General features: G+C 40.5%; 6 protein-coding genes and 3 pseudogenes across 6 annotated transcripts in view; 7 read left to right on the top strand and 2 right to left on the bottom strand.

Moving 5' to 3' along the window:
• Positions 1–973: 973 nt before the first annotated feature.
• LOC107152238 (olfactory receptor 1L4-like) lies at positions 974–2,046 on the top strand. Its single transcript, XM_015497759.2, has one exon. It carries the CDS (start codon positions 1,114–1,116, stop codon positions 2,044–2,046), a length of 933 nt encoding a protein of 310 aa, XP_015353245.1. The 5' UTR covers positions 974–1,113.
• A 10,853-nt stretch (positions 2,047–12,899) lies between these two features.
• LOC107152237 (olfactory receptor 1L6-like) lies at positions 12,900–15,577 on the top strand. The gene has a single exon (XM_015497758.2). It carries the CDS (start codon positions 13,326–13,328, stop codon positions 14,256–14,258), a length of 933 nt encoding a protein of 310 aa, XP_015353244.1. The 5' UTR covers positions 12,900–13,325; the 3' UTR covers positions 14,259–15,577.
• Positions 15,578–25,814: 10,237 nt separating this feature from the next.
• LOC107152236 (olfactory receptor 1L4) lies at positions 25,815–27,790 on the top strand. The gene has a single exon (XM_015497757.2). The coding sequence runs from the start codon at positions 26,050–26,052 to the stop codon at positions 26,983–26,985; it is 936 nt and encodes a 311-aa protein (XP_015353243.1). The 5' UTR covers positions 25,815–26,049; the 3' UTR covers positions 26,986–27,790.
• A 3,556-nt stretch (positions 27,791–31,346) lies between these two features.
• On the top strand, positions 31,347–34,894 carry LOC125619657 (annotated as a pseudogene).
• LOC107152195 lies at positions 33,453–34,605 on the bottom strand (annotated as a pseudogene).
• An 11,749-nt stretch (positions 34,895–46,643) lies between the features above and the next one.
• On the top strand, positions 46,644–52,238 carry LOC107152234 (olfactory receptor 1L6-like). Its single transcript, XM_048813128.1, has one exon. It carries the CDS (start codon positions 50,257–50,259, stop codon positions 51,184–51,186), a length of 930 nt encoding a protein of 309 aa, XP_048669085.1. The 5' UTR covers positions 46,644–50,256; the 3' UTR covers positions 51,187–52,238.
• LOC107152194 (olfactory receptor 1G1-like) lies at positions 52,232–56,287 on the top strand. Its single transcript, XM_048813127.1, is given in 2 exon segments — positions 52,232–55,091; positions 55,094–56,287. Coding segments are annotated over 2 exon segments (945 nt in total). The 5' UTR covers positions 52,232–55,021; the 3' UTR covers positions 55,969–56,287.
• A 5,317-nt stretch (positions 56,288–61,604) lies between these two features.
• On the bottom strand, positions 61,605–63,322 carry LOC107152193 (annotated as a pseudogene).
• Positions 63,323–71,178: 7,856 nt separating this feature from the next.
• The window catches only part of LOC125619670 (olfactory receptor 7D4-like), a 1,439-nt gene continuing 528 nt past the window's right edge, over positions 71,179–72,089 (top strand). Inside the window, exon 1 of the mRNA XM_048813226.1 lies at positions 71,179–72,089. This exon is cut by the window's right edge and continues 528 nt beyond it. Within this exon, the coding sequence (XP_048669183.1) occupies positions 71,451–71,921 (471 nt within the window). The 5' untranslated portion in view covers positions 71,179–71,450 and the 3' untranslated portion in view covers positions 71,922–72,089.

Here is a 72,089-nt window from a genome sequence, read left to right as displayed (position 1 = left end):
TCCTTCAGGTTTATTCCCAACATTCTTCGGCCTTTCTTCCCATTTTGAAACATTTCTCCCAGTACCTATTCTCATACAGGAGAATATTAATGTTGTGAGGTTTATCTTATACCTAATCACTTGGATGGAATCTTCATAGGTTTTAAAAGGTTTTCAGGTGATTATCTTGGATTTCCTTAGTACACAATCTTATCACTTAAAAAGAATGGCAATTCCATCCTTTATAAGAGGTCTACCTTCTATTTCTTTCATTTTCTTTTTCACTGTTTATCCACCATTGAAACAATATGGTTAATGCAAGACATGGGGCTGTCCTTGCTATATCTTTTCCATGCTATTGTTGGGAATGGAACTCTAACATTCTAAAGTTCATAATATTTGAATGCTTAGAGTGAGGACATCATATAGTTTGGTCATCAAAAACATATTGTATTTAAGGAACTCGTTAACATAGGCTATTCATAGGAGTGCTCCTATTTTGAAGGCCTCTCTGAATCAAAATTTTATAAAATATCCAGATACTAGTATTCAAACACAGATGTTTACATATATATTAAGTTCTGGTCTGAAGTCAAAGAAATTCTCATCTAAATTCTGCATCAAAGAGCATTAATTAATTCTGCTGTTTATTACTATACTATCCCCAATAGTAGCACCACCTCCAGCCCCATGGAAAGAAGACTCTGAATGAGAGGACCTCATTCCTGGGAACCCCAACTGATACCAGAAAGACTCAGCGTCTCTGTCTCTTAAAAAGGAAGAAGAAGAAGAAGAAGAAGAAGAAGAAGCAGCTATAAAGAATTGGTCAAGAAACAATCTAAAAAGAACTTCTAAAAGTGAAATGACAAGAATTCAGACAAATCAGCCCAAATAGATGTTCCAAAAAACACATGGAAACCATCATTTTCTAAATAGTAAGAATCTCGGAGTATTCGAATTTGATCCCTGATCAATTTTACTTATTTGTCTTGAATTCCATAAAATGAACATGTTTTTAAATGACTAACAAATGCCACTGGGCTGTGTTTATAGGCCTGAGGTCAGGGGAGAAGCAGTCCTGAGAGGTTGCCCTGCACATCTGTCCCACGACTCCTCCAAATCCTGTCCAGAGACATGGAGTTAAAGAACCAGAGCAGCAGCACCTCGGGCTTCATCCTCCTGGGCCTCTCCTCCAACCCGCACCTGCAGAAGCCCCTCTTCGCCATCTTCCTCAGCATGTACCTGGTCACCCTCGTGGGGAACATGCTCATCATCCTGGCCATCCGCTCTGACTCCAGGCTCCACACACCCATGTACTTTTTTCTCAGCAACTTGTCCTTCATGGACATCTGCTTCACAACAGTCATTGTGCCCAAGATGCTGGCGAATTTGCTGTCAGAGACAAAGGGCATCTCCTATGTAGGCTGCCTGGTCCAGATGTATTTCTTCATGGCTTTAGCAAACACTGACAGCTACCTGCTGGCCTCCATGGCCATCGACCGGCTGGTGGCCATCTGCAACCCCTTGCACTATGATGTGGCCATGCGCCCACGCCGCTGCCTCCTCATGCTGCTGGGTTCTTGCACCATCTCCCACCTGCACGCCCTCTTCCGGGTGCTACTCATGTCTCGCCTCTCTTTCTGTGCCTCCCATGTCATTAAGCACTTTTTCTGTGACACCCAGCCTGTGCTAAAACTGTCCTGCTCTGATACATCCTTCAGCCAGATAGTGGTCATGACTGAGACCCTGGCTGTCATTGTGACCCCTTTCTTGTGCATCCTCTTCTCCTACCTGAGAATCATTGTGACTGTGCTCAGAATCCCCTCTGCAGCCGGCAAGTGGAAAGCTTTCTCTACCTGTGGCTCCCACCTCACCGTAGTGGCCCTCTTCTATGGGAGTGTCATCTACGTCTATTTTAGGCCCTTGTCCGTGTACTCAGTAGAGGACCAAGTAGCCACTGTCATGTACACAGTAGTGACTCCTATGCTGAACCCTTTCATCTACAGCCTGAGGAACAGAGATATGAAGAGAGGCTTAAGGAAATTAAGGGGCAGAATTCACTCATAGAAAGAATGAAATGATACAATATCATTATTGGGAGATGATCTAGAAGTTGAACAGGTTATCCTTCCTCCTAACCATTTTCCACAAGGCGCTCAAAGAGGTCATGAGTGGTGGTGATGCTGGCTACCAGTAAGGACACTGGATGGGAACAAAACACTTGGTTTCTGTCCGTGACATTGACCAAAGACACTCAATACCAGCTTAGGTGTTACTGGAAATCTATATGTCAGGAAAACAGTTTTTGCAATCCTCTATAGACTAGTAACTAAACAAAAGAATAATGTATCTCCCAATAACTCTTCTCAAGGAGTTGTAAATCCTGTTTGTTTACAGAAGAAGAAATTACATGGACCTGGTAGGAATTTGAAAAGGCATCTTGGGTGAATGACCTAAGGCCCCTGACTACTGGACTGAACACTGACAGAGAAAGCTTCAAAAGATAAGGAAATGGCCCCGAGCAATGACACACACCTGTAATCCCAGTGGCTCGGGAGGCTGAGGCAGCACGATCATGAATTCAAACAGGCTCAGCAATTTAGTGAGAACTTAAGCAACTCTGCAAGGTCTGGTCTCTAAGTAAAATATTTTAAAAGGGGCTGGGAATGTAGTGCCGTGGTTAAATGCCTCTGGGTTCAACCCCAATACAAAAAAAAAAAAAGGATAAAGAAATGGGCAGAGCATTTCAAATATCGGAAACCAACCTATCTCGCAGAGACAACAAACATAGTATTCTGTTTGAGTGACAGGGAAAAGCCCTGTGAGGTGTGAGACTTCTTTGGTCTAAAGGAAAGAGAAAGACAGAAGAAACTGCAAACATACTTACCCTTCTCAACCACACTGAAGTGTCAGGACAGGTGGATCCTTGGCCATGAGAATCAGTCCTTCTCCCAGCCCCCTTAACTCTTCCTTTGTCCTCACGTCCAGCATCCACTAAGCTGTCCTTCCATGTGCTTTAAAAAGCAATATCTATCAGGCAGCCTCAGCTCAGTTGTGCTATGGAAATAGTAACTTCAAAACCTTAGGAGCACAAAGCCAAAGCTTTACTTCTCATTTACACTAAATGTCACCATAGAATAATGTAAGGGTGCTGTTTATTTTAAACACTCAGGGACACAAGACTACGGGTCAGCCACCATTATAAACATTAGTCTTCCCTTTGTCAGAAGCTGAGAAATGCTGCTGAAGAATTTACATGTCCAGATAAATACTCTATCCCAAGAGTGACCCACACCACTTCTGACTAGAACTCATTGTCCGTAAATAACCTCATGACCCCACCCAAACACTGCGAGCCAGAAGGCATGACCTAACCATGTACCTGCAATATCAAGAGCCAGAGAGTTTGATGAACAGAATTCATGACGGCTACACATCTAGAATAACATTCAAACACCTCAGTGTACTAGTTGCTTCATAAAGTCTTTTGACTATGCTACTGTCAATAACAATAGTAATGCAAAACTGACACTCTCTCTAGGTCCTTCTTCCTCAAACATTTCATCATATTCTCTCTCTCAAAGGGTAAAACACTGATTGCAAACTCATCCTTATCTATGACTTTCTGGAAATCTTCAGTGTTTCCCAAAATGTTCTTGGTGCTTCCCACAATGTCTAACTGAGATTCTAACAGTGCAGAACTCACTGAAGTCATCAATTACCTTGAATATACACAACCCAGGAAGAAGAGTCACTCGACAAATTGGAAACCAGTACACCTGACAGGAATGAATGATCTGAGACCACATTTCATGTGGGAGGTGGGAGCAGAGCATGTGAGGGGACCAGAGAGGTAAAGAGAAGTGGGGAGAAATGTAGAGACCTGGAGGAGATCATTTCAGCAGAGAGATGAAGAGTCAGCCCTCAAAATCAAAAAGGATCTATCCCAAGCCCTCTTCTAGTTTCAGTGATTCTGCATTCTTCCACAACCCGGAACTGCTAGTCTCTGGTTGCTCTGAGAACGAGTCTTTCCCAAGGTTAATCCGGTCAAGCGTCACATGGGGAGATGCATCCTGGATGAAAGAGAGATGCTGAGGTTTGAGGAAGCTGGATGGTACACTATCTTGGTTCCAGTGAAAATTGAGTCCTTTCATGAATGATACAGTTTGCACTTTGGGCCCCTTTGAGGGGTCTTAATTCAATTTACCATACAGGAATAGCATAAATGACTGTTACCCAAATGTCCATAGAAGATTTTTAGCTTTAATAGTAAGAAACAAACAACCGAATTGAAAAACTGGCAAAAGCTGAAACACATACCTCACCAAAGAAAACACAATGACGGAGAGTAAGCATTTAAAAAATGCTCCATGTCATTTGTCATTAGGTAAATGCAACTTAAGACAACATTGAGATACCACTACACAGCTATTAGAATGGCCAAAATCCAGAACATTAATAATAATAACAAATGCTGGAGAGAACTCAAAACAGGAATTCTCTTTGTTGGTTGGAATGCAGCCCAGCACAATCGTTTTGAAAGAGAATTTGACAATGTCTTCCAAACCTTAACATACTCTTACCAGACAATCTAGCAGTTGTACCCCTTGCTATTTATTCAAGTGTGTTAAAAATTTATGTCCACACAAAAACCCACACATAGACATTTGTAGCAGCTTTATTCATAATTGACAAAACATAAAATAGAAGTAATCAATATCCCCCTTTATAAATAAACTTTGAACATGCAGACAATGAAGTCGTGTTTAGTGCTATAAAGAAGAATATTAAGCCATAAAAACATATGGGAACAGCTTAAATGTGTATTACTAGGCAAAAGAAGCCAATCTAAAAACCACTTGTGTGAGTCTAACTATACTACACTTTGGAAAAGGCAAAACTATGCAGACAGAAGCTAGGGGCAGGCAGGGGTGAACAGATGAAGCACATAGAAATTTTAGAAAAATAAAACAATTCTTTGTGGTAGTGTGGTAGCAGATACAGGTCCTTATATTTGTCCAAACCTATAGAATGTACAATACCAAGAGTGAATCCTAATGCAACTATGGACTTAAGTGATAATGTCTAAGTAAACGTTCATCAGTGGGAACAAATGTACCAGCTGTGGTGGGGATGTTGGTAGTGGTGATCTAGGAGCAGGGAGCAGATGGGAACTCTGTATTTTGTAATAAATTTTTTTGTGCATGTAAAACTTCTCTAAAAAATAGAGTCTTCTTAAAAGGAAAAATAATTTTTAAATCTATTTAAAACTTGTGATTATGGTGCCATTTACAGATGAGGACACTATACATAAGTAAGGCTAAATAACTTGCCAAAATCCACCCATTCAAAATTGGGGGAACTGGGATTCCAATATAAGCCCTGAGAAACTGAGGTAATAAAATGTTTTGGAAAGGCAGATGGAAAACAAAAGAAATATTGAGGTTAAATATTTGTCAAAGCTACACAGCTTGTAAGACTCAGGAATCTCCTCAATCTGACTCCCAGGCCTACACTTTCAAACCTTTTCCCAAAACACTATACAGGATGCAGAACACAACCCTCGGGGATATCAGGGGCCATTGCCTGTCCTTCCAGGTAGGTACACCTAAGCCTAAACACAGGTATGCACAAACAGAAACACACATGTACATAGAGAACACATGTGTCTAACACACCTCCACCCCTGCTGCTCCATGGTTCCAATTCCCTTCCCAGGTGTAAGAGGCTCACCTCTGGAGCCAGCTTCCCCATGGTGATGTTCTCCCCTCCTGGGAAGACCACAGCCCAATCCCCCCAGGGGCTATGCCATGCAGACAGGACAGGCCCCTGGGTCTCCCTTCCTATCACCAATTCCCACTGTTGGTAGGAAAAAATCAACACACTTCTGAGGCTAGAATAGCACCTCAAAAGATCTCCTTCTTCAGAGATTTGGAGTCTGATCTTACACACCTTGCAAACCACAGCCTACTCAGGACCCTGAATCTCCCCTTCTCGCCCAGGTAGGTAACAAGCTAAGGGTCTTTTGTAACTTGGACTGGGGGACCAACATCTTCATATGATCCTCCCACCCCTTTCTGATCCTATCTTCTTCTCTCCTCCATCTCAAAACCCAGGAAACACCATCTCTCCCTCTATTTTGTCCTCTTTCTCCTTTGATCAAATAGCAGGACACAGTCATGAGCACTGGCCCCTGTCTTGAAAGGCACAGCCCACATCCTGCAGCCCAAAACCCACAGACTGGTCTCCTCCAGGGAACTGGCTGAGCAGAGGACCAAGGGAACAGGACAGTGAGAAAGGTACAGGGGTCAAGAGCACATGCACCCCATCTGAACCCCATCAGCCTCTGGCTATGCCCTTGGTCCAGTCACTCAGTTCTCTGTCCCTCAACTGTGTTACTGTACATTAGGGTGTTGTTTAGATGAAATCGATTACTGTATGCAAAACCCTTAGAACAGTGCCTGACATCCTGTCATATGTGAGCGCTGTTTAATTAGTAGCTCTTATATCACCATAGTTGAAAATATCCATGGGAAGGGGCTGCAAGTGGGCATTTCCATACAAAAGGCATCTGGGTGAGGCACTGCCAGCTCAGCAGAGCAAGACAGAAGATCAGCTACAGAAAATCCCTTGTTAGCACCTTGAGTTGATCAGACACATACCAAAGGTAAGTTAAGGCAGAAGGAAGACAGGTATTCACAAAAGGAGTCTCAGGAGCATATGTTCAATGTCCATTTGCCCCTGAGTGTAGGTTTTCACAGCTAGGAAAGGCCAGGGAGCTCATCTTAATCTTCCTGGCATGGCTACTAGGGAGGAGGCAAATTGCTCATGGCAGAGCTGGAACCAGGAACATGCTCCTGACTTTGGGCCCTATCCTCAACACAAACAACACAGGGAAGCCCATTATGAAGTGTTCCATTAATTACTAGGATCAGAGATGGTCATGATATGACATGGAAGATGATTTCAGATTAGTAGAACCACAGGCATGGAGACCATTCAGGTAAAGAACAATTATATGAGGAGACAGAAAAGATTTGCAAGCTATTGGACAATTGTTCAGATATCTGAAGAAAAAGAAGACCTAAAAGCTAACAGGTGGATGAGATGACCTAGAGACTCACGCTCACATTTGTGTAGCACAATTAATTTAGAAAGTGTCTCATTTCTAACTTTCAATTAAATGAGATCAACTGGCCAGATGTTATAACCTTCTTAAAATGAATAAAATCAAGGCTCACACAGGCCAAATAATTATTGTAAGGCTTCTCAACAGCAAAATCAAAACCTGAACCTAGTTCTTCTGGCTCCAAGTCCAGGGATCTCTTCACAACTGTCGGACCTTTAAAATTGGAATTAGAGAGGGAAGAAAAATTTTAGGACAGTCTAAGTCTACTGTATTCTAAGACTTCAGGAAAGGAGGACACCGTGGTAGCAGTACTTGTCACATTGGTTAGCCCATTTCTGAAATCCATTGCTGGAGGTTGATTCTCTGCATCCCAGCTATCTTGTGTTCCATGACAAATACGATGGGTTCCCCAAGGCTGGTAGGCTCCTCAAAGATTTGTTGAATCTCTGAGGTGTTGTTTCCCTTCTTCCCTTATTTTGGAGTGAAAAGTGAGAACAATAATAAAGAGGGCGACCAGAAAGTCTACCTCTACCATTTGGAGAAACTCACATGAAGTAGTGTCCATAAAAACAGCAGGTTAGACTGTCTGGACTATGTTTTGAGAGATGGAATTGGGCAACAAACCAGAGCTATAGAATGGCAAAAATAGAAAAACAAACTTCTCGTGAATTTTCTGAGTCATTCCAAAGTAATTAGACCACCCTCCAGATATTGGAAGCTCCCTCTCAGGAATTGTGGAAATTGGACAACCACTTTTCTGAGGTGCTAAAAAGACGAGGTGAAAAGCACAGGGATCTAGAGACCTATGACTCCAAGTTAAGCCAATCTGTGTCTTCAGAACCCTTCCTATGGCTCAGGGGGACACAGTCTGTACTCCCTCTTTTAAGAGTTGCACTTATCAGTGCTGGCTGGACACAGCTAAGCGAGGTAGCAGGAGGTGCCGCAACTCAAAAAATTAAATTCTTGAATTATTGAGAAAGGCAGAGCCAGGTGTCCTGGAAACTACTTATTTCCAGTAGAAGAAATGTAGTTAAAAAAAAGAGGGTCAGAAACTAGCTGAGAACAGCCTAGAGCTGGGTTTGATGAGAATCTGCCAAGAAAAACGTTGAACCTAAATAAAAATGAAATAAAAATTAGAGTCAAGAAACATAGAATGGAAAGCTGTAATCTGGCATAGGAGTAGAAACTAGACAGAGGGATTTCAGAGCTAAAAAGAGGACTCAGCCTATAAAGGACCCTGCAGAATCCCTAAGCAGAATGTGTCCCTTCCGGGGGACCGTGCACCCTACACTGCTGATTTGGATAGGATAGACAGGGGGAGTGGGGTTGCTAAAATCTACAGCCCAGAAGGGACCCAAGGTCAGGTACCACTGCTGAAAAATAAGAGTTCAGCTCAAGATCCCAAAGAGCCAAAGTCACAAAGACCTGCAGTCTTTCCTCTCTGAAAGCAGGAAAAGAAGAAAACAAATGGCTTTGTGGGACAAGAAGGAAGAAAAGTGAAAGGACCACAATGTGTGAGGCAAAGGCTGGAGTAGGAGGAATGGGTCAGCAAGGAGGAGCGAGGCCCCTGTCAGTCACAGGACATTTGCTTACAGGGGACACCAGCTTAGTTCTCTACCCATTGTATGCCTTTAGGAAGTGTAGGGGGGAGCAGTTTAAAACACAGACTTTGAGGTCCAGATTGGCTGGGTTTGAGTTAGTCAGATGCACCCCTCACCAGTTCTGGGACTTTCTGAACTTCAATCTCCCTATTTGTAAAAGGGGGGTCAAGAGTGCTACTTCCATAACGGTGCTACTAAAGAATAAATGAAGCTGGTGCTAAGCCACAGAGCCTGCCCAAAAAGAAAAATGTAAGCTGATGTTTCTTTTCCAATTGAGTCACTTTCCAAGTGTCCTTGCTCATTCAGGGGATCACTGCATGGATGACTGGGAACTCCCTCAGGTATTACTCACCCAGCATTGTTACCCCATTTGGGGAAGGAATTCTGTGTTTCTACTGTGTACCCTCTGGTTTCATGTGGGTCATTGGCTAGGAAGATGGCACATAAGTGATGGGTAAGCAAGGAAAGGGAAACCAACCTGAGAGGACAAATGTCCACTATGTGAAAATCCCAATGGAGAAAGTTCAAAAGGATAGAAATAGTGTATATTTCCCATACATCCAGGAAGGGAATAAATACTTCCTAAGATGGCGTGGTGTAACTCAAAAGGCTTAGAAAGACTCCCAGTCTCACCCAGTCTTTCCCAATCAAACCCCATAACTAAAATGTCATTTATTCAGTTTATGGGTGACAAGACTAACCACCACCTTGTGAATTTCCAAGTGACACAGGTAAGTGGGATAGAAAGTGTGTATACACACACACACACACACACACCCCTTGTTACTGACAGATATACAAAAGTGAAATGACTTCCCCAAGGCATAAGGAAATATACAGTGCTGTCAGGTCCCACTAACTGGGAAGAGGCTAAGCTAGTGCCACTGAGAAACATCACACAGGTCCACGGATTCCAGATTTAAGCACAAAGGTAATCAAATACCCTATTGGCACCAGGGCAAACTGTCCCAGGAGAGAGGTAGAAAGACACAGTGAAAGAAAAGGGAAAGATTCCAGAGTCACATGAATACCTTTACCAGGAGGAGTATAAAGGGAAGTGTCTCAGGTTGGAGGTATCAGCAAGGATTTTCAAGGTCATAAACTCCAACTTAGCACTCCTAATCTATATTAATATAATATATTATACTTAATATATTTTATTTAATATATTTAATATATTTATACATACATGAATATCTATAAGATACTTTTCAATTTTATTTATTTATTTTTAAAATTTTTTGTGTATATTAACATACTACATACACACACACACACACACACACACACACCCCTTATAATAGCCAGTTGTGGAAGAAAAGTATATAGACGGCATAATTCCATTCCTGTTTATAGTGTGCATATAACTTTATGCAGACAAAAACACACAACCCTCATTCTCTGGGAAATGCAATTATGAGAAACTTTTGAATTATAAAATTCATAGAAAGACTCATTAGTTTTTAAACGCAGACGCAAAATCAGACCACAAAAATAAGTATGTAAGATGGTACATAGTAATTAACTCTATTTTAGCCATTCCATAATTATATATATTTCTAAAAATTAAGTTGTACATCATAAATATACAAAATTAATTGAGAAATATGTATACTATACAAAATATTTAAAATAAAATATATAAATATAAATACACATAGTATATAAAATATATAAAATTATATACATATAATACATAAAATTATATTAGAAGAGAGGGAGAGGAAGAAAACATATATAATATAAAGATTAATATGGAAGTTACTCCTCATTCCAACCCTCCAACATCACTTTAAAAGGCAATAACATTCACATAAATAAAACCATAGCAAACATAACATATAAAAAAAGAGCCAGATGCAGTAGCACACACCTGTAATCCCAGTAGCTCAGGAGGCTGAAGCAGGAGGATCATGAGTTCAAAGCCAGCCTCAGCAAAAGCAAAACACTAAGCAACTCAGTAAGACCGGTGTCTAAGTAAAATACAAAACAGAGCTGGGGATGTGGCTTAGTGATTGAGTGCCCCTGAGTTCAATCTCCAGTATCAAACAAACAAAAAAACAAAAAAGATCTTCATTACAAAAATGGATTTATGGTATATACATTATTTCACACTTGTTTTGATCACTGAACAAAACATAACAGGTGGTACAGTAACAGTGGTAACACAGCTTAGCAATGAAAAGCTCCAGCTCTGTCACCCACAGCCTGAACTCAAATCCCAGCTCTGACACTAACTGCCAGAATAGGTAAGTCACTTAAGTGCACTAAACCCTGATTTTTTTTATCTATAAAATAAGAAAAATAATAGTAACCTATTCTTAGGATCTGGAGGGGAAATATGGTAAAAGACGTGCAAATGCCTACTTTAATGTATGGCATATTCGGTGCTAACAAATGTTGGCTGACATTAGCCATCTTATTCCTTTAGACACAGGTGAGATTTGGTAAAACAATACACTAAAAGTTGTTGATAAGTTCAACTGTATGTGCATATGTAGGTTATTTGTGGATTATTATTAGCTGTTGGTTTGATATTATAAGCAACACATAATAAAGATCGGAACGTCCCTGTCTTTGTGACACACATTAATGACTATTTCTAAAGGACAGATTTCTTTAAGCAGAATTATTGGATAAAGATGTGTAGATTTTCAGTCCTGACAGAGATTACCAAAGGTCCATGCCAATTTGCCCTCTCATTCACAGCATGTGAAGATCTGTTTACTTTTGGGTATTAGAAAAGGAAATTATTGCCAATCTGATAAGTGAAAATTGTGTTTCAGTCTGATCTGTGTTTTCTGATTACCAAGTATGAACATCTTGCCATGCATCTTCGTAATAACTGTGTTGCAGATATTTTCGGTGAGTCAAGAGCTTATATTCTAGCTGCTGTTTTCTCCTTGCTGATCATCTCTTGGTGTTTCTTTCACAGTTTTCGAGTCATTCTTCCTTCTGCATTTCACTTCTTGCTTGGAATGCTCTTCCCATCCTGACACCACAGAAATACACCCCTTTAATTTTAGCTATTTATTTCAAAGTGCATATTTTTTCACTTCTAGATTTTTCCCTCATCTGAGTTTGAATTGGATAAAAATTTAGGTTTATTTTCTTGAAATGTTCCAATTGTTATAAATATCAACCAACAGACAAGACTGTCTCCAGTGTAATTTAATGAGCTTTATTATTTATTTAGTTCAACATAGATTATGATCAAAATACATGTATAAAACATAAAAATACATGTATAAATCATCTAAAAAGAAAGTTACTTATTTTTGTCCATTTTAGATTAAAATAATGGAATTATTTTATTGTTTGGAATTATTCTGTGCTTTGACTTAAGGTTAGGAAACTTCCCATCATTATTATAATACTTTATAATTACCTTCTTTGTCCCTAATCTTTACTCTTAATGAATTTTAGGTCTTACTTCCTTTTTTATTTTCCTTTTCTTGCTTTTTAAAATTTGTTTGGAGGGTTTTTGTTTGTTATGTTTTTTTATTTTGTTTTGTTTTGTTTCATCCCTCTGGTTTATTCTCGACAATTTTTAGACTTCCTTGCCATTTCAACTGAAATCTTATCTCATTACATTTCCTAATACAGGATGAGTATCAATATTTTGAGATTTATCTTATATGCCTAACCACTTTGATGAAATCTTGATAAGTTTTAGAAGGCTTTCAGGTGATTATCTTGAATTTCCTTCGTACAAAATCATGTCATTTAAAAGATTAACAAGTTCATCCTTTCTAGTATGTATACTCTATTTTTTTCACCATTGAGCAATACAAGTTAAAACAGGAAATGGGGCTATCCTTGCGGTATCTTTTCCGTGATATTGTTGGGAATGGAACTCTAACATTCTAAAGTTCAGTATCCTGTACTACTTGAACATTTAGAGTGAGGATATCATAGTGTTTGATAATCAGAAACAATAACATATTTAAGGATCTCATTTAGTAACATGAGCTGTTCCTGGTAGTGTTCCTATTTTGAACACATCTCTGAACCAAAATTTTCAATTAGATTATTCACATACTATTATTCAAACACAAATATTTAAACAAACATTAAGAAAGTTATGCTCTGAAGACAAAGGAAATACATGAATTCTATGGCTATCAAGAAGCATTAATTAATTCTGCTGTTCATTTCTATATTATCTTCACTAACAGCACTACCTCCAGCACTATGGAAAGAAGACTCTGAACGAGAGGACCTCATTCCTGGGAACCTCAACTGATACTAGAGAGACTCAGCATCTCTGTCTCTAAAATAAATGGAAAAAAAGTTAAATATCAGTCAAGAAACAATCTAAAAAGAATTTTATGAAAGTGAAATGACAACAATTCAGACAAATCAGGCCACATAGGAGTTCCTAAAAACACATGGAAAACCACCTTTTTCTAACTTGGTAAGAATCTTGGAGTGTTCTGATTTGATCCCTGATTAATTTTACTTACCTGTCTTGAATTCCATAAAATGAACATATTTTTAAATGCCTAACAAATGCCACTGGGCTGTGTTTATAGGCCTGAGGTCAGGGGAGAAGCAGTCCTGAGAGGTTGCCCTGCACATCTGTCCCACGACTCCTCCAAATCCTGTCCAGAGACATGGAGTTAAAGAACCAGAGCAGCAGCACCTCGGGCTTCATCCTCCTGGGCCTCTCCTCCAACCCGCACCTGCAGAAGCCCCTCTTCGCCATCTTCCTCAGCATGTACCTGGTCACCCTCGTGGGGAACATGCTCATCATCCTGGCCATCCGCTCTGACTCCAGGCTCCACACACCCATGTACTTTTTTCTCAGCAACTTGTCCTTCATGGACATCTGCTTCACAACAGTCATTGTGCCCAAGATGCTGGCGAATTTGCTGTCAGAGACAAAGGGCATCTCCTATGTAGGCTGCCTGGTCCAGATGTATTTCTTCATGGCTTTAGCAAACACTGACAGCTACCTGCTGGCCTCCATGGCCATCGACCGGCTGGTGGCCATCTGCAACCCCTTGCACTATGATGTGGCCATGCGCCCACGCCGCTGCCTCCTCATGCTGCTGGGTTCTTGCACCATCTCCCACCTGCACGCCCTCTTCCGGGTGCTACTCATGTCTCGCCTCTCTTTCTGTGCCTCCCATGTCATTAAGCACTTTTTCTGTGACACCCAGCCTGTGCTAAAACTGTCCTGCTCTGATACATCCTTCAGCCAGATAGTGGTCATGACTGAGACCCTGGCTGTCATTGTGACCCCTTTCTTGTGCATCCTCTTCTCCTACCTGAGAATCATTGTGACTGTGCTCAGAATCCCCTCTGCAGCCGGCAAGTGGAAAGCTTTCTCTACCTGTGGCTCCCACCTCACCGTAGTGGCCCTCTTCTATGGGAGTGTCATCTACGTCTATTTTAGGCCCTTGTCCGTGTACTCAGTAGAGGACCAAGTAGCCACTGTCATGTACACAGTAGTGACTCCTATGCTGAACCCTTTCATCTACAGCCTGAGGAACAAAGATATGAAGAGAGGCTTAAGGAAATTAAGGGACAGAATTCACTCATAGAAAGAATGAAATGATACAATGTCATTATTGGGAGATGACCTAAAAGTTGACCAGGTTATCCTTCCTCCTAACCATTTTCTACAAGGTGCTCAAAGAGGTCATGAGTGGTGGAGATGCTGGATACCAGTGAGGACACTGGATGGGAACAAAACCCTTGGTTTCTCTCCATGACATTGACCAAAGACATATTCAATACCCAACTAGGTGTCACTAGTAATCCAGGTGTCATGAAAATAGTTTTGAAATCCTCCAAACATGGACTTAATGTATCTCCAAATAACTCTTTCAAGGAGTTGTGAATCTTGTTGGCTTCTAGAAATTAAATGGGTCTGATAGGGAACTGGAAAAGATATCTTGGATGAATCAGCCATTCTGAAGACTGGACTGAACACTGACAGAGGAAGCTTCAAAAGATGAGGAAATGGGCAGAATAACTCAAATACTGGAAATAAACCTAATATGCAGCGATAATAAACATAGCAATGTTTGAGTGACAGAGAAAAGCCCTGTGAGGCTTCTCCAATTTGAGAATAAAGTGAACTGGGTGCCATGGTGCATGGCTACATTCCCAACAGCTCCGAGACTGAGGCAGGAGGATCAAGAGTTCAAAGCTATCCTTAGCAAAAGTGAGTCTCTAAATAAAATGCAAAATCGGGCTGGGGATGTGGATCAGTGGATGAGTGTCCCTGAGTTTAATCCCTAGCACCCCAAAAAAATTATAGAGTAAGATGAATAAAGCTGGAAAGACAGAAAAAACTGCAAACATGCTTACTCTTCTCATCCACATTTGAGTGTCACGACAGGTGGATCCTCAGTACCCAACTCCTCCCACCCCCCAACATTTCTTCCTTTTTCCACCCATCCAGCATCCTCACTCAGCTGCCCTTCCATAGCACAGCTAGGTCATGCTGTGCAAAGAGCAACTTCCAAACCTTAGGACCAAAAAGCCAAAGCTTTACTTCTCATTTATATGAAATGTCCACCATAGAAAAGTGTAAGGGTGCTGCTCATTTTAAGCACTCACGGACCCAAGGTTATGGGGCAGCCACCATTATAAACATTAGCCATCCCTTTGTTAGAAGCTGTTGAGGATTTTGCATTTTGCATTTCCATTTAAATACTCTGTCCCAGGAGTGACCCACACCACTTTTGACTAGAACTCTGTCGCAGCGAATCTCATGACCACAAACCCTGGGATCCAGGAGGCATGGCCCAACCATGTGCCCAAAAGAAAAGGGGCTAAGCAGGCTGGGGTTGTGGCTCAGTGGTAGAGTGCTTGCCTAGCATGCGTGAGGCACCTGTTTCGATTCTCAGTACCACATAAAATTAAAATAAAGGTATTGTGTCCACCTACAACTAAAACAAATTTTTTAAAAAATCTGTTTAAAAAGGGGGGGGCTGAGATTGTGGCTCAGCGATAGGGCGCTCGCCTAGCATGTGCGAGGCCCTGGGTTCGATCCTCAGCACCACTTAAAAATAAAGATATTGTGTCCAATTACATCTAAAAAAAATTTAAAAAAGAAAAAGAAAAGGAGCTAAGCACGTTTGGTGAACAGCATTAATGGCGACTGCACATCTAAAATAACATGCAAACACCTCAGTATGGTAGCTGCTTCATAAAGCCTCCCCAACTATTAATTCACATATTTGCAGCCAACTTATTTTTGACAAAGACATCAATAACATACATTGGAGAAAGGGCTGTCTCTTCCATAAATGGTGAGAAACTATACACACACACACACACACACACACACACACATGCACACACTCAAAAGAATGAAGCTAGACTCTCCATCTCTCACTATATACAAAAATCAACTCAAATGGATAAAGGACCTCAGAGTAAGACCCCCAAATGTAAAACTATAAGGGAAAACACTTTAAGACATTGATATAGGCAAAAATTGAGGGTAAAATTACCAAAAAAATTTAACAATAGAAAAATGGGATTATATCATATTATAAAGCTTCTTCAGGGAGTGGGATTTAGCTCAGTGGGAGAGTACTTGCCTAGTACACGCAAGGCCCTGAGTTTGATCCTCAGCCCTAAGGGGAGAAAAAAGAAGTTTCTTCACAACAAAGGAAACAATCAGTATAGTGAAGAGAGAACCATCAGAATGCCATATATGGTGACCCATGCCTGTAGTCCCAGTCACTCCAGTGGCTGAGGTAGAAGAATATCAAGTCTGAGGACTGTGTGGACAAGTTAGCAAGGCCATGTCTTAGAACTAAAAAATTTTCTAAAAAAGAGCTGGGAATATAGTTCAGTTGAAGAGCACCCCTGAGTTCAATCCCAGTACAATATATATTTTTTTTCAACTATTCACTGGACAAGGGATTAATATCCAGAATATATAAGGAACTCAGAAAGCTCAACAACAACAAAATCAGATTTAAAAATGAGAAAGTGATTTTGAACACATGCATATTTCTCAAGAGAAGATCTATAAATGGCCAACAGGTGTTTGGAAAAAAATGTTCAGCACTAACCACCAGAGAAATGCAAATCAAAACCACAATGAAATATTATCTCACCTCACCTCAGTCAGAAAACAAATAATATACAGAAAGCAAAACATGACAAGTGCTGGTGAGAATGCAGAAATGGACTCTCAAACACCTTGTGGGACTGTAAATGAGTATAACCATTGTGGAACACAGAATGGTGCCTCCTCAAAATATACTAACCATAGAAATACTGGATGAGCCAGCTAACCCACTTCTGGTTCTGGGTCCAAAAGAAATGAAATAATGATATCAAAATGATACCTGCATACTCATGTTTATTGTAGTAATATTCATAATAGTCAAAATATGGAATCAACCAACATGTCCATGTACAGGTGAATGGAAAAGGAAATATAGCAATGGACTATTATCCAGCCATAAAAAGAATGAAATCCTATCATTTGCAGCAATGTAGATATGTGGCACTAAAGGACTATTATGTTGAGTGAAGTAAGCCAGGCTAACACCACATGTTCTCACTCACATGGAAGCTAAAGAGTTATCTCACAGAAGAGAGCAGAGGGGAGAAATAGAAAAATACCAAAATGCACTTAGACAAGAGGAATAAGTTCTAATGTTCTGCAGCACAGTAGAGTGGTTACAGTTGATGACAACTTGTTATACATTTTATAATAAACTACAAGAGAGGACTTGACTCCAAACACAAAGAAATGATAAATGTGTAAGGAAATGTTACTCACCCTGATGGGATAACCACACATTGTGTATGTATGTATGTGTATGTATATATATATATAGATAGATAGATAGATAGATAGATATAGATAGGTTGGTCATACTATACCCCTTAAAATGTACAATTATTATGTGTCAATTAAAAATAAATTTTAAACAGAAAAGGAAAGGAGCAAGTTGGAAAATATACTCCATTTAGAATGTGTCAATTGGAGGTGACCATGGGAATTTTGTGAAGTGTTGGTGGATCACTCCTGTGGAGCACAGGAACGAGCCCTTACTCTGGAACCCTACAGTCCTGTCTCCATAGGAACACACACAGTCCTCAAGAAACATCAGAACCCAGTCAACTAACTCCATAGAGCTCAATAGGGCAAAGTAGGGAATGAAAATGGCAGGAATATGGATATCAAATGGCATAGAAACATTCAGACCATCATCATCAGTATCATGAGTATCTCTTGATTGATAACTACATGCAAGTAGTTATCAAGATAACTACATGCAAGAGACACAAAACTTTCAGGATTCAATGTACAACAAAAATGTGACATCCCTTATTCAAAAAGTAAATGAAGTTTAACACAGTGACAGTAGGGTACCAAGTTCTTCTGAGCACTGGGAGCACACCTATGAATTTGACCCTGGAGCCCGGCAATCTATTTAGAAAACAAAATTGTTTAATAAGATAATGAGGTAAGAATGGGTATTATCTCTGTTTCATAAACTGAAGCATGCAACTATCTAGCAATTTGGCTATTATACCACTAGTGATCATCTAGACACAGACCTTCCACACTTCATAAAAATTAACTCAATGAATCACAGACCTAAATTAAAAATGAAAAACTACGGAAGTCCTAGAAAACAATAGAGAAGAAAACCTAGATGGGCTTGGAAATGGCATTAACTCCTTAGATAAAACACCAAAGACAAGATCAATGAAAAAATAATTCATGAGCTGAAATTCATTAAAAATAAAAGCTTCTGTTCTGAAAAGAGAATTGTCAAGAGAATGAGAAGACAGGCCATAAGCTGGGTGAAAATATCTACAAAAGGTATATCTGATAAATGACTGTTACCCAGAATATCCATAGAGAATTTTTAGCTTAACAATAAAGCCATTATACTGAAAAATTGACAAAAGACTGAAAGACACACCTCACCAAAGAAAACACACTGATGGAGAATAAGCATATGAAAAGACACTTCATGTCATATGTCATGATAGGAAAATGCAACATAAAACAATACAGCTATTAGAATGGCCAAAATCCAGAACATCAACAATAACAAATGCTGAAGAGAACTTAGAACAGGAATTCTCCCTGATAGTTGGCTGGAATGCAACCCAGCACAATCTTTTTGGAAGAGAATTTGACAATGTGTTACAAACCTTAATGTTCTTTTACCAAACAATCTAGCAATTGTACCCTTTGGTATTTACTCAAGAGCATTAAAACTTATGTCCACATAAAAACCTGCACATAGACATTTGTAGCAGCTTTATTCATAATTTACAAAACATAGTATAATCAAGATGTCTTTCAGTACATGAATTCATAAATAAACTTTGAACATCCAGACAATGGAATCATGTTGAGTGCTATAAAGAAAAGAATATCAAGCCATAAAAATATACAGAAACAGCTGAAATGTGTATTTAAACACCAAGAGTGAATCCTAATGCAACTATGGACTTAGGTGATAATGATGTCAAGTGAAACCACAGGCACCTCCGATAGAGAATTAATCTCCAGGATAAAGATCTCAAAAAACTTAACACCAAAAAATCAAATAATCCAATCAAAAATGGGTAAAGTGTATTTCTTCACTTTACAGAAGAAATACAATTGATGAACAAAATGTCCAACATCTTTAGCAATTAGAGAGATGCAAATTCAAAACTACTCTAAGATTTCATCTCACCCCAGTCAGTATGGCAATTATTAAGAATACAAGCAACAATAAGTGTTGGCGATGATGTGGGGGAAAAGACACACTCATCCCTTGCTGGTAGGACTGCAAATTGGTGCAGCCAATATGGAAAGCAGTATGGAGAGTCCTTGGAAAACTGGGAATGGAACCACCATTTGACCCAGCTATCCCACTCCTCAGTCTACCCAAAGGATTTAAAAAACAACATACTACAGGGACACAGCCACATCAATGTTTATAGCAGCACAATTCACAATAGCTAAACTGTGGAACCAAGCTAGGTGTCCTTCAGTAGATGAATGGATAAAGAAAATGTTTTATACACACACACACACACACACACACACACACACAGGAATATTTTTCAGCAATAAAAGAGAATAAAATCATGGCATTTGCAGGTAAATGGATGGAGTTAGAGAAGATAATGCTTAAAAAAAAAGAATACAAGCAACAATAAGTGTTGGTGAGGATGTGGGGGAAAAGGTACACTCATACATTGCTTGTGGGAATGCAAATTGGTGCGACCATTATGGAAAGCAGTATGGGGAGTCCTCAGGAAACTTGGAATGAAACCATCCTTTGACCCAGCTACCCCACTCTTCCATTTATAAGCAAAGGACTTAAAATCAGCATATTCCAATGATGCAGACACATCAATGTTTACAGCATCTCAACTCACAATAGCTAAACTGTGGAACCAACCTAGCTGCCCTTCAACAGACAAATGGATAAAGAAAGTGTGGTATATGTGTATACAATAGAATGTTACTCAACCTTAAAGAAGAATGAAATTATGGCATTTGTAGATAAATGGATGGAGCTGAAAAATATCATGCAAAGCAAAATAATCCAATCCCAAAAAACCAAAAGCTGAATATTTTCTCTGATGTGTGGATGCTAATTCACAATAAGGGAGTGGGGAGTACTAGAGAAGAAAAGAGTTACTTTAGATTAGGTAGAAGAATAAATCAGACATTATTACCCTATGTACATATATAACTACATGACCGATAGGATTCTACATCATGTACAAACAGAAGAATGAGAAATTACACTCCATCTATGTATGATGTATCAAAGTACATTCTACTATCATGTATAACTAATTAGAACAAATAAAGTTAAAAAAAAATCATCACTGCCAGCTCTGGTGAGGCTGTTGCTAGAGGGGATCTAAGAACAAGGAACTAAGGGGAACTCTGTGTTTTGTAATAAATTTTGCTGTGAATCTAAAACTTCTCTAAAAAATGGTCTCCTTGAAAGGAAAAATAATTTTTAAATCTATTTTAAAATTAGTGCCATTTAAAGGTGAGGACAATAAATAACTTGCCCAAATCCATTCATAATTGGGGGAACTAGGATTCAAATATAAGCCATTGGCCTTAAGAAATTGAGGTAATAAAATGTTTTGGAAATGCACATGGAAAACAAAAGAAATATTGAGGCTCAAAAAGGTAAAATATTTGTAAGACACAGGAATCTCCTCAGTCTGACTCCTAGGCCTTCAAACCTTTTCCCAAAACACTATACCAGATGCTGATACCAAACCTTGGGAATGTCAGGGGCCATCACCTCTCCTTCCAGGTAGGCACACCTAAGCCTAAACATAGGCTTAAACACACAAGAAACAAACTGAAACGCACATGTCCGTAGAGAACACACGTGTCTAACACGCCTCCACCCCTGCTGCTCCATGGTTCCAACTCCCTTTCATGGTATAAGAGGTTACACCTCTGATCCAGCTTCCCCAAAGAGCACAGTGAGGGCATCAGTAATGTTCTCCCCTCCTGGGAAGACCACAGGCCAATTCCCCCCGGGCTCTGACATGCAGACAGGACAGGCCCCTGGGTCTCTCTTCCTATCACCAATTCCCACTGTTGGTAGGAAAATGTCAACACACTTCTAAGGCTAGATCAGCACCTCAAGAAGCCTCCTTCTTCAGAGATTCAGAGTCTGATCTTACACACCTGGCAAACCGCAGCCTCCCCAGGACCCTGATCTCCCGTTCATGCCCAGGTAGGCAGCAGGCTGAGGGGTCTTTGGTAACGGGGACCAAGGGACCAAGCTTTTCATATGATCCTCTTCCCTCTTCCTGATCCTATCTTCTTCTCTCCTCCATCTCAAAACCCAGGAAACACTCTCTCTCTCTATTTTGTCCTCTTTCTCCTTTGATCAAACAGCAGGACTGTGAAGCACCTGCTCTGTGCAGGACACAGTCATGGGCACTGGCCCCGGCCTTGAAGGGCACAGCCCACATCCTGCAGCCCAAGACCCACAGAACGGTCTCCTCCAGGGAACTGTCTGAGCAGAGGACCAAGGGAACAGGACAGTGAGGACGGTGCAGGGGTCAAGAGCACACGCTCCCCAGCTGGACTCCACCAGCCTCTGGCTGTGCCCTTGGTCCAGTCACTTTAGTTCTCTGTACCTCAGTCTTGTTACCTATAAAATGGGGTGTTGTAAAGACTAATGACTGACTATATTGAAGCTCTTAGAGCAGAGCCTGGCAAGAGTAGAGCAGCCAAATTTGGCTGATGGTGAAAAATTTTTCTAAGTCAGAGACTTTCCACATGTGCTGGGCAGCCTCCAATTAGTCTAAGCTCCCTATCTCTAGAATTGTGGGAATTAGACCATCATCTTCCTGAGATGTTAAAATGATGGAAGTGAATAGCACAGGGACCTAAAAACCTACAACTCCAAGTCAGGTGAAGCTCTCTGAGAATCCATAGCCTCCTTTCTAAGATCCAGGAGCCCAGTCTGTATGCTCTGTGTTTAACAATGACCCTCAGGAATGCTGGCTGGTCACAGCTAAGCAAGGCACCAGGAGTAACCCACAACTTGAAAGCTTAGCTCCTTAAATTATTGAGAGAGGCAGAGTCAGGCATACTGAAAACTAGTGATTCTCAAAGAAGAAAGGCTGAAAGAAAACCAGAAGCAGGAGCTGAGAACAGCCTAGAGAGATCGATGGAATAAAATAGTAGAAAATTAAAATTAGAGTAAGATATCACCTTCTCTGGAGCCAAGATACATGAATAAAAGGCCTAATCTGACACAGGAATAAAACTAGAAAGACTTCAGCCTATAAAGGACCCTGAAGAATCCCTAAGCAGAATGTCTCCCTTCCAGGGGACCTTGCACCCTACATGGTGATCTGTTTCTCTTGTAGTTGGCAGTGAGATAGGTAGACAGGGGAGCTGGATTGCTAAATCCCAGGACCCAGGAGAGATCCTGAGGTCATGTATTGCTGCTGCAAAACAAGAGAGCTATTGTCTGCTCAGATAGAGGTGAGGTCAAAGTCGCCTCCAGTCTTTCCTCTCTGAAAGCAATGAAGAGAGGACAGCAGATGGCTTTGTGGGATGGGAGGCATACTAGGGATCAGGAAGAAAGGAAAGCAAAAGGACTGCATGGGTGGGGCAAAGGATGGAGTTGGAGGAGTGGGTCAGCAAGGACTCTTAAGACACCTGGCAGCCAGAGGACATCTGCTTACAGGGGGACACCAGCTTAGTTCTCTACACATGTGGGTGGTTTGGGAAAGAGTAGGATAGGGTAGATTAAAACAGAGTTTGAAGTCATGATGGACTGTATTTAAATCAGTTAGATACACTCCTCACTAGCTCTGTGACTTTCTGAACTTTACATTATGATGGGATGGTGTTTCCATCATTATGTCATCGTGAGGCTTAAATAACACAAGTGCCAAACACAGAACCTGATGATCTCTTTCAGTATAATTTTCAAAGTTGTAGGTTACCATTTTTTCATTTTTACTCTACACTTCATTTCTGACTTGGATTGTTAACTGAATGTTTTTGCCAATACGTGCTCCCTGGTTTCATATGGGCCAGTGACTAGGAAAAGGACCATGGATTAGTGAAGGGTAAGTAAGGAAAGGAAAACCAACCTGAGATTACAATGACTACAAACTGAAGTTTGTATTTTTGTATTTTACAGTTTGTATTTTTTCCTTTAGTTTATTACAAACTGGAAAATTCCACTGAACAAAGTTAAGACAAATAAAAAATAGTCTGTATATTTCCAGTCTTTAAAAAGAGAGGATAAATATATCCTAAGATATGATGATAGATTTAAAAGACTTGGAAATGTACTCAGTCATTCTCAGTCTTTCCCAATCACTAACTGATACCAACACCCATCAATAAAATGTCATTGCTCTTGTTTGTTGTGTGAGTAATCATACTAACCACTTTTAGAGGGTTTGGATAAAGACTCACTGAACTGTCTTTTGAGTCTCCAAATGACAGAGATATGAGAGGCAGAAAGGAGCATAGGCACACACACACACACACACACACACACACACGCATACAAGTACCTACACACCCATACACACCATCACCTGTATGGAAGTGAAGGGACTTCCCCAGTGCACGAGGAAATCTACAATGGCACCAGATCCAGCTAAACAGGAAGGAGTCCAAGCCACTGGCCCTGAAAATTAACACACCAGTCTGGGGAATTCTGGTTCATGCCCAAAGGTGATCAGATTGTCTCTTAACACCAGGGCAAACCGTGTCTCAGGAGTGAGGCTGAAAGACACGTGAAAGAGAAAGGGGGAGTCCGAGGATGAATGAGAGTTGTCTCACATGGAGAATATCAAATTTCCAATGCTCCTGGTATTTTCTGGTTACCAATAAGGTTGAACACCTTGTCATCAGCTTTCATGGGCAACTGGGCTACAGGTACTTTCTATGAATTAGTAATTCATATTTTAGCTTTGCTGATGATCTCTTTCAGTATAATTTTCAAAGTTGTAGGTTTACCATTTTTTCATTTTTACTCTACATTTCATTTCTGACTTGGATTGATATTCCCACCCTAAAGCCCTAAAAAATATGCTGCATTATTTGGGGCTAGAATTTATTTTACAGTTTGTATTTTTTCCTTTAGTTTATTCATCTGGGTTTATTTATATGAATGGGAGAGATAGAAATCTAGCCTTATGTTTTCCAAATACTCGACCACTATTAATTTAATACTCCATCCTTTCTCAATTGCTACGAAATAAATCATTATTATACATTTAATTTCATCCAGATCACAATCTCCTTCATGCATAAATACAGATTACAGAATTCTTTTTCTGTATGCATACATTATCTTATTGTTTTTATTTGTTATGTGCTTTGACTTGGGGTAGGAAAGTTTTCTAACATCTTAATTTTTTCAAAATCATCTTGTCTGTCCTTAGCTATTTACCCCTCTAAATAAATTTTAGAATAATATTCTCAAATTCCACCAAAAATTCTCTTGGGATCTTCTTAGAGATGCACTGAATTTTGTTCATTTGAGGAGAACATATATTCATAAATATCAAGTCTTCCTTATTAGCAATAGAGTATCTCCATTTATTCAGAACATCATTTTGTGTTGTTATACTTTCTTCAGATAAGTCTTACTCATTTCTTTTTATCCCCCCCCCCCAAAAAAAAATTATTTCTAAATATTTTTAAACTTTCTTGCCATGGTCAAATGAAATATTTTTCAAATCACATTTTTGTAAAGCATGCAGAGTATTAAAGTTTTTAAATATATCCTGTATCTGGCCTTTTGGATGAATTCCTAAGTTTTAAAAGATTCAGATGGCTATCTTGGATTTTCTAGGTAGACAATCATGTCACCTGAAAAAAGAGAAAATTTCCTCTTTTCTAATATTCATGCCTCCCATTTCTTTGGTTTTCCTTTTTCCCTGCCTTGGTCTTTCATCTGAGTAAGGTAGCTCAGTATGAATAACAGGAGCCAGCACTGCCTTGTTTCCAAGGTGAAAGGGGGAATTGGACTCTTGAGCACTAAAGTTTCACATCACTGTAATATTTGAATGTGTTAAGACTTCAAAGTAGTTCTATAGTTGGGGAAAACAATATATTTAAAGAACTAATCTCAGCAGCATAAGCTCTTCCTTGTGGTACTCTTTTTTGATGGCATTGTGGACCAAAGGCTTACAATTAAAAGTGTCCAAATTACATTATCCAAATAAAAATATTTAAATGAACACTAAGCAGGTTTTATTCTGAAGATATAAGGAAGTCTCATCTGCATTCTGTGGACAGCAAAAAGCACTGAATAATTCTGACATTCATTTTTTCTGCTGTCCCCACTATAACCACCACCTCCAGATCTATGGGGAGAAGAGGACCTTTATGAGAGGACTCATTCAAGAGCACCCCCGGTATGAGAGCATCCTAATCCCAGATGAGACCCAGCAACTTCTTCCTCTGAGACAAAACAGAGAAAAAACACACTAAAGAGTAAATCAAGAAAAAAAACTAAGAAGAATACTTAGAAAGGAAAAGAATTCAGATAAATTAGGTGACAAGAAGTTGCTAAACATACATGAAAAACTGTGGCTTTTCATTTAGGAGGTGATGTGGAATTCTTTCAAAGTTCCCTTGTAGAATATTACCTCTTGTTGCTCTATAATTTTGTAAATATCCTAAGAAATAGCAGTGGAGATATATAGATTATATTATAAGCATATAATATAGAATTATATATTCCAGCAAGTGTGTACGTAGATAGGTAAATAGATAGAAAGACAGATAGGTACATTTGAGGTCAGGGGAGAAGCAGTCCTGAGAGGTTGCCCTGCACATCTGTCCCACGACTCCTCCAAATCCTGTCCAGAGACATGGAGTTAAAGAACCAGAGCAGCAGCACCTCGGGCTTCATCCTCCTGGGCCTCTCCTCCAACCCGCACCTGCAGAAGCCCCTCTTCGCCATCTTCCTCAGCATGTACCTGGTCACCCTCGTGGGGAACATGCTCATCATCCTGGCCATCCGCTCTGACTCCAGGCTCCACACACCCATGTACTTTTTTCTCAGCAACTTGTCCTTCATGGACATCTGCTTCACAACAGTCGTTGTGCCCAAGATGCTGGCGAATTTGCTGTCAGAGACAAAGGGCATCTCCTATGTAGGCTGCCTGGTCCAGATGTATTTCTTCATGGCCTTTGGGAACACTGATAGTTACCTGCTGGCCTCCATGGCCATCGACCGGCTGGTGGCCATCTGCAACCCCTTGCACTATGATGTGGCCATGCGCCCATGTCACTGCCTCCTCATGCTGCTGGGTTCTTGCACCATCTCCCACCTGCACGCCCTCTTCTGGGTGCTACTCATGTCTCGCCTCTCTTTCTGTGCCTCCCATGTCATTAAGCACTTTTTCTGTGACACCCAGCCTGTGCTAAAGCTGTCCTGCTCTGATACAACCTCCAGCCAGATAGTGGTCATGACTGAGACCCTGGCTGTCATTGTGACCCCTTTCTTGTGCATCCTCTTCTCCTACCTGAGAATCATTGGGACTGTGCTCAGAATCCCCTCTGCAGCTGGAAAGTGGAAAGCTTTCTCTACCTGTGGCTCCCACCTTACCATAGTGGCCCTATTCTATGGGAGTGTCATCTATGTCTATTTTAGGCCCCTGTCCATGTACTCAGTGGTGAAGGACCGGGTAGCCACTGTCATGTACACAGTAGTGACTCCTATGCTGAACCCTTTCATCTACAGCCTGAGGAACAAAGATATGAAGAGAGGCTTAAGGAAATTAAGGGACAGAATTCACTCATAGAAAGAATGAAATGATACAATATCATTATTGGGAGATGACCTAAAAGTTGACCAGGTTATCCTTCCTCCTAACCATTTTCCACAAGGTGCTCAAAAAGATCATGAGTGGTGGAGATGCTGGCTACCAGTGAGGACACTGGATGGGAACAAAACACTTGGTTTCTCTCCATGACATTGACCAAAGACATATTCAATACCCAACTAGGTGTCACTAGTAATCCAGGTGTCATGAAAATAGTTTTTACCATCCTCATGGACTGCCACCTATATGGTGGAATAAATATTTTTGTACAAATAACTTCTTTAAGCCTGGAAATGGACAGCAGTCAAAGAGGTAAAAAAATTTCCCATTTATTTTCAGAAGATGAATCTATATGAATTTAATCAGGAATTTGTAAAAACTTTCATGTATTTGTGTGTGCATGTGTATGTGTGTGTGCATGTGTGTGTGTGTGTGTGAGTGAGAGAGAGAGAGAGAGAGAGAGAGAGAGAGAGACTGAGAATGCAAGAGAGACATGTTGGGGACTGAACCTAGGGCTTTGCTTATAATAGGCAAGTACTCTGCCACTGAGCTACATCCCCAGCCACAAAAAGTTCTTAAAGGAATGACCTGAGGTCATCCCCAAAAAATGGACTGAACAATTGACAGAGGAATCTTTAAGAAATGAGGAAATGGGCAGAGTACTTGAGTAGTGAAAAACACTCAAAGTAAGTCATTAAACACTGGAATATATTTGAGAGACAGAAAGAAGCACTGGGAAGCTTTGTTCAATTTAAGAGTAATGAGAATAAGCCTAGGAAGATAGGGAAACTACAAATATATATATATATATATATATATATATTTCATCATTAACACCCAAGGGCCAGAACTTGAACTCTCAGCACCAAATTCATTTTCCTTTACTTCTTAATTCTTTCTTTCTCCACATGTCCAGTACTTCAGTAAGCTGCCCATTATGTGCTAGAGAAAGCAATGTATCCGGCTGGATAAGCAAGGCTATGCTGTAGAAATAAACAATCTCAAAATCTTAGGACGTTAAAACTTCATTTCTCATTTATACAAAATGTCCACTATAGAGAAGTTTAAGGGTGTTTCTCATTTTGAATACTCAGGGACCCAAGATTTTGGAGCAGCCATCATTGTAAATACTAATCAGCATTCTGTCAGAAGCTGAGAATTACTCTCGAAGATTTTACACTGCCAATTAAATACTGTGGTCCAAAAATGACCCACGCCAATTCTGACTAGAATTCATTGTCCACAGCTAATCTTGACCTCACAGAAATACGGGAGCCAGAAGGCATCATCCAACCATGTACCTGCAAGACCAAGAGCCAGAAGTGTTTTGTGAACAGCATTAATGCCTGGTACACATCTAGAATGACACACAAACACATCAGTGTGGCAATTGTTTCATAAAGTAGGTAACTACTCTCAACAAAGTAGCAATGTAAAACCAACACTCTCTCTCTCTCTCTCCCTTCCTCCCTCTCCCTCTCCCTCCCTCCCTCCGCCCACTTTCCTCCTCAATTCTTTTACCTCAAACATTTCATCAAATTCTCATAACTACCAACTTTTTTGGAACACAGGTTGTTAGTGGCACACCCAAAGTTGCATAGAAGACTTAAAGACACCAAAAGAGGTATCTGGTATCCACAGAAACACACAGGTCCAACATCAAGGTTCCTGTCCTTGTCTTCACTTGTCTTCCTCCACTATCAGGAGCAACCAGCAAGCCAGGAAATAAACCCATTTTTCAGTAGTTCTCATTTTTTTACAATTACACCTAGTGTTTATCACTATTACCCACCTATCATTTGGTTTAGGAGATGATGACTTAGAAGATAGGTACCCTTTCCAGTTACTCTATATGTGCCATGGCTTTCTCATGCTCAATTCAGTACAATAAATCACTTAAGAATGTGAGTTAATCCTGGCATATATTAAATTAATCATAGCTTCTATTAACTTAAATTAAGTCCTTTGGTCCTGAGAACAGTGATTTTTTTTTTTAATTCTGATCTCAATCTTCCTTTAGCCCCAGATCTGTTTACCCAAACAAATGTGTAACAATTTCAAAAAGTATTTTTTATGAACGGCCTTAGAGATATTCCCAAAAGTTCAAACTAAAGGAATATTCTAGATAACAAGTAACCACAAGAGCACATTTGGGGAATGAAAGGGTTCCCAGTCTGGCCCTCAAATGAAGAGTCAAACTAGGAACTCTTCTGAGATCTCGAGTGTTGTCTCTGACAAACATGAGGCCAGCCCTGCTAAGATATCTTGTTAGCCTTCAGGAGGAGTAGGCTGCAGTGAATAAATAGTATCTGAAGGGTTTTCGAACATATTTGCTACTCCAACAAGAGAGACCAGAAGTTAATCTTGAAAGTTGTAATGAGCATCAGGAAGAGGAAAGAAATGTCTTATGCAGGTAGATATCATCAGAGAAAAGGTCAAAGCCAGTTGCTAAATATCTTACCACACTGAGTGGAATGCTGCTACTTAGAACTTGAGAATAGACCAGGAATTTCCTTATGTGTTAGTCAACCTTTAATATCTGTGACCAAAATACCTGACAACAACTTAGAGGAGTAAAAGTTTATTTTAGGTTCATGGTTCAAGAGCTAAGTCCATAGTCAGCTAGATCCATTGCTCTGGACCCAATGGCAGAAGGGCCTGTGGAGGAACACTGCTCAGCTCATGGAAATCAGAAAGCTGAGAAACAGAGAGGGGAGGGTGGGGAAGAGAGTGAGAAGCCAGGGGAACAAGATAAAATCCCCAAAGACACTTATACCCTACCTGCCTACAGTTACCACTCAGTATTACATCAAAACCATAAATCCAACAAATAGATTAATCCACTGATTAGTTTACAGCTGTCATAATCTAACCATTTTACCTCTGAACATTCTTGCACTATTACATGAGCTTTATAGGAGATACCTCAAATACAGACCATAATGACTCGTAGAAGAGTGGTTGAAAGGGGAATGATACCATAGATCTGCCATTTGATAAAGAAAAAAGCAAAGGAAAACATATTGGGCTCTTCTACTGAAAGCTTATTACATATATGTAAATATTGGAGATCGGTTTAATATTGAAATAAAGAAAATTTAGTTCATTTAACATATTTTTGCCTGTTGTCATGGTAAGTAACATCAGCTAGGAAGTGTGTATAGTGTGGCAACTTAGGAGAACTAGAGTGCAGAAAATTTCTGGCACTGAAGAGTTTGAGAAAGAATTAGCAAAGGAGACTTAAAATGAGTATTAAAGAATCCAAGAAAATAGGAAGTTGTAAGAGACAAAGCATCAAAATATGAGAGTTCAACAAAACAAACCTGGAATATTACCCATTGGATTTGGTGAAAAGGTGGCTGTTGATGACCTTGATGGATTTGTAAAGGAGGAAGGAGAGGGATCCAGACTGAAGCAGGGTAAGGAATGACTGAAGTGAGAATACGGAGATAATGATTATGATTTGTGTCAATCTTGTTCTATTTTCTTAATCTTGCCTTGTCTCTTAAGATAAATTGCCTACAATTCTTATCTCTGTTTCTCCTCTAGGTAAATAATCATTTTGCTCTAGCTGATTTTATTTTTGTAATTTAAAAATTTGACTCTAGTTTGACTCTGTAGAGATATATTCGTATTTATTCTGCTTGGAGCTCCTTGAGCCTTATGGATAGATATTTTTCTTCACCTTTGGAAATTTTAGTCCAGCATTTCTTCAAATATACTTTTTTTCCACAATCTCTCTTTCTTCTTTTTCTGAGGCTCTAATTGCATGGTTGTTGGTCATTAGGTGGAAGTTTAGATTTTGACTCCTCAAAATAGCTTCATGAAAATAGAAAAAAAAAAAGAATGATAAAACAAAAATGATTCAAAGATATAAACCATCCCCATACAACCAAAATAAGAAAGTCCCAACAGCTTTATGGCCCATGTGAGTCAGCAAAAAAGCAGAGACAACCAACAGTCTTTACCCAAGTTATAACAGCAGGGTAACTTATAACTTAGGTAAAGATCTATTGGCAGATCTATTAATCTGCAATCTGTAATTGAAATTTGTGGTGGGCCATTCTGAGAAAAAAAGCAAAGACTGAAAGGGTTTTGTCCATTCAACTGTCAATGCAGCGTCCATTCAACTGTCAATGCAACGGGGTCCTTAGTACAACCTGAGTAAGTTAGAGCAGTCCAGGTCTCATCCCCATTCTCAAAGCTAATCAAAGACTGGCACAGCAAGGAAGCCGGGGCCATTGCATCCACATGCTGGGCCATGCTGCAGAGCTGGGAGCTCTGGTGCTGTGTAGCGCAGGGCTTGGGGGCACTAGGAGCCCTACCTCAAGCCACTGGCCATGGGGTGGGGGCGCAGCAATGCATCTGGCTTCCAGATAGAGAAAACCAAAAAAAAAAAAATCAGTGATCTGTGTGGACAGCAAAATTGCAAGTGGGAAGATAACATGGCTGGAGTTCTTCTCCATACGACAGACATCGAGGTATTAATGGAGCCTGTACCCAAATGGAGAAATGCCATGGCCACAATCCCCTGGGTCTGATGTCCCATAGGCCCATCAATAGGGTCTCCCACTGCAGACATATGTGCAGCTCACCATGTTGGACCGGCACACTCATCCTCAGATGTCCTGTATGACTGATGGAGAGCTCATTTCACAGCACAAGACACATTTTTTGTGGAAAACCTGTACAGAAGAGGGAAGGTACCTGAAGTGGACAATGTGATTCTCTCTGAATGGTTTGACTGGATCCTGAGGAACACTGATGTGTCCATTGACCTGATAATGTATCTCTGGACCACTCCTGAGACCTGTTAGGAGAGATGAAAGACTGAGGTGCAGGCCAGAGGAGGAGGTCATTCCACTGCAGTACCTGGGTGCTCTTCACCAGCTCTGTGAGGAGTGGCTCGTCACAGGAAGCCTTTTCCCTGTGGCAGCCCCTGTTGTGGAGATTGAGGCTGACTACAACATGGAGGAAAATGCTAGAACTCTTTGAGTAAAACTGGCCCAGATATTAACTCCAGAGAATTGGAAGCATGGCCCACAGGTGGAGACATCTGTAGACCATGTCAGGAAAAACTCTTATAGTGGCCAAGTTAGCTGTTAGCAACAATTTGGAAAAATCCGCTCTCCAGATGGTCTTTTATCTGGCCAGATTTATTTTCCTAGTGGTCTTTTCTCCTAGTGTCTTCATCATGGGTAAATGATAAGTGGGACCAATGGTTTGTTTTTTGTAGCCTCACATCCTCCCTGAAGCCCTCAGGACAGCATTTGCTGTGTGCTGGGTGTCATGCTGGGCTCTGTACACACAGACCACCAGGAGTAAAATAGCAGTCTTATATCCCAGCCCAGGAATTTGAAGCGGAGAGGTTAAGGGGCTCCCCAGGATCAAGCAGCCAATGTGCAGTAGAGCTGGCACCATTCAGACTATTAGCCCAGCCTGCCTTGTCCTAAGCCCTGTCCTTTCCTTGCCACAGACCTTTGCATCTTTATGAGGAGAGCTGGTAGTGAGTACAGCTGACCTCATCTTGTTACTGAAAGTTCTCAAGGACAATCAGCAGTTCTAGACTTTACATAGAATTGCACTTTTTTGGCTTGGTCCCAATGTTTGGAACACAGGTTTCCCAGCATGAGGCTGTGGTCCCTCAATCCCCTTGTCATCTGGACTTCCATGACCACAGAGGAATCATGTGTCATCTCCTGATCGGTGTCCAGTCTCCTCTCTGAACTGCTGCCAGTTCCACTTAGGGAAATAGCATTTGGGGCCTGGCCACTTTGCCCTGTTCTAAGGTGCGGCCGGGGACAGCCATCCCTGGCTTCAAGGCTCAGCCTCTCCCTCTTGTCCTTGTTGCCCTGGGAATTACTGAGCCTTTGTGGCCCAGGGAGAGAGACACAAGTGGCCTTGAGTCTTTTTTAAATGTTTTTCCACCCAAGGGGGCACTTTGGGCCATAGAGCATGAAAACACCTTCACTGATTCAGAAAATAACTTGGTCCAGCCATGATGATGCACAGAAGGCACACCTGCCCCAAACCAAGTGGGAAGCAAAAGAAAGGACGAACATTCCCTTTGGGGCCAATCTGGACAGGAAAGTCAGGTTGGTGAACAAAGGCTCTTGAAACATTGCTGCTCCTGACTTTTGGGAGGTGGGTGGAGAGTGTCAGGAAACTGTATGAAGCATGTGTAAGGATTGTTGGAAACTCCAGAGAAATGCAGCAGCTGTTGGCCTCTGCCCCGCCCCCCAGGATGAACACCTGTGCATGCGCACTCAGCCTCTCAACAGGTACCAGGTGATCTTCAATCAGTGCATCTCCCTCTGCTCAGTCATGTACTCCATAAATTTTAGCCCATTCACCACAAATGCCTTTGATTCCTCCTTTTCCCACATTTCAATCTGTATCTTCAACTCCTCTTCCTGCTTAGGGAGTGTTATCTGGAGCTTGACTCATTACTTTTCTTCTTTTAGATTTCCTTCCCGCTTTGTAAATTGACTTGTATCTAAGCTTTCTCTCAAACTCTAGGAGAAGCCACCAGCTCTCTTCCCACCCCTGGACACCTTCAAACAGTTCTTTATGAACTTCACAGTAGTTTCTTAACTGCACAATCTCAGCATCATGCAGCTGAAGCAGGGTTTCTGTGTAGTCCTCAGCATAGTAAGGGGCAAAAGCTCATCTCTGCTCCTGGGTATAAAAACAAGTCCCTGCAATGAGCAGCTTCACTCAAATTGCCTCAATCATTTTCTTCATGTTTTGCATTTTCAGTCCTTCCAATGGATCCACTTTTTTTTTAAAGTCCAATCCACTTCCAATTGCAGTGCCTTCCTGACCTTGGTCTTAAACCCAGCCATAATTGTGGCCACAGCTTCTCTCTCTTCTTCAGGAAAAGGGCTAGCCCAGAACTCTCGAATTTGAGCATGTAGACCCTCACATGCTACTTCGTTTGATGATCTTCACATTTCTGGATGCTGCAGCAATTTTTATAGTGTTGCAGTATTCTCCAAAGACAAAAGGTGTCTTCATCTTCACACACCACATCTTTTTCCAAGTTTGTGTCTCGTGTGTGATCTAATTCTTCCATCTACAGTACGATCTGTCTCTTTATGTTGCCAAACTCCTCACATCTCGATGCCTTTGCTTCCCTCAATGTTGCCACATGTTGTCTGAACTGGTTCAGCTCTTCTAAGCGGGGAGCGGAGGTGCTGTCCATGTCACAGTGGGACATGCCAAGACATTCACCCAGTTCGTGGTCTTGTTCTTGAAATAGCTTCAGTTCCTGTTTTCTCTCCTTTTTCGGTTTTCACATCAGTTGCATCTGAGTGTGCAGACTTTTTCAAGATAGATGTTTCTCCTTCTTCCTGAAACGGCTGGATATGAAACTGACCTCACAGGGTGTCCGGATATGCTTTTGACAAATCTTTCCTTCAGGTTCTCTTCTTCAGCAATCATCATATCCAAGAGATCTTTGATACGCTTCTTGACAACCTCAGTTCTTCACAACCACTGGTCCTCTGAAATCCCAACCCATTTTCATATTTCCCGAATGTGATGTAGGGCCTTCTGGAGACCCACTGTGGATTCCTCTGCCAGGACCTCACTTCTCATGGCAATGCAGCCCCGGGAATCCAGACCCCCAACTCCTCCACTTGGATCCGAGCTCAACACCAGACAATGCTGTCTGATTTACTGGTACCACTACACCTATGTTATAGATGAGAACCCTAAAATTCAAAGAGGCTACGAGTTCACCCAAAATCACAGCCACTTATTGGCTGACTAGAGCTCAGGAACCTTCACTCCCAGGATCATTTCCATGGCATCACACGTCCTCCCCTACATTCAAGGGACAGGCCCAGGCCCAAGTCTTCTCTACTTATCTACCTTGAACTCTTTCGGAATCACAAGGACAGCAAGTCATTAATTATCTGAGATTTGAAAAAAATTGTGAATAGTGAGATTCCACAGTCCCCACTCTTCTCCCAAGTCTCCCTTCTTAATGAGCTCCCTGGGGTGGTGGATGGAAAGACTGCTTGCCTCTCGGGGTGAGGTTACCTGAAGAGCAATCCCCTCCTTCCAAGTCCCCACGCTTCCTCACCATTTGATGAAACCTGAAGGGGCCACTGATGGTAGCTGGGGAGTGGGGAAAGCTGCATGTTCCTCATGCTTGGGACCTGTTTGCAGGATTCCTACCCTAAAGGAAGAGAGGGAGTGACTGACGTGACAATGGCACACCCGACTCCCAGGGTACAGTGAATCCTGTCACCTCCCACACCAAACCTGGGCCCTTTCCTCCCTTGCCTGCTTTGAGAGATCTGCCCTCCCCCTGCCCCCTCCCCTTCCTTCAGTCAATGATAGTGAGGAGAGGATGCCTGGACCCTCAAACAGCCATTCTGGAGGTCACCAATCCTTTTCTGAGTAAGTACTCTTATCTTTAATCCCATCACTATACCCAAGTCCTCAATCCTAGCATGTTAGAAATCAAGGAATTCTTTTGTATGACATACTCTTTTTGCAAGTATGGATGGAATCTGAGGCTTCTGTGGCTGAGACTATAAACCAGGTCATCTGCCTATGCTTCCTAAGCTTGAGGCACGCTGCCTTAGCTTTTAAAACCAGAGGCTTCACATTCCCTGGTTTCTCCTGCATTTACATAATATTAGCAGGTTAGACCCCAAGAAAAGGGGTTCTGCACTTGGAAGGGATAATTGTAGCTTCTGTTGGTCCAGCCTGGCTCCTGGTTGTCCCCAAAGCCAAGACTGTGAAGGAAATCTTCAGATTCTGTGTTCTCACCTCAACCTCTGAAGATCTTCACAGCAGCAAGGACCGTAAGCTCACGCATGCGAGCCAGTAAGGGAAGAGAAACCTGGTGTGGCCTGGGTGCTCATACCACTCCCATTGACAACTTAGTTTATGGAATTGGGTAAATCACCCCCTCTGTGAGCCTCAGTTTTTCACAGTTAAGTATATTATTCCAATCACATTTTCATGCAACTTCTTATGCAGTTATTCAATATATAAATACCAAAATAGAATTTACCCAATTAGAGATCTAGATCCCCTCTATTACATTACCCTCAGCTTCCCAACCATTTTTTGATGGTGGTAAATCTCCCAAAGAACACAATTTGGAAAGCTATGAAATAGATAAGTTCGTATATGATTACTTCCATCCCAATAACGTAGAATTTCATAAATGACAGTTTGTCCCCCATGACTTCACATTATAAAAGAAATACTTAACCACCACACAGGGAGCTTCACCTGTGCCTGATGGTAGCTAACAAAATACTAAGGTAAGGATTAAAAGCAGCTAGGGAAATTTTACCTAGGAAAGAGGCCTTGGGACAGTCACTGTGTTCAAACATCAGAACAACTGTCATTATATCTGATTTTTCTGTGTCCTTGGTGCTTAGGTTGTCTCCTAGAATTCGGTGAAAATTTATTGAGTGGGGCTGGGGATGTGGCTCAAGCGGTAACATGCTCACCTGGCATGCGCAGGGCGCTGGGTTCAATCCTCAGCACCACATAAAATGAAATAAAGATGTTGTGTCCACTAAAAACTGAAAAGTAAATATTTTAAAAATTCTCTCTCTCTCTTTAAAAAAAAGAAAATTTATTGAGTGAATTAACATGAGAAAGCAAAGTTCACTAACATCATTAGCAGTGACATCAACTGACAGAGGAGGCTGGTACTTCCAGGCTTAGTGGAATCCTTGGCTCATGAATCTCCCCTCAGGATATATAAATTTATCAGTTGTGATTAAAAGGGTTCAAGAGTATGATTTAGGAGATGGACTCTCTTTACTGGCAATATTTCAGCTATATGACCTGGCATCTCTGTTCCTGATGGGCTCATGCTTTGAGGAACAGAATAAAGAAAAAGAAATCCCCTGAGTTCTACTTAAGACTTGATATCCTCTTAGTCACAGACTTCAAATAAAAAGAGCTGAATGAACCACATGGCACATTACCAGCACCTGGCCACTTTAATGTTTGCTTCCTCACTCCCCTGTGACCTTGTATGCTCATTCCCCACTCCCAGGACTTTCCTATTCTCATGTGCTTAAGGTTTCACTCTGTGTATGGATAACACTTGTTAGATTTTTTGCATTTTTATTTTACATAAAGTACATTGTCATAGATTTCCGTATACTCTTTTCACTCAAATTATGTTTTTAAAATCCATTGATGTTGCTTCTAAACAGCCCCTTGGTACACCTCCATCATGTTTACCAGCCATTGATGGGCACCCGAATTCCCTCAGACCTCCCACTGCTGCAAATGACAGTGCAAAAATATCCTCATCCTTGAGCTTTTATATGTCTGCTTGGGAATCACTCAGAAATACACATCTAGGGGCAGGACTGTAGGGTCACAAATGCTGACAAGCGCTTTGTTCTTGAGGGTATCACACCAGTGTACATTCCTGCCTGCAGTGCCTAGAAGTCTCAACGTCCTCACATCCTTGCCAATGTTTTTCTTGTTCTCCTTTCTAATGTTTGCCAAGCTAACAAATAGAAAGTGAAATATCGCTTACTTTCTCATTTATTGGATAAGAGTCAATTTGACCATCTCTTCATACACTTAGCCCTTTGGCTTTCTTGAACTCTTCTTCACTGGAGTTCTTACACTTTTCTTATGGAAGTAAAAGTGGTCATTGCATATTCTAGTTATTAGTACCTCCTCTGTTAAATATTGCAAATATTACTTCCTAGTTTTTCATATGTCTGTTTTATTCATAATTATGATGTAACTGATTTAATATTTGCCTTTTAGCTTTTTTAATGTTGGGAATCTTGTTTAAGTTTTTCCCCTTTTAACTCATAGCCTCCTATAAATTTTTTTCTATTTTCTTGATGTCACATGTAAAACCATAATCCATCTGGAATCCACCTTTATACATGATGTGTAGCAATTAAATAGCAATTCTCTCAGGTTATGCTCCATATAATTAACCAGTCTTTCTAACACTTCCAAATATTCCATCTTTTCCTGCTTGGCTTTTAAGTGCCACCATTTTCCTGTAATAAGTTCTCATATAGATGTTGGTCTTGCTCTAAATCTTTAGGTTGTCTACTATTTTCCACCTACTGTCTGGTCTTGCACCAAAACCACACTATTTCCTATTATTATTAGCTTTTATTATTCTTAATCTCTGAAAAGACAAGGACTCTCTTTTTACTCTTCATTTTCAAGTTTAACTGACTACTTCCAAATCTTTTTTTTTTCCTAGTGATGACAGAACTCTTATTTGTAAAACAAAAAGTGTTCACAAACAATAAAATAAATCTGTTATTGTGTGCCATATGATAAATGAGAGAATGAACAATTTCAACAGAGCATTCCAACAATCTTGTCTCTGTGCCTGACACCAGGACTATTCAACCTGTTCTCTAGAAATATTCTATCATCAAACCTATCATTTACCCAATTTTCCACTGACCTTCATGTCAGGTGTTCTTTTTTTTCCAACAAAATCAATAATTAATTTAAATATAAATGAACTAGATATTGTACTTAAAAGGTATAAATGTTTAACATGTATAAAAAGCAAGCAATAACCATATGCTCTATACATATCACACTTTAAATATCAGTACACCAATAGGTTAAAAGCAAAAGATGGGGAAAGTAAGCATGAGAAATCTGAAGTAGAGCTTTAACATAGAATAAATTTCAAGAAAAAAGATTTTCAGAGCTAAATGGGAACAATTCATAACCATAATAGGGTAACTTCTTCAAGAAAGTATAACAATCCTAAATGTTTATGTACCTAATAATGAAATTTCAAAATACATGAAGTTAAAATTAAAAATAGACAATCCCCAATCATATTTTGAGATTTAAGCCCCCTCACTTTGCTGGAAGGAGTAATAATATAGAAGGATTAACAACATTATCAGCCACCTTGCCCTACTTGTTATTTATAGAGAACTATACTCAAAAATGACAAGTAGAAAATTTAAGAAGTTTGGGAAAAGGGCTCAGCAGTAGCATACTTGCCTGGCATGTGTGAAGCACTGGGTTTGATTCTCAGCACTGCATATAAATAAATAAAGGTTCCTCAATGCTAAAATATATTTTTAAAGTGCTTTGAAGTAAGTGATAATAAAAGCTTAAAATATCAGAATCTCTGGGATGAAACAGTACTCAGATGAACACTTATAACTTAAAAGTACTTGTGTCAGAAGCTAGTTTAACAATCAAATTATTTTCAAATTAGGTAAGAGCAGAAATATATGAAATATAAAAGAAATAATACAGCTAAAAGTTGATACAAATCTAACAAGTCTAATCAAGAAAAAGCAAGAACACAAAAATTAATATCACTGGAAACAGAGCTATCAAAACAACCCTACAGATGCTAAAAAATATATTCAGTTAATATTACAATTGTATGCCAACATATGTGATAGCTTACTTAACATGCTATTTTAGAGAAGGATCTGTGTGTTGCTGAGAAGAAAGTGTATTCAGTCATTGATGAAAGAAATATCCTATACATGTTTGTTAAGTCTAAATTATAAATTGTATTTTTTAGTTCTATAGCTTCTTAGTTTTTGTTTGGAGGATCTATCCAGCAGTGAGAGAGGTGTGTTAAAGTCACCAAGTATTATTGTGTTGTAATCTATTTGATTCTTTAAATTGGGAAGTGTTGTTCTGAGGTTGTGGCTCAGCAATAGAGCACTTGCTTCACACGTGTGAGGCACTGAGTTCAATCCTCAGCACCAAATAAAAATAAATAAACAAAATAAAGGTATTATGTCCATTTACAACTAAAAAAACATTTAAAAAAAGAAATTGAGAAGTGTTTGTTGGATGAATATGGATGCTCCATTGTTTGGGGCATAAATATTTACAATTGTTATGTCTTGTTGATATATAATTCCCTTAAGCAGTATAAAATGATCTTCTTGGTCCCTTCTGATTAACTTTGGCTGGAATTCCACTTTATCTGATATGAGAATAAAAACCTCTTCTTGGTTACTTGATCCATGTGAATGATATTTTTCCCCATCCTTTTATCTTAAGTCTGTGGATGTCTTTGTCTATGAGGTGAGTCTCTTTGGAGACAGCATATTGTTGGGTCTTCTTTTTTAGTCCAATCTGCTAGTCTATGTATTTTGATTGATGTGATTAGGCCATTTACATTCACTGATATTATTGAGAAATGATTTTTATTCCCTGTAATTTTGATTTATTTCTGGTTTTTAATTTGAATTAATTTCTCTTTGATTGTACTGTATTTCCTCCCCTTGCTGGTTTTCACTTTTATTTTTCATTTCTTCTTCATGAAATATTCTATTGAGAATGTTTTGTAGTGCAGGCTTTCTAGTTGTGAATTCTTTTAACTTGGTTTACTGTAGAAGGTTTTTATTTTATCAGCAATTCTGAAGCTTAATTTTTCTGGGTATAATATTCTTGACTGGCATCCATTTTCTTTCAGAGCTTGGTATATATTATTCCAAAACCTCCTAGCTTTGAGGGTCTGAGATGAGAAATATGCTGAGATTAGATTGGTTTCCTTCTAACTGTGACCTGTCATTTTTCTCTGGCAGACTTTAAAATTCTATCCTTATTCTTTATGATAGGCCTTTTCATAATAAAGTTCCTTGGTATGGGTCTGTTGTAATTTTGTCTATTTAGTGTCCTGTAAGCCTCCTTTATTTTCCATTTCACTCTTTAGGGTTGGGGAAATTTCTGATATTATTTCATTAAAAAGATTCTGCATTCCTTTAGTTTGTATCTCCAGGCTTTCATCTATCCTGATAAATCGTAAATTTGCGCTTTTCAGATTATTTCTTGGAAGTTCTGTTCATGGTTTCTTACCATATTCTCTGTGTGGCTGACTTTATTTTCAAGAGTATATATTTTGTCTTTACCTGAGGTTCTGTCTTCCAAGTGGTCTAGTCTGTTGGAGATACTTTCCATTGAATTTTTAATTTCATTTATTGTTTCCTTCATTTCAAGTATTTCTGTTGATTCTTTTTTTTATAATCTCTGCCTCTTTATTGAAGTTATCTTTCACTTTCTTTATTTTCTTTCTGATTTTACTCCTTACAACATCCTTTACCTCACAGATCAGTTTGCGTACATTCTAAATTACTTCTCTGACATTTCTTCCACTGTGGTGTCATTGGATTCTGTTATTAAAGCATCCTGATTTATTTGGGGTGATTTGTTCTCTTGATTTTTCATGTTTGTGTATCTACCCACCTAACAGTATAGATCTGAGGTAATAGAGTTTCTACCCTGTGGACTTGTAGTGTCCCTACAGGTTTCCAGTACCTTACCACTTAGGAGGAGACAAATAGTAACAACAACAATTGCAAACAATATATAGGATTAAACCAAATAGTTCCTGCTATGACATCTATAATGCTACTTGTCACAATAAATGATATGATCAATTAATGCCACAGTAAAAACAGTAAATTTTCAAAAGGGTTTGCAATGGTAGACTCTGAGAGAACAGAAGTGATGTAGAATGTGATGATTATGAGGAAGGAGGAAAGAAGACAGAAGTAAAAAAATTTAAAGGAAGAGTGAAAGAACAATAGAGATTGGCTGTTAGCAGAAAAAAAGAGAGAAGGAAAATCAAAGGAAACAGGTAAGTGAGAGAGAATATTTATATGGAGAGTAAAAATTTAAAAAATAAAAATAAGGGCTGGGGTTCGGTGGTACACACTCACCTAGCACATGTGAGGCACTGGGTTAGATCCTCAGTGCCACATAAAAAATAAGTAAAATGAAAATGTAAAAAATAAATAAAGATAAAATAATACAAAACAAGCTGAAATATACTAATTAAATATCCTAGTCCTCAAAATACTGATCCATGAAAAATAACTGGCTTTAAAAGTGCTAGAGATGGGGGAAAAAAACACAAATGTGTATAAATACCCATGAACCATTAAGGTCACAATAAAACAGAGAAAAGGGGGGGAAAAGATCTCAATGAAAAGTTAAAGAATTGTGTCCCTTGGAGTTCAAAAAATTCTCAGCTTCCCTTCTCAGCAGTCTTGGGTGGGGTTGCTAAAGTGAGAGAGGTAATCCTGTAGGCAGAACTCCTGGAAGTGGGGTGTAGGTTAGGTGGACTCCAGGTTCTTCACTGAATGCCAATTGATCTGGAGACTTTAAATCAGCTCACCTCCAGAGCATAGCAATTGCCAGTCCACCTTGGAAGACTTCATCCCAAGGATCATCCCTGGGTTCCACTCATGTGGTGGAGGAACCAGTTCTTAGTCCACTACATAATTTGCAGACCCCACATTTCCCGGTCTCGGGTTCAGTATCCAAACTCAATCATTCAGGCCCCTGCCATTTCAAATTCCCCCTCCAGGTGCATTTCTCCCAGTCCTGCAAGCAGCCAGGTTGGAGGGGGAAGGGGAGAACCAGGTAGGTTTCCATGACCAGTAGTCACCCATGTAAACCTCTCTTCACATTTGATTTTCTCCTGGTCATTTAAGCACACTTTATGTTATGCAGTATGGGTTTGCTAGGTCCATATTTTGGGGCAAACTTGGGTTTTCCAGGAATCACCTTCCCCAGCTGCTGGCCTAAATTCCACAGCTACAAAATGCTTCCTTCCTCCATCCTCTGCATGCAGCCTGGAGAGATGGCAGCTTATTTCCCACACAAGGATATTGTGCAGCATGCCTTTTAGTGTCTTTGATCTTTAAACTCTCCATACCAGACATAACACAGACCTCCTAAAAATGTGAGTTCCAATGAGCCAATCCCAAAAAAACCAAAGGACAAATGTTTTCTCTGATAAGCAGATGCTGACCCATGGTGGGGCAGGGGTTAGAGAAGAATGAAGGAACTTTGGATTGTACAGAGGGGAATAAAGGGAGAGGAGGGGTTGTGGGGATGGGAAGTACAGTAGAATGAGATGGACATTATTACCCTATATACATGTATGATTACACTACTGGAGTGACTCTTCACAGCCAGAGGAAAGAGAAGTTGTTCTCCACTTGTGTACAATGTGTCAAAATGCATTCTAGTGTCATGTATAACTAATTAGAACAAATTTAAACTTTTTTAATTTTTAAAAAATAAAATATTCCAAGGCCTGGGGATATAGCTCAGTTAGTAGAGTGCTTGCCTCACATGCACAAGGCCCTAGGTTCAATCCCCAGTACCACAAAAAAATAAAAATAAATAAAATATTCCAAAGCTCATTTGTTTTAATATTTTTAAAAGTTCATTTCTTTAACTCCCTTGTCCCTCCACTTTGCCCCTAGAGGGACTGCTCTAGCTGGTGTGTTGGGAATTTCTTCCTTGTTTTATTATATCCAACTTCCTGAGTCTCTGATCTGCTTTGAATTTTCAATATTAAATTCCAATAAAGTCCCCCCCTTTTTTGTTGTTTACCCACCTTGCTGAGAAGCTACCTGTTGGCTTTCTTGGTTTCATATCATGGATCAGAAAAGCAACCTTCTCTATTCTGCCATTTTGAAACTTTCCTCCAAATATTTATTATTATATGTATATTTGAGAATAAATTTATTAAAGGCTTCAAAAAATACAAAAGATCTTTTAACTGAGATTGAATTAAATTTATAGACTAATATGGGAAACATTTTTTGTAATGTTACTCATTCTACGCAAGAAGATGAAATTTCTCCCCATTTATTCTAATCATCTTATTTGCCATTTTGTTGGATTTTAAAACATTTCCACATAGTAGTTTTTCTATTCTTGGATAAATTAATTCCTTGAGCTTTAGAGTTTCTGCTGCAACAAAGGATAGCATCTTATTTATTATTATATATTCCAGTGAATTATTTTTAATTTAGAGAAATGACATTGAATTTGATTTCTAGGATACTCATGTGTCCAGAAATCCCACCACATTCATTTATTGGTTCTAATAGTTCATCAACTGATTTTTCTCTTTTTTCCCAGATGAGTCTATCTTCTTTGTTGATAGGGTCCTATCATACTACCATTTGTGGTGATAATGGATGTCCCAACCCATTTCTTATCTTTATAAGGAATGCATCTGAGGTTTCCCCATTTAGTATGGTATATTTCATAGGGTTTGGGTAAACACAGCTTTTCCAAATTGAGAAAATTCTAGGAGCTGGGGTTGTAGTTCACTAGTACAGTGCTTGCCTAGCACATGTGATGCCCTGGATTCGATCCTCAGCACCACATAAAAATAAATAAAATATGGGTATTGTGTCCAACTCCAACTAAAAAATAAATATTTTTTTAAAAAGCAGGTATTGAACTTTCAAAAATGGTTGTTCTGCTTCAATTAAAATTATCATATAATTTTTTCTTTTATTTCATTAATGTGGAAAAGTATATTAATGATTTTTTTCAATTTTTTTCAAATTTAGGATTTTTTTAATGTTGAGTGGTCCTTGCATTACTGGGATCAATCTGTTTATTCCTGCTGTATTATTTTAATGCTATGTGAACTTTGCATCATATTCACAAACAAAATGGGCATATAATTTTATTTTCTTCATTTATTTCTGGCTCTGAAATCAGAATTAAACTAATCTTGCAACATGAGTTGAGAAAGTCCTCCCTTCTCTCTACCCCCATTTTCTGGTTACTGGCACAACTTGTATACGATAAAAGTATTTTGAAAGTTTAATAGAGTCTACCTTAAAACTATCTGGGCATGAGGTTCATTTTGTTTTATTTTGGTTTTTAGAAGTTTTTGACTACCATTTCTAATTTTTTTTTGCATGGATTAGCCTATTTTAGTAATTCCTAAATGCTTTATGTTTATATATGTTTATCCATTTTATCCAGATTTTCTGGTTTAGTTCATAAGACTTTTATTATTTTATCTTTGTATATCTGAAATAATTTCTTGATTATTTTTACATGCATTTCTTTATTTTCTTAATATGTCTTGCGAGGTCTATTTCATTAATTTTTTATAGGACACATGTATTAATTTCCTAAGGGTGCTATAACAAAGTATCACAAATTTGGTGACTTAAAAACAGAAGAAATTTATTATTTCACAGTTCTGGAGTCCCGAAAACTAACATCGGTTTCACTGGGCTTCACTGAACTTCTGGTGTCAGCAGGCCATGCTCCTCTAGAAGCTCAAGGGAAGAATGCACTCCTTGCCTCTCCCAGCTTCCTGGGCTGCCAACACTCCTCGACTTGGGATCACATCACTCCAATCTTGAAAGCCACAAGTACCTTCTTTATGATTCTGCTTCCCTTTACTTCTGCCACGTGACTGCCTTCTCTTTGTATATCAAATCTCTCTCTCTTTCTCTGCTACAAGGACAGTTTATATAAGCACCACCTGGATAATCCAGAACAATTTCCCGTCAGATAATTCTTAACTTGCTGGTCATGGTGGCACATTCCTGTAATTCCAGCTACTAGGGAGATCAAGGCAGGGGGATAGCAAGTTTGAGGGTCTGCCTCAAATCTCTTTCTACTTAAAGTGACATTTACAGGTTCAAGAGACTGGAATATCACGTTCCTGATAGTTTGCAGAGCCATTGTTTTGCATACTACAAAACAATCTTGGTAAATTAATATTTTTATTTGTTTGTTCTATGAGTCATTGAATTTTGCTCTTTATTCTTTTCTGTTGCCATCTTGTAACTACTATTATTTATTTTGTCATCCATTTATATTCTTCTATTATGATTCTTCTATTAGAGTTTTCTATCTTTTTTTAATTTTTAATTGACAACTAAGAATTGTGTGTATTTGTGGAATATAATGTGATATTTTGCTCTATGTATGGATCATAGAAAAATTCAACATACTGGGCTAATTATCAGGCCCATCACCTCAACCATTTACCATTTTTTCTTCAGTGAGAATGTTAAAAAATATATGTTAGTAATTTTGAAATGTACGATATATTGTTATCAACTGTAGCACAACAGATCACTAAAACTTACTCGTTCTTTGAGTTGTTAAATAACGCCTTCCAATATCTTGGTGTTGTTTTAGTTTTTGTTGATTTCTGCAAATATCTGAAGCTAAAAAATTCTTCTATGTTAGCACACTCATAGTAGTCCACACTATTTCCTAATTTCCTTTTTGATTTTCTTTTTAACCAGGTTATTTGGTAATATATTGTTTGGTTTCTAAATCTTGAACTGTAATGCATATGTTCTCACTTCTTTTTCTTTGATCCATAGATGTGTGTTTGTGCGTGTGTGTGTGTGTGTGTATGTGTAGTTTTTTGGTTTTGTGCAAAAAAATACATTTTATTAAAGTATTTGGTAATGCCCACTTTCAATCTTTCATGCCATTCCCCTGGATGGTTTTTTGTTTTGTTTTGTTTTGTTTTTACTCAAAAGCTTTCTCCAAACTTCTTTCAACTTGGATCTTTGTGTAAGGAGCCTTCTGATGCTTGTAAGCCTGTTAATTTCTGTGTCAGACTCTCAGACTTGAATCACAAGTCTGGATATACAATTCTAATTTTATTGTTACTTTTTTCACCACCCCATCTCCCCATGCACTTACTTGCATAAGGACACAAATTCTCATTTATGGCTCATTCCTTTACCCTGCCCTCTGTATGTGCTCTCCACACACACACTACTACTACTTCCTCTGCAGCTACCTCCCCCTCCTCCTCCTCTTTCTCTCCCCCCCCCAACACTTCTCTCTCTTTTCCTATTGGTTCAGCCCACACATAGTTCACTTTAGAACCCAGAACATTTCATAATATCTAGTGAAATGATGGCAAATAATGCACCTTTTGAACAAGTCAGAAATGATGCACCTTTTGGAATAAGTCAGAAACTATTGGAATAAGAGAGCACTGTGGTAAGGGTGAAATGCTCAGAACCACCAGAGAATGTCATCTGTTGACAGTTCATGGAAACAGCTGTCAAGAACTTAGATCCCTGAATTTCCTCATCATTTTGTGGTAGATAAAACAATAGCCTCCTGAAGATATCCACATCCTGATGCCTAAAACCAATGAATATATCATGCTACCTGGCAAAGGAGAATTAAGTTTTCAGGTAGAATTAGGGTTGCTGATCAACTGACCTTAAATTAGATCATTCTGGATAATCCAAGTGAACCCAGGGTCCTTAAATGTACAAGAGGGAAATAAGAAATGAGAACTGGAGAGATGGCAGCATGAGAATTCCCTCAACATTGCTGGACTTGCAGATGGACAAAGGGGATGACTAGCCAAGAAATATGGACAGGCACAAGAAGCTAGAAGGGGCAAGAAACTGGGTTCTTCTGTGGAACCACAAGAAAGGAATACAGCCTGTCAACACCTTGATTTTTAGACCAATAATACCCATATCAGACCTCTGATCTATGCAACGCAAGGTAACAAACTTGGGCTTTGCTAAGCCACTGTTAATAGTAATTTATTGCAGCAATCAGAGACCACTTAAACACACCCCTGTAAGAACTGTCCTAAGGAACAGAAAATCCTTGACGACTTTTGTCCTTTTCCTTCTCTTCCTGGGAAAATCCAGTGTATCCCAGGTCTGCAGCATGTTTCTCTATTGCCCTCTTCAGCCTGGATGCTGCACTCCTTCCAATGACTGTTTCAATCTCCTCCTTGCAACCGTTTTCAAACACATTAGCCTCTTTTACTGCTACCTGGTTTCCTTTAGATTTCATCCACTATTTTTCAGTTGCACACAATTAAGTTTAGCTAAATAATAAGAAATCTTATTGTTTGTACAAGTAATATTCATATAGAACATTGTGGACTTCAACACATAAGATACAAATGTGTGTCTTATTTTAACAATAAACTTCTCAAGATGATGTTTTAATTTCCCTATTTTTCAGCTAAGAAAAAAAAATAGAAGCATAAAGATTTTTCTCCCATGGGTAAACAGCTAAAAAAAATATTTGAACCGGAACACAAAACTCACATCCCCTGGCAGAACTCATGAACTTTTCCCATTGGCTTTGCTGATTCTAGGAGTTTAGTCTCCCAGTTACTTATGTAAAAACTCATAATTTTCAAAGTCCTATTAAAGGAGATATATCTGCTTCAATCTGTCCATTTGTGGGTTTTTTTTTTTTTTAATGCAACTATTATGTGTCAGGTACCATGGAAGGAACTGGAAAACAGTGATGAGCAAAGCAGACTCTGCCTTTGCAGAATTTTCATCATGTGCCACTCCAGATGTTGTCCACATCTTAGAAGCCCCTCTCCTAAAGTGGAAGGATCCAAAATAGACCAGCACCAAGCATCTCAGAGAGAAAAGATGTTTCAGCAAAAGTACTGTGATGCAAATTCTTGGTAAAGTTTTAAAAGAGAAAAAGCCTGGGTTCTCCTGAGCAGAGCAATGAGTTTAAGATCACTGAGGTTTAGAAACACACTGCTATGTATTTTGGATATTAATCCCCTGTCAGAGAAATATCTGGCAAAGAGTTCTCCCATTTTCTAGGCTTTCCCTTCATGCTCTTGTTTCCTTTGCTGTGCTAAAGCTTTTTAACTTGGTGCCATCCCACTTACTGATTCTTGTTTATATTTCTTGAGCTTTAAGGGTCTTGCTAAGGAAGGTGGTACCTGTGTCAACATGTTGGAGTACTGATCCTATGTTTTCTCCCAGCAATTGCAAAGTTTCTGGTCTAATTCCTAGGTCTTTGATCCACTTTGAATTGACTTTTGTGCAGGGTGAGATAGGGATCTAGTTTCATTCTTCTACATGTGGATATCCAGTTTTCCCAGCAATAGGAGTGAGACCCTGGAGTACAGCCTGAACTTACTAGAAAGTGTCCTTTTAAAGGTACCACCCTCAAATTCATCACCACAAACACCCATCTCCCAACTTTTTTCCATGCCCACCCCCAATAACCTAAATAAAGCACCCTATGTACACCATAAACTGCCATAGAATTTCATTTCTGCTAAAACTATAATTTTTTTCTAATTCCAATTTAGTTTTAAATATTTGAAAAAGCCAGATGGGGCTAGCAGATGTTATTAAGGAAAACATTTAATTTCCTGTTTCAGACTGTGTGTTTGATATAAGCATTTAATTAAATACTTGAGTAGCGTTAAAGACCATTTCTTTGGTGGGGCGGGGGCGGGGGGAATAAAAACACACACTATAATTTGGGTTTGCTTTTGACTCATTGTCAAAAGTACCAAAAAGATGAGTAGGAGACAGAAAGTATAGGATGTGGACTTTAATTGAGAACCTGCCTCCCTAACTCTGCCCTCACTTATCTGAGGTTACCACACCACCACTTATATGATCCCTTTTCCATTCTCTCTTCTCCAAAGCCAGTCCTGTTCCTTGGTGAGTAGCCATAAAGAGGATGTCGTCTTAATATCAACCCGGTGGGTTCCTGGTTTGTTCTAACATTACGCCCTGATGGCTTTCTGGTCTTTTTTTCTCTACTTAGGCAGATGGGTAACTAGTGATTCAATTTCTTCCAGATTGGAGCCTTGACCTATTCTCCCTGGTCTTGTATCTTCTATGGAGATGAGGAACCAATTCCTGAACTCAGGACCCTCCTATTCTCACCTCTTGCTGTATTTTGCTATAATATATAGTAACTTCTCACATTTCCCACACTTCTGCCTTTTAGTCTCTTCTTGCTCATGAGGGCATGCATCTCTTAGTTCCTCTGTGTCTTCCTTAATTCCACCCACCTGTGTGAAACACCAAGCCCAATGTTGGGTAAGTAGACTAACTTCTTCCAGAAGTAGATCTCCAACCTCCCACCCACCCTAGACAGTTTCACACCCTGAGGGACATGTCAAATGTCCAGGTCCCAGCCTCTCCAAGTGTGACCTTTCTACACATGATTAAACTCCCAAAGAAGTACACCTCTTCCAAGATGGTTTTGATCCAGGAATACAATCCCTACAAATGTTTGTGTGATTTCTGCAGGAAAAACTTAGGTTACCCCACCTGTTCTTACAGAGGAAGAGAAGAAAGAAGGCAGAAGGATCAGGTAAAGACTGCACAGAGAAGAAGCAACTGCATCAACATAGAGGAAAAATTATTTGTCATATATACAACACCTTTGGAAACTGAGAAAAATAATTCCTTTCTGAATACCTTTCCATAATCTTTACCATTTGTCTCCAAAATAGCCAAAGAATGTGAATGTCATAAGTTTTGTCTTTTGGACAAGGAACAAGAGCTCAAGCGCTCAAGTTTGCACAATTAGTTGCAAAACTGGAAGTGAAATCAAAGTATGCCAGCACCAATGCTATGAAGCTGTATCATTGACTAACTGGTGGTCTACATGAATGGCTCCCTGATGCTCTAACATCCCTTCACATTTTTTACTTGTAGGACAGCAATGCTGAGGGCAAACCAGAGCCATGTGACTGAATTCCTCCTTCTAGGACTGACCACTGATGCCAGACAACAAGTATGGCTTTTTTCCAGCTTCCTCGCCATGTACCTGGTCAATGTGGTTGGAAACTCAGTCATCATTGCAGCCATCTGGGGGGATGCTCACCTACACACCCCCATGTACTTTTTCCTCTCCAACCTGTCCCTGGTGGACATCTGCTTCACCACTGTCATTGTGCCACAGATGTTAGTGAGCATGCTGACACAGAGAAAGACCATCCTCTTTGCCCATTGCCTAACCCAGATGTATTTTTTTGTGGCCTTTGGTATCACTGACAGTTTTCTCCTGGCTGCCATGGCTGTTGACCGCTACGTCGCCATCTGTAACCCACTGCATTACGCTACAACCATGAGCCCCAGGTGCTGTCTCCTGCTGGTGACTGCATCGTGGGTGGTGTCCCACCTCCACTCACTTGCCCACACAATTCTCATGGGCCGCCTTTCCTTCTGTGGCCCCAATGTCATCCATCACTTCTTTTGTGATGTCCAGCCACTGCTGACCCTCTCCTGCTCTGACACCTCTGTCAATGAACTTTTGGCCTTCACAGAGGGCTCCTTTGTGATCATGAGTCCTTTCATTTTCATTATTGTCTCGTATGTCTACATCACCCGTGCTGTTCTGAGGGTCCCTTCAGGGGGAGGCAGGTACAAGGTCTTCTCCACCTGTGGATCCCACCTCACAGTTGTGGCACTATTTTATGGGACCATAATATCTGTGTACATTCGTCCCTCATCTACCTACTCAGTGACAAAGGACCGTGTGGTCACTGTCATCTATACAATAGTTACTCCCATGCTGAACCCTTTCATCTACAGCCTTCGAAACAAGGATATAAAACAGGCTTTGAGAAAGTTGGCTAGAAGAACAGAATAGAATGTATATGCTTTACCACCTCTAGAAGCTTCATTGTTGACTCAACAACCAATCACCACAGTGTGCCCTGGTGTCACATTTACACAGGCTGCTCCTGGACAGTCATTGGGCATTGCAGAGGCACCAAGGCAGGCCCATTCCAGAGAAACAGGGGACTCTTCAGATGGATAACTTTGATTCTAGGATGCACCATTGGCCAGAACTTTCTTGGTACTTCATTGCAATCCAAGACTTTCTTCCTACCCCAATCTCCCTTCATTTCCTCTGTTCTTCAAACCAAATATGAGAGATTTCTCCTGCTCCCTCCCCACATTTGTGGAGGCTGATTTTTAACTCCTCAATTTGACTGAGTTAACGGATGCCCGATGTATCTCTAAAGCTCTTTCCAGAGAGGTTATCATTTGACTTGTGTGTAGCCTTGAGTGTAGAAGATCACCCTCAATGATGCATGTGGGTACCATCCAATCTACTCAGGGACCAAACTGAACAAAAAAGCAGAAGAAAGGTGAATTTACTCTTGAGCTATGACATCCACCTTTTTCCACCCTTGCACTTTGGCTCTATTGGTTCTCAGTCTTTCAAATTTGGACTGGGACTGACACTACTGGCTTCCTGGGTTCTGGGGTCTGTAAGCTTGAACTGTACTCCTGACTTTCCTGGGTAAGCACAGGACTTCTTAGCCTCCATAATCATGTCAGACAATCCCTCCCAATAATAACTTTCTTTCTGTATATCTATAAATATCCTATTTGATCTTTTCCTCGGGAGACTAATACATACATCTAATCACATCTTGACATCTGCTTCTCAGAAAACCTTGAACTAATGCACTAAGCAATGATCCAGTGGACATTTCTCTATAGTTTGATTCAAACTATAGAGACTTTTAAGCAGGTGCACCAGAAAACCGTACAAGATGTTTATGGCATAACTTTGAAATGGAAAAACATTATATTCTGGCTTTATTATGGTTTTATTTTCTCACTTATAAAAAAATCTAACTTAATTTAAGATAAGACTAAAAGCGAACAAAATATACATTTTCTGGCCATTTTTATTGAAATAATAAGTCTTGAGCACTCATTAAAATATCAATAACAGAACAAAGAACTGATTTATTGTTATTATCATCATTATTATTGATGTTTTCTTTAGAAGAGGTAGTCTCAAAATGTTTCTCCTATTTGCATGGGGACATTTTTTTTGAGAAGAAATAAACAATATAGAAGGCCAGGTTCCACTTATTTAAATGCCATTTCTGCATTTTTTTAGACTTCACTTCTTATGGGTTTTTTTCTTGTTTTTTATGGTTGTATTTTTATAAGATAAGAAGGAGTTCTAAATTTATTATCACAACTGAGATAATAAACTGTTTAAATAATGGCAAAAACATGACAACCAACCCAAATGTTCATCAACATGCAAACATTCAAATAGATACATTATGGTAATAATCTCACAAAGGAATGGAAGCCCACATCCATTTGCTACAATCCTGGAATCCAAAAATCAATGAAAGTGGGCTGGGGTTGTAACTCAGTGGTAAAGTGCTTGCTTAGCAAGTGTCGGGGACTAGGTTCTATCTTCAGCACCACATAAAAATAAATTAATAAAATAAAGATTTTTTTTAAATCAATGAAAGAGTTTCAGCAAACTTATTTTGTAGCAAAACCTGACCCAGATTGGTATGTGTCCTTTTATCTAGCTTGATATGAGCATTTATTTGCAAAAATATTACTGTGTTTTATTATAATGCACAACCTCAGAACCTACTATGGATACCACATAACAGATGATATATGCACAATATTCTTTTCTAAAGTTGAAACATTCTGCATTCCAAAGCAAAAATTCCCTAATAGTAGAGAGAAGTATAATATGAACCTGAATTACAGGTACCAACATGAATATCGAAAACTTCAGATTGAACTGGGCACTGTGGTGCACTGTAATCCTAGTGACTCAGAGGGCTGAGGCAGGAAGAGCATAAGTCTGAGGCCAGACTGGGCAACTTAGCAAGTCCCTGTCTCAAAATAAAAACAAAAAGGGGCTGGGGATATAGCTCAGTGCTTGCCTAGTATTTACAAGGCCCCTAAGTTCAATCCCTAGTACCATGCTGCGGGCAGGGGGACTCAACACATCATATTGACTGAAAGACGAAAAAGGATTCCATTCATGGAAAGGACAAACATAGGCAGACATAAATAGTGAATGATTTACGTATATATGATTGAAGGTAAAACCACAAGAAAATTATTCCTGCTTATCCTATATATTTTTGTTATCATTCTACTGTTTTAATTTTTTTCATAATCTTTCATGGAGAAGTGCCTATAACCTCTGCATATTTTATATATGAGTCACATGTCTCTCCTCTGGAGTCACAGGGATCAAGTCTGTTTACTTTTTCTATATGATAGCTCTGTAGCCATCTGGACACAATGATTATGCTGCTATCCCATACCAGGTCTGTTCTACCTACTGATCATTACGTATTTGCTGGGAGATGACAGGGTTTCTTCATGAGGATTGGAATCTGTTAGAATTTGAGGATTCCATGGCAAGTTAGGGTGGGAGAAGATGGAGCCTCCCACTGCTTTGCCTTAGGGAAGGAGCACCAGAGAAGTTGTCTCAGGATTCCCAGACCCTGAATCTGATGGAAAAATGCTCCTGATACTGTTAGGACTCAGGACTCCAGGCCCAGAGGGGACAGGTGGGAGGTTGGACCTCTGCCCCATCTTGTCTCTCACTAGGTCTGGGCTTGGGTCTCAGGAGACAACTGCATATGAAAAGCCCAAAGCTCTTCCCTGCTCCTGTTCCCGAGGACAGGTTGCTTCCTCACCCACCAAGTCTGGCTTCTACTAGTCCTCTTAAGGAGAAGCAGGGAGGCAGGTGAAACAGGAAGGCAGACCCAACACCCAGAGGTGGTGACAGGCTCTGAGGATGGCCACAACTTCCAGGTAAGAATCAGGCAAAGTTGGAAGACATTAGTCTCTTTTCTTCTCCTCTTCTCCTCCTCTTCTCTCTCTCATATACACACCTGCACACGCGCGCACATACACACAACTTCTCTTCCTTCCTCCTTTTCTTTCCCTTCCTCATTTTCAGCCAAATACAAGTGGATTTACTAATCTTCATGACTTAATTTAATATTCATGGCCTCCCTGGGAATCAGCCTAAAGTTAAGACAGATGAGCCATATCCAAGTTCCTGGCAATGCCAACACTTTGTAACTGTGTAATAAAGGTACCCAGGCCCTGTGTGCTATGTACTAGAAAGATGTTTTGTCCACATAATCTCATTTGTTGGGTCTACATAGGAAAGAGAGAGTACATAATTCCATTATATCAAGAGTATCTGAGACTCAGCAATGACCCATCCTTGTAAATCATTACCTCTTCTCTCCCAAACGCCCCCCCCACACACACACACCCCCCTCTTGATAATTTTCTAGTAAATACACACTCCTATATATATCAGATTCAACTTTTGCAATCCTTCAAAACTGATAGTTTTCCTAATAAAAGAGAAAGAGGAGAGGGGAGACTGATTTAGAAAGGTTCTTCAAAGCCAAATTCCAGTTCAACCTCATTGAGGTCTACAGGACAACTTACTAGATAACTGAATACAAAACTCACTCCCAACAACATCTCCTTTATCATCTTACAGAATTCTTCCCTCTTGACATGTTTATATGCCTGGCACCAAGAGACACCAATGTATCTCTGTGATCTTTAAGAAAATCACAGAAAACAGATGAAAGGCCTTAAATACTACAAATTTTTGAAGTCTATACACATGTGACCAATGTTTTTCACAAATTGTTCTACTTTGAATGGAAGTAAAAAACCAAAGCTCCATCTCTGACTTCCTGCTCCTGGGCTTCTCTGAGCACCAGGAGCAGCAACCTCTCCGTTTGGGCTCTTCCTGGGCATGTACCTGGTCACCCTGCTGGGCAACCTGCTCATCATCCTGGCCATTGGCTCTGACCCGCACCTCCACACACCTATGTACTTCTTCCTGGCCAACCTGTCCTTCGTGGATACCTGCTTCACCTGCACCATTGTCCCCAAGGTGCTGGTGAACATCCACACGCAGCAGCACACCATCTCCCACACTGGGTGCCTCCTGCAGATGTACTACTTCATGGCACTGGCCCTGCTGGATGACTTCCTGCTGGCCGTCATGGCCTATGACCGCTACGTGGCCATCTGCCTGCCTCTGCACTACACCACTGTCATGTGTCCCCAGCGATGCCTGCTGCTGGTGGCCACGTCCTGGCTCTGCTCCAACCTCCTGGCCCTTTCCCTCACTCTCCAGATGGCTCAGCTCTCCTTCTGTGCCTCCCGCTCCATCCCACACTTCTTCTGTGACCTTCTCCCACTCCTCAAGCTTGCCTGTTCGGACACCCAATCCTTTCAGATCACGATGTTCGCTGAAGCTGCCCTCTCGGGCGTGGTCCCTCTCACCTGTGTCCTGGTCTCTTATGCCCACATCATGCACACCATCCTCAGGATCCCCTCTGCTGGGGGGAAACACAAAGTCTTCTCCACCTGTGGCTCTCACCTGACAGTGGTCACTCTCTTCTATGGAACTGTCTTCCTGGTGTATTTCCAGCCCTCATCCTCCTACTCAGCAGATACTGGAATGGTGGCTTCGATTGTGTATACAATGGTCACCCCTATGCTGAATCCTTTTATCTACAGCCTCAGGAATAAGGACATGAAGGGGGCTTTGTGGAGATTGTTTGGCTTGGGAAAATGCTGTACTACTCATCAGTAGAGGGCAGTTCCCCAGAGTAGAAGCCAAAGCTCTTCAAAACATCTTCCTAATTGGACTCCTCTATTACAATTTTTGAAGAACTCAAATTCAAGACAGGATGGATTCTTAGCATCACAACGAGGTTTAACCAGTGAGGAATGCCCGATTTGGCCAGACTGGGAATAGGACTAACTGTTCGAGGACAGGGCTACAGTTTGGCGAAAAAGAATCTCAAAATCCCTACAGGATGGAAAGGCAAAAATTTATACCAGACAAATTTAAACAGTAAGGAAGACTTTATTCAAGGCCACCACAATAGAGGGAGAGGCCGTAATTCAGTCTGAACTTGAGTCCACGGAAACAAAGGTCAGGAGGACTTTTAAGTGTTCAGGCGAGAGGAAAAACAGAGGTCATCTGTGTCTGCTAATTCACTTTACCAGAAAAAAAAAGTTCTCTTATCTTTTCTTAAATGCATTCTAGGTGTACATAATAGACTCATTTTGACATAATCATGCATGCATGGAATATGATTTGCTCCATTTCAGTCCCAAGTACTTTCTTTTTCCCTCCCCTTCTCCCTCCCTTTCATCCTTTTCCTCTAGTTTACAGGTCTTACTTCTATTTAGTTATTGTTTTTCTTTTTTAATATTTATTTTTTAGCTTTAGGTGGACACAATATTTTATTTTATGTGGTGCTGAGGATCGAACCCAGTACCTCACGCATGCCAGGTGAGCACACTAGTCCTTGAGCCATTTCCCCAGCCCCTAGTTTTTGTTTTTCTTAATTGGTGCTTTATAGATATGCATAAAGGTAGAATTCACTGTGGTATGTTCATATATGTACACGGCAATTCTCCCCTTTTTTGGTCCCTCCTCCTTCCCTTGCAATTCCCTTCCTCTACTCCACTAATCTCCCTTCTATTTTTTTTTCTTTTTTCATTTGTTCTTTTTAGATATACATGACAGTGTATTTTGACATAATACACATACATGGAGTATAACTTTCCATTCTTGTGTTTGTACATGATGTGGAGCTTCACTGGTCGTGTATTCATATACGAGCACAGGAAAGTTAGGTGGGATTCATTCTAAGGTCTTTCCTATTCCCATTGTCCCCCTTTTCTTCATCCCTCTTTGTTTAATGAATTTCTATTCTTCCCTCTCCCATTTACTATGTGTTAGTATCTGCACATCAGAGAGAATCCAAACTGCTCCCACTTTTTTTTTCTTACTCTGATTTAGTTTCCACTTATGAGAGAAAACATTCAGCTCTTTACTTTCTTGGTCTCTTATTTCACTTAGCATGATGGTCTCCAGTTCCATCCATTTACCAGCAAGTGCCATAATTTCATTCTTTAGAGCTGAGTGAAACTTCCTTGTGTATATATGCCACCTTTTGTTTACTCTCATCTATTGATGGGCACCTGGACTGGCTCTATAACTTTGCTATTGTGAATTGAGCTGCTTATAAACTTTGATACACTTGTATCACTGCAGTCTGTTCATTTGTTAATAAACATTAAGGAGTAGGATGTCTGGTCCATATGGTCCATATTTCTAGTCTTTCCAGGAATCTCCATACTGCTTTCCAAAGTGTTTGTACTAATTTGCAGTCCTACCAATAACATATGAATGTACCTTTCCCCCACATCCTCACCAGCATTTATTATTTTTACATTCTTGATGATTGCCATTCTAACTGGCGTAGGAGGGAGGAAGGACAAGAAAAAGAGGGATTGTGGGATGAAATTGACCAAAATTATTCTATGCACATATGTGAATATATCACAATAAGTTACACTTTTATGAATATCTATAAAGCACCAATTTTTAAAAAACTAATAATAAATAAAAGAAAAACCGCTAGAGCAGAGGAAGGGGAATAGGGGGAGGGAGGAGTGGAGGGAGCACTGAGGACTGAAACAGGAAATTATATTCCATGTATGTATGATTATGTCAAAATGAACCTCAATGTTATATGTAACTATAGTACAATGATAAAAACGTGAAAGAATTAAAATAAGAGTTCACCAAAGAGAAGTTTCTCCTACCTATGAGTAACCCAGTGCATACACTGTTCACATCTTGTTTCTTCAGTTGTAGACAAAAAATACAGTGTAGGAGTCACCATCATGTCCCACGGCTTCAATGGCCCCATCTTGAATGAGTAGGAACAGTAAAATTTCTCAAACCCTTTTGTCTCCTACACTTTTAAACTCCCCCAGATACTTAGGAATTGAGGAACACATTTAGGATCATTCAAGAGTCAAAGAAAAATAATTATGTATATTAAATATATATTTTATGTGAATGACAACCAATATGCTGCATATCAGAACAGGGAGATGCAAATAAAACATATTTCGAGAGAATTTATAGCCATGTATTCAAATGTAAAGAAAGGGAGAAAGCTACAAAATAATGTGATACCCATTATAAGAACTTAGGCATAGATGCCACAGTCTGGCTAGGCACAATTCAGGAGTCACTTGTCAAAAGAAATGAACTTTATTTTTAGAACACACACACACCAAACCACACAGCTCCTCAGGAAAAACCTTCAGAGCCCAACTGCCACCTCCGGCTTCCCACAAGCCTCTCAACCTCCCCCACTCCTCATGCTCTTGAGGCTGATTGGCTGGGTCTCATGGGCAGAGCCAAAAAAAGTCCCCCAGTGAGCAGCTCCCTGATCTGAAAGGGCAGGGAAACAGCCCAATGAGCATCACCGCAGAGGAGCCAATCAGTTGGCAGCTAGAAGTTTGCTGGGGCTGCTGTGAGCCAATCATCAGCTGGCAGCTGGAAGTTTGCTGGCAGCTGGAAGTTTGCTGGGGCCCCTTCGGCTGTGGCTCTCAACAGAATGGCAACATGGATGGAAGGGGATCAATCCTTTTTTCCTTAAAAATACGGAAGTAATACAGATGAGAGGGGTGGGAAAGACACATAAAGAAGTTCACAAAGCAAAAAGATTATTCTTCAAAAAGCTGGCATCCCATCCCTGCCTGGGAGGCCAAAGGGGTGGTGCCACCACCACTCCATAGGGTTTGTTGGAGGGGACTGGTCACAGGGAGGTTGCTTTTTGTCAAATACCAGCATCTTCATTGTAAATGCCAGCCTGTGATGATTTCTGGGTGCCCAGGAATCTGAGGTGGTTTAGCTGCCTCCTCTCGCCTTTGCCCTGACATTTGTGGTCATGGGGCCATGATAGAATGAAAGAAAAATGAGGGTGTAGGGGATTCTCCTCACTGGTTGCCTGAAGGGAGCTCACAGTATGAGGAATGTCACTTTTTTTTTTAGCTGGATGGTGTCATCCTAGGAATCATTTTGTTTCTCTTCCTAACTTGCATGTATGTTATTTTCTTTTGCCTGAAAAACCAACATTGAAAGTAGGTGGAAAAAAAGAAGTCATGGAGAGAACTAGAAGGGTCCAGGGAGCAGGGCCAGGATCCCCTGCACTGTCTGGCCCACTGTGCCCTGAATAAGACAGATGTGCATTCTTAGAGGATCTTCAGCAGCCTTCTGTACCAAGAATGCCCCTCTCCCTCCTTACTGTCTTACTTTGTTTGTCTCCTGACTGCAGCATTGACTGCACCATGGGGAAACCCACCCTGATTCCATTATATAAACACCTTGAGAACAGGAGGAAATTCCATTCCACACTGACCCTGGCCCAGTAAATAGTTGATTATTGACACATCAGGAAAGAAGAGCTCAAACATCTTCTTGGTTGCAAAATAGTTGTAAACATCTGCTGCAGTCCTGGTGAGCTGTTTTGTCTTGCCTTTCCTTTTAAAGGTTTGTCACCTGGTTTCTTCATCTGGGGTCACTATTTGCCTGTTTCATTATTCAGCTTCACAAGAAGACAGTTAGGGAAAACCCATTAGCAAAACAAAAAAAGTATATTGCAAAAAAAATTATATGTCTGTGGTGAAACCAATCAAGAAAAAGAACAAGCAATAACCAATAATAGTAATAAGAATGACATCTCAATATACATTACCAGCAGAAATCTTTAGTGTTCATAATACAGAATTCATAAATATCAAAATATTTAAAAGTTAAAAAAGAACATCTCTTCAAATAGGATGTTACAAAAAAATTTCTAATAACAAACTTGAAATTTTAGGTTAAATAGATAACCTGCTTAAAAATATAACATCAAAACTAATGCAAGAAGAAATTAAAACCCTGAAAGACCTATAATAAGAAAATTAAATCAGTTCTCCAAAATCTTTCCTCAGAGAAAATTTCAAGCCCAGATGGCCACAACAGTGAGTTCAAGTTAAAAAAAAAAAAGTTTTTAAAGAAATAATTGATTGTTATCTTATGAAAACTCTTCTAGATACTAAAAAGAAAGAAATAAAAAGGGTCAGGCAGGAAGATAAAAGGGAGATCATGAAAGCAGAAGGTACCAGCAGAGTACAGGAAGGGGAACAAGGAGAGAGAGGAAAGGATGGAAAGGGGAGGTACTGGGGAATTAAATTGACCAAATTATGTTGTGTACATGTATGAATATGTAACAATGAATCCCACTATTTTAATGCACCAACAAAAAATGTTTAAACTCTTTCAGATAATAAAAGTAAAGAACATTCACAAACCTCCTTATTAAGGAGAACAGAACCTTCATACCAAAAGCTGACAATGTCATTGCACAAAAAGACATTACAAGCAAATCTCAATGATGAATATAGACTCATAAATCCCAAACAAAATATGCAAAACAAACCCAGCGGTGTATAACAAAAGATCATTTTTTATGACCCTGTTAGTTTTTCTCAGTAATTTCCCCAGCAAAGTTGATATAACTTTCAAAAGTTAAAGAAGTTTCTTTTTCAGAAACAATATCTAAAAGCATTGTGTTAGTCAGGCTCCTCTGAGCCATCTTCAGTAGCAGGCCTTGACCTTGGTCCCATCCTGTCCTTGGCCTGCATAGGCCAACTCTAGAATGATTCTGCATAGCCCAGTATAACCAGAACCCTCCCACCCTTGATATCTGATCAGTCCCTCATCTCACACCTATGATGTATAAGTCCTTGGTCTGCGTTTTACAAGAATCCTATTAAGTCAGTTTAGCAAAAATCTTCCTACCCTTGATGTCTCCTCTTGGTGTTTTACCATCCACAGATTCCTGACCCTGCTGGTTGACTGTAAGTACCCAGTCATCACTGCTGCATTCACAGTTGAATTCAATCTCTCAATCTCTCATTTTAACAAACATCAAAGTAATTATTTTATTTAGCAGGTTTCCAAATGGCCCAGTGCTTGAGATATCAATGTAGGTTATGCTACAATAGAGTCCCTAACAAAACTAGTTGTCCTGAACCCCAGGTAATAGGTTTATCTTTTTACCAAACAGCTTGGGAAAGCAACAAAAGTCCTCCTGCAACACGTGATGAGGCCAAATTTGAAGGGTCATTCTATGACATTAAAGTTCAAAGGAAGTTGTCTAAAACAAATAAATAACAACAAAGCACAACGGAATCCATGATGCTTCCACGTATGCTAAATTGTCTGTCAGGATCAAGCATGCTTCTCCTTATTGAGCATCAGAAAATCGTTACAAAATATTGCAGACATAAGAACAAAGTCAGAAAGCTAATTTTTTTTAATAATGCCATTTTTTTCCGGGCTGAGGCATTTATTTCAACACAGAAAGACAGATTAATTCATTCTGACCCCTCTGAATTTCAAGACTGATATATGGAAAGTTTCCGACCTGGAGTCTCAGGACCCCTGCTGGGGGAGTGCAGGGTGCCTGGCACAGCTCTCACTGTACTTTAGAAATGAAAAAGAGTTATGTTAGAAAAGGTTAAAGAGCTCATCTGGTTGGCAAAAGGCAGACCAGGCTCCCCTGCTGCAGATGACAGGTGGGACAGAGTGGCACCATAGTGAGGCCGGGTGCTACCCTGCACACCTAGCTGTCCTCCTCATCCTCCATGAGGGCTGGCTTCTTCCTCATGTCCAGTGCAGACACTGGGCCAGGCTCTTGAACCAGTCGCTCACCTGGTCCCGCACACAAATGGAGGGCAGCAGGTGGCAGGAGGTGGTGACGGTGATGCTGTTTCCATGGCAGACTTCCTGAGGCTTCCATCCATCCAAGGACACCCATGCAGTGTTCCTGGCTTCTGGTGACACCATGATCTTCAGCTCGACCCCTGCAGGGACCACCTTGGGCCAGAAGGACGGCAAGTGTGAGCAGATGGATGTGAGCATAATGGCTGGCACTTTGGGGTAGATCATGGAGGCTCCCGCTGCAGCTGCATAAACTATGCCGCTGGTCCGGGTGGACGCAATCACTGCATTGCCCTGCACTGTGGTCATGAGGTGTCCGTCCAGGTAGACAACCACGTTGGACAGGTATGAGGAGGGACCTCTATCAGTCATCACTTTGTTCAACACCTGGTACTGCACGGCCTGCTTCCCAATCTCTGTGTCCAGGCCTAGGGCTGGCAGGCCATTCTCACTGAGCCCATTGTGGGTGGTCCTCTTCTTGCCTCTGAGCTCCTTCGCCACCCTGACCCTCAGCCCACTCCGAAGAACAATAGCTGCATTCCCTACTATCACCTGGGTTCCTTGGGACTGAAAGTTCTTGAGGTTGAACAGGGTCAGGAAGCTCAGGGAGCCTAGGTAGAACACCATGACTGGAGGCACTCTCCCTGGAAGAGCGAGGAGGCACAGAGCAGGATCCCGTCACCCCCAGGCAGATGATGAAGTTGACCTGGTTGGAGATGTCATAATAATCTTCCCAGAAAGTGCAGAACCTCTTCTTCAGGGACCCAAAGTTTCGTCACTCACTATAGCAAGGTCTTCCAGCACCTTCTTTTCCATGTACATGATCATGTTGTTCTCCTCCAGGAGTTACACGCACAGCTTTTTGAAGGGCTGCAGCAGACTGGCGTCAGGGACCTTCCTAATGACAAGCATGCACTTTGGAGATTTGTTGCATGTCAACCTCAGGTTGGCAGGGTCCTGAATGTGTCTGATAGTCTGGGGGGTCCACAGCTCACAGGCCTTTGGTCCAAACGTGGTCACTGGGCAGGGCTCATGGAGAGAGCGCATCCTCCTGAACTCCTTGGTGCTGCCCCAGGCAGGCAAGGCCGACAGGCTTCGAGACTTGGTGCTACCCAGAACAGGGTGGCTGTAGCTCCAGGTGTCATCCCCATGACATGCCGAACAGCAGTACAAGGCCACATCTGGGCCCAACTCCTTACTCACAATCATTTTTTCTGTTCCATTTCCATAGTTGATAAATGAGAACTTCTGCCAGAAAAGCAGACTCCATCCACTGCTGCGCACCCACAGTATGTCTACATGTTGGGGGCAAGCCCGTGGGCCCCACTGCCCTTGGGCAGGTGCCATCGAGCAGCACTTAATAATGCAATTTTTAATTTTTAAAAAAGATCAAAATGCTTCTGGGCACAGTGGTACATATCTCTAATCTCAGGTAATTGGAGTCTGAGGCAGGAGGATCACAAATTCAAGACCAGCCTGGACAACTTAGCAAGACCCCTTCTCAAAAAATATAAATAAATAAATAAACTAAAAGGGCTGGGGATGTAGCTCAGAGGTAGAATTATCCTGGTTCAATACCCAGTATCAAAAAAGAAATCTAAATACATACCAATCAAAATAATTTACGATATTACAAACAAAAGGACAGTTGATTCAACAGATGGAAGAACAAGAATTTATATAACTGAACATTCAATCATTATAAGCTCTCTTAACAAAAAGAAGACAGGGAGTGACCTCAGCAAGATGGCAGACTAGGACTTCCCAGTGCTTTTTTTCTCCTCTGTGTACAAAAGTACAGATAAGAAGAGCTAAGGAATCAAATGAGAAGTTACAGCACATGCCTGGAGCATAGGAATAAGAAGAGACTCATTAAAGATAGTAGGAAGCACAGATTCACATTATCTGGGTCACTCTTTCCCCACGACCAAGCAGGCCTTGTCCTCCACATGGGGGAAAAGAAAGTTAGCTGATTACTGGACTTTGCCACCATCCCAGCACTAGACCTGCCCTAGTGAACACCAGTGACAGGTCAGCCCCTGTTTCCCCAGGCACAGGGTTAGATCCAGGCCAGCAGTAACAACATCCCAACCCTAGACCCATCCTGGGCTTCAGACCTAACCCAGGCTCCATCCAGCCCCTATAGAGTCAAGCTCAAGGCTCATCCCAGCAATAGGTTGTCTCCTGCAGCCCTAGCCAGGAAGCCCACTGCTGTACCAGGACGGCCCTTACAACATCAGGCTTCAGACCAGATCCAGACTCCAGACCCACCCGCATAAAAACAGGCACAGGAATTGCCCCAAGAGACTCCAGCATCATATCAGCACCTATACCAGCCTATGCCAACACCAGACCAGCCCCAGCAGACTCAAGCTCAAGGCCGCCTCAGTGTCTGAACAGCCCCCATGAATCCAGGTGTCCCTATGGATATAGGCTCTGGGCCCTCATCCTCACTAGGACCCAGTGAACTGGCCAACTGAAATGGACCGTGGTGCTAGGCCTGCCACCATAAACTCAAGTGCAAGTCTCACTGCACAGACTTAGGCCAGGCCCATCCACCACTGGCCAGACACCAGGCCTGAGGACTCCAGCAGCAAGCCCACATTAGACCCTACCATGTAGCCAGCTTAGAATCTGAAGACAGGCTGACTGATAAAGGGCTTTTCTGGTCAAGGTCAACCTATAAAGACTGAATGAGTAGCTATTTCAACAAATGCACAGACACCAACACAGACTACAGGATCACAAATAACCAAAGATGATGACATCACTAGGGGAACAAAATAAAACATCAGTAACAGACCCTAAAGAAACTCACAACAATTCCAAATAATTATCATAAAGAAGCTCAGTGAACTACAAAAGAACACAGATGGTAACTAAATAACATCAAGAAAATAACACAGGGACAAACTAGAAGTTTAACAAAGAGATAGAAACAAACAACACAACCACTCAATAGCAAGAAAACAAACCAATTTTTAAAATGAGCTAAAGACCTGAATAGATATTTCTCAAAAGAAGACATGCAAATATCCAACAGGTGTGTGAAAAATGCTCAATATCACTAATCATCAGAGAAATGCAAATTAAAAACCATGTGATATTAACTCCTGTTAAAATGTCTATTATCAAAAAGACAAAAGATAAATGTTGACAAGGATGTGAAGAAGAGGAGATCCTTATTCACTCTTGATGGGAATGTAAATTTGTATAGCCATTATGGAAAACAACATGGAGCTTGCTGAAAAAATTTAAAAATAGAACTGTGATATGCTCCAGCTTCTGAGGAAATATCCAAAGGAAATGAGTATCCTGAAAAGATACTTGCACTCCCATGTTTATTGCAGAATTATTTGCAAAATACTGAACCCACCTAAGTGTCCATCAACATATAAATGAACAAAGAAAATGTGCACATACACTGGAATATTAATCCACCTTAAAAAAGAAGGAAACCGTGCCCATTGTGACAACAGGGATGACTTTAAAGGACACTATGTTAAGTGAAATAAGCCAGGCACAGAAAGATGAGTATTATATGACGTTACGCCTAGGTGGAACCTAAAAGGCAGGGAGTAGAATGATGGCTTCCAGGGACAGAAGCATGAGAGAAGTGGGGAGATAACAGTAAAAGGGTACAAATGTTCAGTTTCAAGGTGAATATGTCTTGAGGAATTAACGTAGTGCCTAGTGACTACGGTTAATAATCCTGTGTTAGTTACTTGAAATTTACTAAGTGTCCCTACCACACACACAAACACAAAGTGTATAACTAATGATGGACCTGTGATTAATTTGATTAGAAATGACCCCTATGCAATGTGCAATGTACATCAAATCACCACATTGCATCCTGAATATATGATTCTTACTTGCTGGAAAAAATAGAAATAAAGCCATGAACTTTTACTATTTAAAAAAAAAAAAAAGACTGAATCAAGCTGAGCATGGTGATACATGCCTATAGTCTCACCTCCTTGTGGCTGAGGTGAGAGGATCACTTGGACCCATGAGTTGGAGACTAGCCTGGGCAACATAAGAGACCCCTTTCACGGGGAAAAAAAAAAAAAAAGTGAATCTAACAAAAAATTTACTGGACTCTTAAATAGGAAAAATTTGATATTTTTAAATGATCCTCATAACTGGGTGTATAGTAGTCATAAATTGAGGGTCCCTGTTATGAGAGCTTCTTCTCTGAATGGTTTGAATCAGTTCAGTTCAATTGACTTAAACTATTCAACAAATGTGTGTGTGTTCAAGCCATTATTACAGCATTTTTCAATTCTGTTTTGTCTTATTCCGTTTTGTTTTATGGTACTGGGAATTGAACCCAGGGTGCCAAATCCCACTCCTTTTTGTTTAGTTAGTTATTTTAATTTTGAGACAGGGTCTCATTAAGTTGCTAAGGCTGGCCTGGAACTCACAATCCTCCTGCCTCAGCCTCCACAGTTGCTGGGATCACAGGGGCGCACCACTGTGCCCAGCTACAACATTATTCTTATTGGCAAAATCCTGGGCTATTCCTTCAACAGGAAATTCAATGGATAATACATTATATCATCGCACAATGATGCATCTCACAATAATGAAAATGAACAAACCACAGCTATATAGAAATATCTGGGTGGATCTCAAAAACATAAAATGGTGAACCAAAGAAGTAAGACCAAAAACAGACTACATAGTACATCATTCCATTTATATAAATTCAAAAGCATGAAAACCTAAAATAAATGTTAAGGAAGGGATACTGGTTATTTAGCTTATAAAGAAGAGGAGTGATTAGCAGAATGGGACAAAGGACAGCTTCAGGAGCAAGCAATGCTCTACATTTTGATCCAAAAAATGATCACAGGTGTTGCTTTGTAAAAATTCATTGGAAAATGTGCTTATGTTTTATGCATTTTTTCTGCATATGTCTTATAATTCACTGATTTTAAGAAATAGTTTTGAATATACATAATGAGATATCATCACGCCACCATAATATCTATAGTTCTGATATCCAAAAGACTCTGGCAACACAAAGCTTTTTTAAAAGCCTGCAGCAAACTCATTTAGAAACAAAACCTGATCTAAGTTGATATGATAATTCTAAACTTTAGTAGGCCTACTTAATTTATTCTGTGGTAGACATGCTGTGTGTCTGGTTAACAGAGAGTTCTGTTCAACCTAGCGGAAGAATCATAGATGATACACACACAAACCATTTAAAATTCAAAAGTCCTGCTGGGTGCTACAATCCAAGCAACTTGAGAGTCTGAGGCAGGAGGATTGAAAGCTGGAGTCCAGCCTGGCCCATGTAGTAAGACTTTGTCTGAAAATAGAAAATAAAAAATGCTGGGGATGTAGCTCATGGATAAAGCATCATTGGGTTCAATTTCCAGATTCAAGGAAGGAAGAGAGAAAAGGAGGGAGGGAGAAAGAAAAAAAAAGAGAGAGAGAAAGGAAAAATTCCAAAGTCCAGAAACCCACAATACAGCTTGTATTGGGACGCTAATGGCCTGAACCAGACATCAATAAACAACACTGCTCCACAGCAACATGAGTTAGCATGAACCGACTTCAAACATATAATACTGACAAAAATAAGAAAATTATTTTTTAAAAAAAGAGTTTCACAGAAAGGACAAAACATGCTAAAAAATGCATAGCCATATGAAATAATGGGCATGGTAATTTGTTTCACTACTACATGATAATTTGTTTTACTATCTGTATGTCTCCCATATCTTGTGCTAAAAACTTTAAATATACACAATAAAATTTATTTTAAAAACAAAAGTGCATACCCAGACAATATAATATTTAGTTAGATATGTGTATGTGATAAAAATATGAAGAAAACTAAAGGAATAATCACAGTAATTGTTTCCTTTAAGGGGAGAGGAACAGGAATGAGGAATGTTATCAGAGAAAGGCAAAGAAGGGGTTTCTAAGTGATAGAAATCAATCATTCTATCTTACTGACCTTCTGAGAGGTGAGAACATGGACATTCATTTTATTTTCGTTCTCTAAACAGCAAGATATGTTTAGACCTTCTTTCGTATGTAAGGCAGATTTTACAACAAAGATCAACAAATATATCCATGGATTCCCAGATAAGCACCTGTGCCTTCCGTAAGTTCTGCATATTGGTAATTCTTTGGCTCCATCAGATCATTAAAAAAAAAAGACTGTGACTTCTACAGGACATGTGAAGCTCATGACTATGAAAGCCCATCTATTTCAGTATTTCTTTTTACTTGTTGTTTTGGCTTAGATGTGAAATGCCCCAAAACTCATGTGTGAGATAATGCAAGAAAGTTCAAAGGTGAAATGATAAAAGAGAGTTGTAACCTAACCAATGGCTTAATTCACTGATATGGATTTCCTGGGTGGTAACTAAAGGCAGGAAGAGTAGAACTGGAGGAAGTCGGTCATTGGGTCATGCCTTTGGGTTTTACATTTTGTCCCTAAGGAGTGGAGCGCACTTGCTGCTTCCTTGTTGTTGTGTCCTGAGTTGCTGTCCTCAGCCATGCCCTTCTGCTATGAGTTCTGCCTCACCCTGGGGCCAGAGCAAGGGAGTTGGTCATCTATGGACTGAGACCTCTAAAACCATGAGCCCCAAATAAACTTTTCCTCCTTTACATTGTTCCTGTCAGGTCTTTTGGTCACAGCAGCATAAAAACTGACAAAAACACTGTCTACTTGGAAGGTACTGTGTTTCACCCAAGAGGATTGGACTCTACTTAGAAAGTATGAACTCCAAGACCAGGACAGGCCCTGTTCAGCGTCAGGGCTAATTATGATGAAACCAATTTGAATCTCACCCAGGGGAAGTAGCAGGAGCAGTGGCAGCTCTGGATACTCTGAATGGAGGCATCACTGACACTGCTGAAACTCTGGAGGCCACAGTCCAGAGAGGACAGCTGGGAAGTTGGACAATTGCCCTATCGTTAACTAGCAGGTCTGGGATACAGTCCCAGGAGACACAGTGTGCAGAAAGTCAGCAGCTTTTCCTAGATCCTGTGTCTAAGGCCTCCTGCCCTGAGTCTTCAGAATGTGCAGAAAGGAACTTGTGGCTCCCATGATGCCTTCTTGGAGAGACAAAGAAGCAGAGAACCCAATCTCTTCAGTGATGGGACCAGGGACAGAGCTTGGCCAGAGTCTCTAAGCATGGAGGCACAAGACTGGAAAGATAGCAGAGTCTACCTAAGGTGCACACACACACTCAAACACACACACACCTTACAGCTCCTCCCTTTTTCCTTTTCCCCCTCCTCTTCCTTTCTCCCTCTCAACCAGTCATTTTCTGATTCTTCTTATCAATGAGGGTCACTTACCTCTAGTGCTCATCAGGCCCTTGATGGTCCAACCTGTGATCATTAAGGAGAACAGGACTCAGAACAACTTCCCCAGGCTCCAGCAATGTCAGAACACAGGACCCGCACAGTAACAAAACCTGCGGACATGAGAACTTTGTAAATTGAATGGCCCTTTGTCAGGAAAGAGCATCTTATTTTCATTTGCATCATCAACCCTACCCCCACAGCATCCGTCACAACATGAGGCCATGAGTCCCCGGTGGGCATTGTTCCCAGAATCACTCTCAGCCACCACCCTAAGTCAACACCACACTCTCCCCCTTCATATGCACTTACAATTTATCAAACTCTTTACATCCTTTCTTTTAAACCATCAAATAACTGCTTAAAATGTACTTTTTATCACTGCCATAGTTAATGATATTGGGGATTGAATAATCAAGTCATCTGACGAGTTTACCCAGGGTTTCCAGATTTCAAAAATGCTTTGCCACAGACAGGTGGGAGTGCAATCATAATCACCCAAGGTTAGTGACATCAGTGATATTGATGACTCTTCATCTCACATCACCCAATTCACAAGACCCTCTCCCATCAGGTAGTGACCAGAATCAATGGCCCTCTTCATTTACTAACAACACTGGCAAATATGTAAACAGATGGAGGATACCAGAAAGAGAAGGTGACCTTCTCAAAGTCACAGGGAGAGTAAAAAGTGAGGAAATCCTGTCCCATTCGAGAGGGCACATTATCCTTGTAATCATCACACTAAGCAGGTATGAGATGAGCTGCTGCCACTGCATATTCCATCTCTTCCTCCTACTAATAATCAGGAACCTTGGAATTGCTCATTTCTACCGTATGTCATGGTTCACAAAGAAATTTTTCAAGTGATTCCAGCCAGCCCGTGACCCCTCAGTACATCCACCAGGCAGGATGATTATCTGCTTCTATTTACCAGTAAAGTGAGGCTCAAAGGGGGCTAATATTTACAAAAGTGAAAAAAGGTGAGAAACTGAGCTGTAAAGCCTGCTGTCTACACAAGCGAGGCACTGTGGGTCCCAGGCTCAGATGCATCATCTGCTACTGCGCTGGGAGTAATGATGACTCCCACATTGAAGGAGTGCCTTTAACATGCTATCTCACGATGACTTCAGTGACTCTATGAAGCTGGTACACACTGCACAGACAAAAAATGGAAGTTCAGGGAGACAAGTGACTGCCCAAGAAGTCAGAGAAAAAAGAAAGAGAAAAGATTCCCAGCACTCTAGACCTTAAAGCCCATGATCCTGAAACTGATGCTGCAGCTGATACTGTTGATGACAAAAATGAAACAATGTGCCCTGTAATGACAAAGGACTATTCCATTTATGATGTTCTAACATCCATGTTAACTCATTGGAAAGTTCCTTGAAGACAAAAGGGCAGAGCACTCTTAGTATACCAGGGATTAATCCCAAGGGCACTTAACCACGGAGCCATATCCCTAGTCCTAGTTTCCCCCTCTCCTCTTTTTGTGTATTTTATTTAGAGACAGGGTCTCACTCAGTTGCTTACAGCCTCGCTAAGTTGCTGAGTCTGGCTTTGAACTCATGATCCTCCTGCCTCGGCCTTCCAAGCTGCTGGGATTACAGGTGTGCACCATGGTGCCCAGCTTCACTTCCTTTAAATGCACACTCACATATATAGGTGCACCTCGAATCACCCACTAAATCCTAGAATTACATGAACCCAAAACAAGCTCCACAACATAGAGATTGAAAAAAGTTGCTGTAAAATATACAAAGGAATTAAAGCTTAGAGAGGTTCACTCCAGCTGAAATCCAGCTCAGCCTCATTCAGACACATGGGGGTCAACTTGCCTGATCACAGGAACCTAGATACCAACACCCCCAAGGTGATGCCTGATTATCATGGTCCATGGTCCCCCAACTTTTCATGTTTGTATACATGTAATTATATCTACTACTGAATCTCAGGGTCCTCTTGAAGGAACAGAGAAAAAAACATCAAAGTTCTTGGACTCTGTGATTTTTAGAACCTACTTTTTGTAAACAACACTCTGCTCTATTTTCTCTATCTTGGAAATTAGAAAGCAAACCATCGTCTCTGACTTCCTGCTTCTGGGCTTCTCTGAGCACCAGGAACAGCAACCCCTCCTGTTTGGGCTCTTCCTGGGCATGTACCTGGTCACTCTGCTGGGCAACCTGCTCATCATCCTGGCCATTGGCTCTGACCCGCACCTCCACACACCCATGTACTTCTTCCTGGCCAACCTGTCCTTCGTGGATACCTGCTTCACCTGCACCATTGTCCCCAAGGTGCTGGTGAACATCCACACGCAGCAGCACACCATCTCCCACACTGGGTGCCTCCTGCAGATGTACTACTTCATGGCACTGGCCCTGCTGGATGACTTCCTGCTGGCCATCATGGCCTATGACCGCTATGTGGCCATCTGCCTGCCTCTGCACTACACCACTGTCATGTGTCCCCAGCTGCTGGTGGCCACGTCCTGGCTCTGCTCTATCCTCCTGGCCTTTTCAGCAGATTTTGGAATGGTGGCATCTGTGATATACACAATGGTCACCTCTATGCTAAGCCCCTTTATCTACAGCTTGAGGAACAAGGATATAAAATGGGCTTTATGAAGACTACTTTGCTGGAGGAGATGTTCTGCCCCATAGAAAGCCCTTCTGCCTAAGTTCCCAGACTTTTCAACACATTTTCCTCCCTAGACTTCCACATTTAATATATGGGGGAAAAAAATCACATTAAAGCAGACAGATGCTTAACTTGAAATGAAGACTCTGACACTG

This window comes from Marmota marmota, unplaced genomic scaffold, assembly GCF_001458135.2.
Source record: "Marmota marmota marmota unplaced genomic scaffold, marMar, whole genome shotgun sequence".
Lineage (NCBI taxonomy): Eukaryota > Metazoa > Chordata > Mammalia > Rodentia > Sciuridae > Marmota > Marmota marmota.
The sequence above is the reverse complement of the archived record's forward strand: the minus strand, read 5'-3'. Positions and strand labels throughout refer to the sequence as shown.

Coding starts and splice junctions, on each gene's coding strand:
- LOC107152238 (XM_015497759.2), top strand. CDS start 1,114: ATGGAGTTAAAGAACCAGAGCAGCAGCACCTCGGGCTTCATCCTCCTG.
- LOC107152237 (XM_015497758.2), top strand. CDS start 13,326: ATGGAGTTAAAGAACCAGAGCAGCAGCACCTCGGGCTTCATCCTCCTG.
- LOC107152236 (XM_015497757.2), top strand. CDS start 26,050: ATGGAGTTAAAGAACCAGAGCAGCAGCACCTCGGGCTTCATCCTCCTG.
- LOC107152234 (XM_048813128.1), top strand. CDS start 50,257: ATGCTGAGGGCAAACCAGAGCCATGTGACTGAATTCCTCCTTCTAGGA.